The sequence below is a fragment of the Oryza glaberrima genome, chromosome 3 (genome assembly GCF_000147395.1).
Source record: "Oryza glaberrima chromosome 3, OglaRS2, whole genome shotgun sequence".
Classification (NCBI taxonomy): domain Eukaryota; kingdom Viridiplantae; phylum Streptophyta; class Magnoliopsida; order Poales; family Poaceae; genus Oryza; species Oryza glaberrima.
The window spans coordinates 25,357,259-25,429,347 of NC_068328.1; the positions used below are offsets into that span (position 1 = coordinate 25,357,259).

The following is a 72,089-nucleotide window of genomic DNA, read 5'->3' on the forward strand; positions in this document are numbered from 1 at the left end:
TCCCGCGCCCGCCGCAGCCACTGCGTCGCCTCCGCCAGCAGCCGCCACACCCCTTCGCCAGCAGCCGCCGCGCCTCGCCGACGGAGCCGCCGCCGCAGCCTTCTCCCGCCGAGCCGCTACTCCCTCACGGGGAGGAGGGGAGGGGGAGCAGCCGCCACCGCCGGGGCCGCCGCCGCCGCCGCTGTTGACGGAGGAGGGGAGGGGAAGGAGGAGCTAGGGGAATGGTTGAGAAGATACGGTAGAGAAGGAGAGGAGTGGTTGAGGGAGAATAAAAAGGAAAAAAGAAGAGATGATGTGAAAATTTTGAAGTGAGTGGGAAGGAAATGAGTTAAGTATTTTTCTGTTGCGATCCACTTAAAAAGCACGCACGTGAAAATCGATTTTCCCATGCAGTCCTCTTAAGTCGACCGGCGACGGGTTATTGCTCGCACGGGATCCTCTTAAGACGTCCGCACAGAAAAATGTATTTTCCTGTGCGAGCAACAACCCGCCGCCGGCCCCCCTATTTTTCCGTACGGTTCCACTTACGAACCGCATAGAAACAAAAGGAGACGGTGTCCAAAAAAATCTATCGTGTAGTAGTGCCTCCTTCTTCCTCCACCCCACCATCTCTCCTACCCCACGTCCTGCTCGGCCTCACCCCGCCCTCGCTGTTGTGTCGGTGGTGCCTTAGGGGCCGCAGGGCGTATCGCCTCCACCTCAAAGTGAGGCCCACTATATTTTTTTATTTTTTTAACTTAGTACTCATTGATATGTGGGTCCCTTTTTTATATGTCGCGTAAACGTCACGTCAGCTAAAACAGTTATCAATGTAGTCTTAGAACAAATTTTACGCTAGTTTAGAAGTTGAAAGACACGTTATATCTACTATTTCGATTCAGGGACTAACTTATAACTTATTATTCCATTAATTTGCGTATAAAATTCGGCTTCGTCCCTCCCAGTCCCGGCCCACAAGAGCACGTTTAATACCCGCCCCACCTCTCCTCCGGCGACCGGTCGGTCTGTTTTCCTTCCCCGGATTTGTTCGACGCGCAGCCGTGGCACGCACGTGTACATACGCTCGCTTCCCACGGACGTCGCGGACCCAATCGGTCGGCGGTGCACTGGTGCAGCCGTGCAGGCAAAGATAACGCGCTTCTGAGCGCACACACTCGACACACCGTCGTTTCGTCGGTGACAGTGCTGCATACGAGTACGACGCTCCCCTGCCTCGTACCGTCGAGAACACGAAAATGATACGATGGCGCGCTTGTCGATCTCCGACCCGTCTTGCGCGCTGGGCACGTTGATAGATCTTGCCTGGGTGACTTGTCAGTTGTCAACAACAGCTAGTTAGCCTACCACTGCATTCTTCAGGTGTACTACTGGCAACTACTTCCTCCGTCGTTCATCTGAGGCCTCTCATATTGCAAGCTATGGGCCCATACCCCTAGCCTAAAAAGTTGGCCTAAAAACACCCACCCCAAAGTACAAGCATTTATATATGTGTGGCTTAATTTGATGGAGACACTTGTGAAGGAAACGAAGTACACAGATGGCGTGACCCCAGGCTTTTGGACACGGTAACGGAGCAAAATTTATTCCTCACATACCCCACTCTCCAACCCAGCACGCAACGGACGCCTCGACCGCTTCGCTCTCTCCAACCCCTCGTGGCGGCGGGACCGTCCCCGGCGGCGGTGGCTGGCGTGGCGGCGGGAGGCGTCCTCGGCGGGAGTGGCTGGCGCGGCGACGGCGGGAGGCGTCCCAGGCGGCACGACCTCGCCCCTCGCATCTTCATGGCTGATGCCGCTCACCCGCCGCGTCACCGGAGTCCGCCGCTTGCCCGCCGTGCTGATGCCGCTTCACCGCGTCGCAGCTGCAGCGGCTCGGCGTCGGCGGAGCCACAGGCGCCTGTGGAGGAGCCGCACGGCACCGGCCGCCGCGGCGAGCGCGGCTGCCGCCGCCACCGCCGCCAGGAGGAGGAGCGGGTGGGCCGGGCCGGCAGCGCCGGCGGCGCGGAGGAGGTGCGCGTGCAGATGCAAGTGCAGGTGCAGGTGCGAAATTTCTTGGACAAGGAGAAATTTCCGCTTCTTTTCTCAACTTTCATCTTTGTGTGCATATACTAGTTCGGATTGTTTCTCGGAGAAGGAGAAATTTCTCGTCTAGGTGAGTTGGGATTTGATCTTTGGGACTGAATGAAATTGGTATCTTGTTTGGGATTTTGTTTTGTTTTGATTGAGTCTTGGCCAATGACGACGACGACGATACCGGCAGCAGCAAGAACGTCGGCGCCGGGTGGATTTTTGGAGGGCGAATCCGGGATTTCTCCGAGCGTCTACGGCGCGAGGACACGCTGCGTCGAAGAACCGAAGCCCACAGCGCAGGCGACGCCGGTTTTCCTGGCCGCGCGTGGACTCGTCAAAGCGTGGTACCGCGTCACTATGTTTGGGGGCGAGGGGCCAAGCTTGGTCGCCATTCCTGGCTCCACCTAAGCGAAATCCTCCGTGGCGCAGGTAAGGCACGAGCCAGCTCACCGCACTGGAAGAGGCCTAACAAATTTATCTCTAGGCCCTGTTTAGATCTCACCCTATAACTTTTTACCTCATCACATCAAACGTTTGAATACATGTATGAAGTATTAAATGTAGGCTAAAAAATAACTAATTACATAGATTGCGATTAATTTGCAAGACGAATCTTTTAAGCCTAATTGCTCTATGATTTGACAATGTAGTGCTACAGTAAACATTTGCTAATGACGAATTAATTAGATTTAATAAATTCATCTCGCGGTTTACTGACAGATTCTGTAATTAGTTTTTTTATTAATGCCTGAACACCCTATAAGACACCCTATATAATATTCGAAGTAACCCGCCAAAACTTTACACTTCTCGATCTACACCCCTAGCTCATTTTATTTGTCCCAAATAAATTATTCTTAGAGCAACTATTGTATCGGACTTTGTGAAAGTAAAAAATAATTATATTGAGAGTAGATAAAATAAAGAATAATTGTATTAGAGATTTAATAAAATAGAGGTATGCTATTGGTGTGTATGGGATGGTGAAAGAAAAAACTTATTTTTGGACGGGATAGTAGCCTACTAGCTTTGCCCTGCTTTCTGCATTGCACATTTGCGCATTCTATGTAACGCTAACTACTAGCTTGTGGAGGGTATTGTGGCTTTGTGGGATATAGTAGCAACATGCCAAGTTGCCAACATGCCAGAGCCAAGGACGACAGTAAGTCAACCATGAATTAACAACTTATTACTGTAGATGTTGTGTGCTGATGAGGATGAGGGGTCTCCGTCTTATATATATGATCATGTTTCAGGGCTTTAGGTTTAGGTAGGGATTGCCCGTTTTCACGGCGGAAGTTTCACATGATATCTGTATTTCTGCATAATCTAATTCGATGGGATATGCCATCTTTGGGTCAGGAGACGTTTTTACCGTCTGTAATATATTTTATCAGAGATATCTTGGCACTATAATTTAGTTTGAGTAAAGTGCATTGGCGGTCCTTAAACTTATAGGGTTGTGTCATATAGGTCCATAAATTCTGAAAATGGATATCTAGGCCCCATAACTTGTCAAAGTGTATTATCTAGGTCCCAAATCGACACATCCCCTCTAGGATCCTACGTGGCGCTGATGTGGCATGTCACATGGACGTGACGTGTCCTTTTCTTTTTTTTTTCTTCTTTTCTTTCTCTTTTTCTCCGTTTTCTCTTCATTCTTATTTTTGTCTTTTCTTCTGCTGCTCGGGTCACAGAGAAAGGAGAAGAAAGGGAAAAAAAGAGAAGAAAAAAATAAAAAGAAATTTTATTTTAAATGGGACCCATTTGTCAGTCAAAATGATGCCATGTCATTTTATGTGGCATGCCACATCAACGCCACGTAGGATCCATAAGGGGTTGTGGCGATTTGGGACCTATATGACACACATTATGACAAGTTCTGTGACTTCGATATGATTTTGAGAGTTTATAGACCTAGATGACACACCCCTATAAGTTTAAGGACCGCCCACGTATATTTTACTCATCTATTTTTATCAGAGACTTTTAGGATTTAGAGGTTAGGGTCAAACAAGCGGTTGCACGTACCCATGAGACAATAATGCTCGACGATGGTGCTATGTCATCTTTCTCCAGAAAAGAATGGAGCACACATTGGATCCATGATCCGACACTGCGGAGTAATAATTTAACACACATTATTAGCCAACAAGATCAGAAAAGGCAAAACCTGATCAAAAATAGTTCGGTTGAAAGCTACGGACCAAAAGTTACCCACAAATTAATTAAATCCACAATTACACTCATATATATAGCCTAGCTAGCTAGCTATAGCTAACAACCCGTGGCTATTACTTGATCTCTGCTTGCACTAACGACGGTCACAAGCAGTGAATGAAAGCAAAGTGGCGAGAGCCACGCTAACGAACGGCAGCGCGCGTACGACGTCCAGGCCGAAGACGAATTGGCTCTCTCCTTCGTTTGGATGCAAGCCTTGTTTACCTTTCACCACTCGATGAGTCACTTTTGGAAACTACTGCCGCTACTGTAACTAGTGCCTGAATGCAAATTATCCACCAGGAAAAAGTAAAGAAACCAAGTACCAATCGAATTAAGCACGCAAGTGTAGATCAAGTTTTTCAGATCATTTTGAGAGATATTTTTTTGACATTATATTTAAAAAAACCACCGTAAGTTTTTTTAAGTAAAAAACTTTTAGATGTGCCTATAGTATAATTGAAGTGTAATATTGTAACTGTATTGTAATTATGTTGTGTCTGCATTGTAACTACACTATAATTACAATATAACTTATATAAAACTTACATTCAACTATAGTTTGGTCAGCTAATACTAGGATCTTACACGTAACATGCATGTGAAAATTTCTTTCTAGCGAACATACACAAATCTCGAGGTGTTCCGATATTCACAAATCTGAAAGTTTTAGGAGAAAAAAAAACCTACAGAAGTTTTTTAGCAAATCCGTAGATTTATGTGAATTGGACTGCTCATGATCAATTGATGATTAAAAAAATGTGTCGTTGGGAAACTGAAACTACCGGTGCCTAGCCAAGAGTGCATAATTATATAATACGAGCATACTAAACAAAGTAGAAATACACAGTAATACTCTTCCAACATACTATATGGTGGTATAATACAGCCATCTCTAGCTAGCTAGGGCCTAGCAACCAGCTGATTCAGCTACATTACAGAGAGAAAAAGAAAACTACTAGTACTAGTATTAATAATCTTCGTCTCTTCCAACTTCCAAGCGGTATGCACACACAGAGAAGGCAGCGGCTCATGCAGTGTCATTTGCTAGCTTGTCTAATGCTGAGCTCAGAAGCCTCTCTCTCGCACGTAGTAGTAAATCAACCCAACACCGTTTTTTTGCTTTGTCTTAATGTCTAGCCGTCGTCGTCGTGGTCTCCACCCCCGGCGCCGGCGAGCGCGCGGCGGAAGGCGGCGGGGGAGCAGGGGATGCGGAGCGGGCCGCGGTGGTCGTAGCCGTACTCCTGCGCGGCGCGGCCCAGCAGCTCGGCCAGCGCCGGCCGCCCCAGCAGCTCGGCCCGCACGAGGAACCGCTCCGTCGCCTCCTCCCCTTCCTCCCCGACGTCCACCGGCACGTGCCCCTCCGGCGGCACCCCCGCCGCCGCCGCCTTCTTCTTCGTCCCTGCGCCCCGCCGCTTCCCCGGCGACGACGACGAGGCGGCGGCGGCGGAGGAGTCGCCGACGCGGGAGAGCCGCCGGATGAGCTGCCTCATCGATCCCGGAGACGCACACCTGGCTCTGTGGCGAGATCGAGAGCTCAGCTGCTGCGTGGAATTTCTCCAGGAGAGATCGATCGAGTGGTTGGTGTCGCCTATTTATATTGTGCCGGTTGGTTTGATGAGGTGGCAGGTGGGTCCCACCTGGCAGTGGGTGGTCGGTGGCGAGAGGAGGAGTGGGTGTGGCCGTGTGGGTGGGGAGGGTACATGTGGGGACTGGTGGTACGTGGACCGGTACGATCCGCCACTGCTTTTTTTTTTTTCCTCTTCCTTTCTTTCTTTTTTTTTTTCTCCTCGATTTCGTTTCCTTTTCTTTGTATCGCCTCAGTCGCGAGAAATTTCCGTGCCTTCTTCTCTTTACGATATTTTTTAGTGATTCGTGCACGACCGCATGCCACAAAATGAGCAATAATGACAGCGTGCCGCTCCACTACTAGCTAGGAGCCCAAGTTTGTCAAGACCAAGTGTGGTAGTAATAAACCACCGTCTAATTAACCACGAGTACTTAGTTGTTTCCTTAAAAAAAGCCACAACTGAATGAACCTTTATTGTGTCGTTCTCAGGACGTACTGTACACACCACCAAATACTCCCTCCGTCCCAAAAAAACAACCTGTATTAGGATGTGATTTATCCTAATACAACGAATTTGAACATACTCTCTATATCCAGATCTATTGTAATAGAATATATCACGATATAATATGTTGATTTTTTTGACGGAGGAAGTAGGTCATGAAGTACGCTGTACTGTTGTTACTGTAGTGGTAAGCTCATGCAGATGCAGCTAGCAGCAGAACAAGTTTCAAGTTTGCTGTGACACCTGACTGACGCGGAAGGCTATAGTACAACGGCCAGTCGAGTCACCATGACAGTTTGCCCGATCAGGAACAGGCGAGCCCCACCCGACGTGTCGATCGGCCACCGGCGCCGGCGATGCAATGCATGCGTACTGGATAACTGTAGCTAGCTAATCTAGCTCGTCATCGGTAGTGTACGTGGCTGTGTCGTCCAACGCATATATGCACCTGCATGCCATACCGTGGCCGTGCAGTGCAGTGGCGTCTACTACCTTTTGATTTGGCACTTTGGTACGTATACAAAACGTGGTAACGCACAGGCACGCCAGGAGAGGAGTGGGCGACAGGGCCGGATCGTGTGTTAAGGATCAAGCTACCACTTTGCTAGTAGTACTTCTACGTACTGATGACTACTCCGTCGCGCGAGTACGCTGGCAAATCTCATGGCGCGCGTACGTGGATCGGTCGATCGAGCGTTGATCGATCAGGTGGACCGCACGATCCGGTCAGTTCGTCCGTCGATCAGTGTACGTACACGTAGGTGCACATATCAATCCACGACGATATACGCTACCCCTCTGTTCCAAAATATAGCAACTTTGTTCTAGATGAGACACATACTAGTACAACGAATCTAGACAGGATATGCATAGATTCATTGTACTAGGATGTGTCCCATCCAGTACAAGATTGCTATATTTTAGGATGGAGAGAGTACTACATTAATATAGTATATTTAGGCTCTGTTCTGCTGCCCTTATTTCTACTGTGTTGCAACCAACAACCACAGTGTTTTCTTTGTACAGCTATAGTAGCACAACTGATAAAATAGCAGCCGAACAGTCTCTTAGGTTTTTGGCACGCAAAACAAAGCAATATACTAATGTAAAATTAATTAAATATTAGCTTAAACAACCTGAAATTAGATTAATATAATCTTTAAAAGCAAATCTTATAATTTTTTAAAAAACATATTGGTTAGTAGTTTAGGAAACCTATTAAGTTGAGAATACTTAGGAACATACTACCTTATGTGGATAAATTGTACTTCCTCCGTTTCATATTATAATTCGTTTGATATTTTTGTTAGTCAAAGTTCTATAGCTTTGATCAAGTTTAAAGAAAAAAATTAACACTACCTACGACACCAAATTAGTTTCATTAAATTTAACATTAAAAATATTTTGGTACAAAGTTTATTTTGTATTACAAATGTTACTATATTTTTAATCAAACTTAAAAAAATTTAACTAAGAAAAAAGTAAAACGACATATAATATGAAACAGATACAGAGGGAGCGAAGTACAATAGTAGTATGTGGTACTAGGCCCTGTTTGGGGGAGATTGTCTCAGCTGCAGCTTTTTCCAAAAGCTGCTTCTGCTAGAAGCTGCCCCAAACAGTTTACAACTTCTGAGAATCTGTAGTTATAGATTCTTAAAAATGAACTAAAAAGCTAGAAGTTGGAGAAGCTGGGTTTCAGAGCTTTTCCAGATTCTCAGAAGCTGGCTACCAAACAGCTGTTTCTCAGAATCTAAAGCTCCTCTAACAGGCGGTACGGTATGAAGAAAAAAAAAGAGAAAATAATGAAGTATCAATTAAACAAGGGTGTAGCTATATTTATGGTGCCATATTTTTCATCAAAAAATAGTCGGCATGTATTTACATTGTAAGTCCCTAAATTACATATGTAATTTTAGTGTATTTACAATGTAAGTCTCAAAATTACATATGTAAGTACTAAAATTACATATGTAAATTCGAAAATTACATACTAATTACATATGTAAGTGGGGTGTAAATGAGGTGTAACTACTGTGTAAGTGGCTGAAAAAAAATCGACTGTAGTATATAGCGCCATATTTTTAGCAACTCCGTTAAACAATTGAGGTCTTCGGAAAGTGGCTCGGCGCATACATGCAATGTGGCCGGCATGCCGCTGCATTATTGCCATTATTGGCCCCTAAAGAAATGCGTGTGCCGTGTGGTACGTGTGCATATGCTTGTGATGGCCGACCATATAAGAGTGTCTCTGCCTTTTGATCTCGTTGAGACTCGAGGCTACACGCATAAAAAATGACATATACTACATGCTTATTACCCTGTAAGGGTCAACGAGATTGACCCTTTGTTTTAATTAAAGGAGTATATTTGTGAACTTATTAATCAAGTTGACTTTTTTCTCTAGAACACAATATAAATGTAAACACTCAAAACGTACACATACTCACTCCTGTGAGCAACTCTGAAAGATTGAGTACTCCTGCCGGGCTGATAATACTTGTTGTTTTGGACAAGTGTGAGTTCAAACTTTAAAATATTTGATTATAAATAATTTCTAAAATATTTATCTTTGAAATATGGTGACAATATGTATAGATTAGTTTAGAATACTTCAACAAAATCATATATTTGTAACACTTTTATTCATATTATAATAAAAATAGTGGTCAAATTTAGTTTTATAAGACAGTGTCCTTGTCCAAAACGACAAATATTATTAACCCGGAGGAAGTACGTATTAAGAATGCAGAAGTCATCACGGATGTATCGTTGTTAATATATACGCTGTTTACAATGAAAAAATAATTAGCAATAAATGTGAACACTCATATCGAGTCTACGATTTAAATTTGGATAGGTTCTGGTTTCCCCACAAACCTAATAAACAGTAAATAGTTAAGTTATACCCTCACTACGGAACTGAGACACGAAGTACACTAAATACATTGTAGTAAAATATATTTTGTTCCAGCTTAATTAGTTTAGACTATGCATTACATACGTCGGTTCAGGTGTCATTTTGCAGTTGGTTTAGTAATTGCAAGATACGGAGTAGTTGGTTTGGTTGTCCATGCATATGCATATTCACGGAGGTCAATTTGTTTAGCAGGAGGACCATGCATATAACACACCTAATTTTATTTTATATGCAAAAGTCTAGAAATAGACCCTCCCGATATATATATATTCTTCTAAACCGAGCAGTTACGTTTTAGCCTACATGATTGTTGATTGTTGGTGTGTACGTACGGACGTGACGTCACTGGCGCATATGCATGCAACCAAATCGTGATCACCGGCTGCCGGCCCATGGTTAAGTTTGCTCGATCATTCATGCCTTCATGGTACTAATAATACTATATATATATATATATGGCCCTAGTCTCTCGTTCCTGGAAGGGTCACATGCGTACGTGCGTGTAGATTGAGCCGGCTAGCTTAAAAGCTAGCGAGTGATCGATCTTCTCGCTCTCTCGTTGCCTATATATATATCAGTGTAATATTATTGTACCCGACCCATAACGGGATGACATCGTGTAGCAACTTCTACAGTGCTATCAGCTACTTTAGGTTGTGTTCATAGCACGGGGATCAACCAAAAAAAGGCAGTGCGGGGCCAAATCAATCTATAATTAACTCGCGCCCGCCTAATATATATTCCCTCCGTACTCATAAATGAAGTCGTTTAAGACATCAACACGGTCTTCAAAACACAACTTTGACTTGTTGTTTCTATAAAAATATTTATTGAAAAGTGATATACGTATACTTTTATAAAAGTATTTTTCAAGACAAATCTATTCATATAAATTTTACATTTTTAAGCTCAACAACTTGAGAGTTATTCATGATTTATATTCTCAAGGTTTGACTTAAACATTGTCCTAAACGACTTCCTTTATAAATACGGAGGGAGTATATACTCTCTCTGTCCAAGGGCGAAGCCAGGAGTAGAACAGCTAGAGCTACAACGCTACTCCTGAATCTAAATATCCATTAGAATTATGCTTTAAAACTTCAAAAAATAGAGAATTAAAAGCCAAGTTACGTACTAAATTACATTAGTTGAGTCTAGGATTAGAAGAATTCTGATTCTGCCACTGCCTATATCTCAGAATAGCCATTTATAGCCATCCTAAGAAAAAAATAGTAGCGAGAAAAAAATTAAATTATCTTATTAATAAGAAAGTAGTATTATTAGGAGATACGTACATAGTCAATGAGTAATGAAAGGATACTATTTCTTCGAGAGTATAGGTAAGATAAATAAAAGTGAAATATTAGAAATCAGCTTATTTTTGACGTCAAATTAAAGGAGTAGCTAGTACAATGATACTTGGTTTCATTCAACACTACTACTATTAAAGTTCAAACTAGAAAGAAAGCCCGTACAAATGCGCGGGCATCTTATTTATTGTTTTATGAAAATAATAATTAAAAAGGTCACACCTCACTATTTCTATACCCTAAAATAAACCATAGATAATGTCTTCTAGATTAAAAAAGAAACCACTTTGTTCCGGTTACATATAAACTTTCCTATTGTCACTGCAATTCATTATTATTGTTTAAAAGTTGAGTATCTAGATAAAATTTCATACATACTAATTAAATAAATTTAATATATCACTAAACCGCCTCATGGCAACTTGATAGCTTGATAGTGTTTGTAAGAAATTTAATGAACTTTTAGTATAATAGATTCTATAAAAACTTATTGTAAAAATTTAAAAGAAGAATGATGAACAAGTTCAGCCCCTGCTCCCTGATTTCCTGGTTCCGGCCGCCAATGCGTCTTAGCGTACTAGTCAGCTACCGAGAAATACTACCTCCGTTTTTTTAATAAATGACACTGTTTTTTATCACTCGTCTTATTCATTTTTTTTACATAATTATAATTTATTTTGTTGTGAGTTGTTTTATCACTTAAAATACTATAAATATGTTTTATATCTTATATATTTACATATGTTTTTTAAATAAGATGAGTGACCAAACATATGTTAAATAGTCGATAACGTCATCTATTATTAAAAAACAAAGGGCAGGTACAGAAAATACATTCCTTTCCATCCACTTTGGGTTTCACGGCACCGGTGCTTTTCGATCACACTACTCACAACACAAGCAGTCGCGCTTAGAACAGTTCAAAGGCAGGCCCAGACATGCAGACGGGCCAACCGGCCAGTGGAGTGGGCTACGGCCCAAACGTACTCCAGGAGTAGTTTCCTAGCCCAAAATCATCGTACGAAAACGACGGGCTGGTTCTTCATCGCCTCGGACTCTGTACGTACTCCATATAGGATCGCGTTGCGGTTTGACTCGGCAACCGTATGCTCGTTTCCTTCCTAGTTCCTACTAAAAGTCTCCAGCAACTTGGAAGTTTGTGGTGGCCCAACCGTTGGGCCGGTCCAAAACATCAAACGGGAGCTCAAAACTAACAAGATACTGACATCTTGTCGGCTGCAGGCTACTGTACTACGAACCGAAAAGCAAATTGCAAACGATGAACGTGGCGATGCTGTATATATGCGGCTACTTGAGAAGCCGGGGTGTGAAACAACTGAAAAGTCTAGCTGAATCTGTGGTGCGTGCTTGCGCGCGGTGAGACGAAATTTATATGCATTTCAAGCAGGCCACTAGGGGCGCGAGATTTGTTTCTACTGAAACCCATGTATGGCTACGGGAGTTTTATGTGATATTAGTAGAAATAGCATGTAAGATAGCTATATTTTGTATAATTTTCATCTCTGATCGATTATTGAAAAAGAACCATAAACAATTAAAGTGATGCGGTTTTCAACAATGTAAGTCATATATAGATTGATCGTTTAAAGCAAAACTAAGATGATGTGGCTCAATTAGAGAAGGAAAAAAAGATTGTAATATAGATTAATCATCTAAAGACAAAACTAACATGATATGACTTTATAAGAGCGGAAATCACCAACAATGCTGTCTAGCCCCACTATATTAGCCTCCTTCGACACCTGGATTCTTATCGTCCCGATACCAAGTGGTGGTGAGGTACCCCTGTCCCATTGGTTTTCTCTTTTTTCGGTGGATCACACTGCTAAGATACCCCCATCATCAACGCAGGCTTGTCGTCCTTCTCCATCCTCGCAGCTTCGGCATTGCAATAGACGTCTCACAACCCATCCGTATCAACCACCCTACCGCCAATCTTCACCATCCTGGCGATCCCTCTAAAACCACCCTCGTCTATTCCTACCCCCTCTTACCGTCTCCACTCTCTAACCCAGAACCCTAATCCATAGGTCCTCAGCCAGAGTTAAGGGGTCACCATCACTGAGTCTTGCCATCACTATCGTTGGTCAGTCCGCCATCTCCATCACTCTCCTCTCCTCCTGCCTCCCTCTTGTAAAGGTGGAGGACAACGGGCAGGTCATTGGATCTTGATCCAACAAAATTCATTAGTCGACTTAAATTTAGAGAAGTTTCACCCGACTCATAGAAAGCAAAGGTGTTTTTCGTTGATTAAAAGTTGTTGATGCAATATAGTATACTCCCTCTATTTTTATGTTGTAACTTAATTTTGAGTTGTCGTAAATATTAAGGAGGGCATGAAATCAAGAGAGATAAGCAAAGTTTGCTACCTACTCCCTTCATCCTAGTTTGGTCATCCTTTAAGGAAAAGGCATCAAGACCAAAAACATGAAAACATCTTGGTGTCCAACATAAATTAATTCTCATCAATCAAGGTACTCCGTCACTTCTTGTCTAACAGAAATTAATTCATACTTTAAATGCGCATATACTCTTTGTACAAATAAACAAAGAAACATTTTGTTATATGATGTCATTTTAAGAAAACCTCAACAAGCTTAGGTGATGATTAACTTGGGATGGAGAAAGTATATATAAACACGTTGGAAACAGATACAGTAGTGAAACACATTGTATGGTGTATTTCAACAGAGACTATGCAATAAACAAGGGCAAATAAGAAAATGACCCAATAAAGTATACATGCAAGCCTTATGTTTCAAACAAGATGAAGAAAACCTTGTGCATACATAGTACACAAACGGACAGATCCCATCCGATGGCGAAGTATATATTGAGGCATCTAAGGAATATATATATCCAAGTCGTTGGACGTCTCTTAGGCATCTCAGAAATTAATCCCTGGCGGATGATGCATGCATATGGACACTCAACGGGGTTCAAAGTCTAGTCTCTCCATCGTCGCCATGGAAGACCACCATAAATGTCAATATGCACGTGCGCAGTGCGCTAATCCATGTCAGACGCACGTGCGCTAATCACCACGGAAGAACCGTCCTTGCCGATCCCTATAAATTTGCCGCCACAATCCTCGCTCGTCTCTCCTCAACGCGCTCCGGCCAGGCACCGCTGACAGCCCGGCTCCAAACTCCGGCACCTCCGATCGATCCTGCAGGTAATCTAACCAATTAACTTGGCCAAAATCGAGATCATCATGATGTGGAGGAGGAAGAGCAGCAGCAGTGGCGGCGTGTCACCCGCCGGCGCCTCGCCGCGCCACGGCGGCGACGACGACGACGAATGCAATGTCTTTCCGAGAGGGTACGTACCGATAGTCGCCGGCAGCGGCGACGGGGAGCGCGTGCTGGTGCCGGTTAGTCTACTCGGGGACCCGTGCATCGCGGAGCTTCTGGACATGGCGGCGCAGCAGTACGGGTACGGCCAGCCGGGCGTGCTGCGGGTGCCCTGCGACGGCAAGCGTCTACGGCGAGTCGTGGAGGGCGTGCTGCGGAAGGGCGGTGGCCAGTCAGCATGAGATCGGACATGTCTGTGTGGTGTATTCCCTCCGTCCCATAAAAAACCAATCTAAGATAGGATATGGCATTTTCTAGTATAATAAATTTAGACATAGTCATATCTAAATTTATTTATTGTACTAGAAAACGTCACAGCTCAGTTTAGTTTGGTTTTTTATAGGACAAAGGGAGTAGCTAGCTAGGGAGATGTGCAAGTACGTCTGGAGTCTGTTTATTCTTTGATTTTATTTTCTAGATTCTTGGCAAAATTATACATATAGCAATTCTTTGATTATTCTTTTGTGGAAACGGCAGATTTCGCTGAAATTTGTCTACGATGTTTGGTTCCAAGAAGAACATATATATAGTCCAGTCTAACCAATGACCTAGGGTGGCAACAGCGGCCCTAGGGTCTGCGTCGGCCCGGTACGGCGGTGACTCCCGTCGGCACTGGTGGCCCTAGTGGTAGCAGCGGGCGCAAGGCCCTCAGCGAGGAGCAGACGGAGGTCGACACCGGTGGCGGTGGCTGCCGTAGGGCAGCGGCGGCCTGAAATGACGGCGACCTGAGCATCGGTGCAAGGCCCTCGGTAAGGAGCAATTGGAGGTCGACCCCTTCAGTGGCGGCAGCCCTAGGGGCAGTGGCGAGCTGAGAGTCTGGAAGGCGGAAGAGCATCCATGTCGACGACTGCAACATTTTAGGTGTGGAGGCCTAGGATTCGGCAAAGTGGAAGTCGATCCCGTCGGCTAGTTCCGACGACTGACGATGGATGAAAGTGGGCTAACTGGCGGCGCGTGGCGTCGGCTCACCTGAAATGGATGAAGATGGCATCATTGGAAGTTCGCAGCGACGACGTACTAGGGGCGGCGGCATCTAGACGAATTCCACTCATCAAATCTGGCCGTTTCAGGAGAGTATGTCAGGATGCAGAGAAGCAGTGGTGTGTCGAGGTCGTTTTGTTTTTCTTTTCTTTTTTGGTTGTGTGTTATCCTCCTTATTGAGATGTGAGTCTAAGTGCTCTTGTATCCCTTTGGCTATGTATATCCTTCGTGGATATAGAGGCCGGATTTATGAAAATCCATTATCCAAAAAAAGTCTAACCAATGACCATGTTCTTTTATGCTTTGGAAGCATGTTTGAATTCTGAGTACCTTTTGCTGTATTACCGAGTGTTTTTGACACGTGGTAGCTTCGCGTTCCCTTGTAGTGAAAGAATATGGCTTCACGTTTTCCGAGAAGAGCCTGAGACAAAAGGCATGTTTGGGCCTTAGCCCGGGCCCGGGGCCCCCAGATGCTTGTGCCTTGTTCCTCGGTGGCCACCGTACTCGGGGCAGCTGCGCGCCCGGAGCACGCCGCGTGCCTTGGCTGCCCAACCCAAGGCACCCATGATCGCTCCCATTGCTGATCATAGGTTTACTTATTGGTTTGGACAAGCTTCTTGAAGATGTCGATGACAAAGGATTTCCTCGTGAACATTGCTTGAAGGATATGCTGTATCTTCAACACACTGAAGATATAGATCTTGTTGGTCTCGACTCTCCTCTTGAAACCTTGAAAATTAATGTAGATATGAAGATGTAGATTTTGTATGTCTCGTTTGTGTTTCTCGTGGGCTGAACACTCGAGAGGAGAGAGGTTCCCCAAGCACTCCTCACCCAGGGAGGGGGGGGGGGGGGGGGGGGGGAGGTCGGCTGTGCCCCGAGTACCGCCCGCGGTGGACGGGCGAGGGCGGATATGCCTCGAGCAGTCGTGTTCGGGGCCGATGTGCTCCGAGCACAGCCTATAAGGGTCGTGCTCAGGGATTGGTGACAAGGATGTCCTGAGTGGTCGATGATGGGAACTCTTGGTTTTCATTTTCCTGACACTTACCATCACCTGAACCTCTATGTGTATATATGAGGCCCCCTACGGGGAATGTGTGGTGGCTTAATCCTATGCAGCTTATTTGGATGCATCCTCCAGTGGAGTCGAGCTCTAGGATTTCACCGTGGGCGTTGAAGGCAGTCAAAGGAGAACGAAGGACTCGATTGCTTTATTAATTCGTTTTCTTTTTAAGTAACTTTTTTTATGCAAGATGCATGTTATGCCAAAGTGTAATTTGTCCAGTTTTGAGGGGCTCCTTTGCAAAGCTATAGTTTTCCAGTGATCTGTGCTCTAAGCACTGTACGTACATGTACTCATATTATGCTTGAATTTTAATCAATAAATAAATACATGGGTTATATATTTTAAGAAAAGTAGATTCAATTCGGCACGTGCCTCTGTACGTAGTACTGTGCCGCTACAGCAGACTCTCCGACGCCATTGGACTCGATCAACTGATGATCAACGGCATGCAGCTCGATATCGATCGATATTGTTGCGTTTATTTGACCCTCGCGTGCTCATGCATGCACTTGCTGCAGGTGGATCGATGCGCAGAATGCTTCCGGCGTCGTCCGCCGGCGATGTGATCGCACGTACGCGCGTCCCGCCTTCACCAACCCAGGCGTCCATATGTGGCCATTTGGGTGCTCTCTAATATAATCCCCATCGACTTGACAGTTGGTACGTGGTGGCCTAGCTAGCCGTTAATGGGACCAGCGGTCCAAACCCAACTTCCAAACTTAACAAGATATCGACATCTACTTACTACGGGCAAATTGCAATAAAATATGAAGTGAGGATGCATGGCTCAGTCCTGTTTTGGGACTCAGGGTGTGAAAACAGACAAGTCCAGTTTTTATTTATTTAAGAAACAACAGACAAGTCTAGTTGAACCTTTAATTTGCTGCTTGGTGTGACACGAAATTTATGCGTTCCAAATACCAACTCCATCGGTAACAAAAAAAAAACTAAGGCCTTCCTCAAAATGTATTGGAATTTTTTTCCTATATTATACTCTCATTGGTCACGGATAATATTTTCCTGAAACAAAACAGATATACTACATGATATATTTTTCTGGACGCCGCCCTATTTTGTTTCCATGCGGTTCGTAAGTGAAACCGCACGGGAAAACAGGGGGACCGGCGGCGGGTTGTCGCCCGTACAGGAAAATGCGTTTTTCCATGAGGGCGTCTTAATCCGACGCACAGGATAATTATCATTATCCCGTACGGTCAACTTAAGAGGACCGCATGAAAAAATCGATTTTCGTGTGCGGGCTTTTTAAGTGGTCCACACAGGAAAATACCTCCCTCTTTTCCTCTCACCCACTTCAAATTTTTGACATCCTCTCTATTCCTTTTTCCCCTTTTATTCTCCCTCAACCACTTCCCCCCTCTCTCTACCTTATCTCTATTCTCTACCTCCTCCTCCTCCTCCCCTCCTCCGACAACAGCGGGCGTCGGCGGCGGCCCCTTCCGTGCGTGTGGCGAGGCGGAGGCGTCAAGGCAGCGGTGGCAAGCGGGCGACGGCGAGCGGGCGGAACCTCCTCCTGGTCGTCGTCCTCGTCATGCACGTCGTCGCTCAGCTCCCTCGACGACGACGCCGTCGTCGCGTGCGTTGTCAAGGCAGAGGAGGTGAGCGGGGCGGCGGCGAGGCGGCCAGATCTAGCGGCGGCAGCCATCCCCCGCCCGGATCTAGCGGCGGTGGCGGCCCCCGCCCGGATCTGGCAGCGGCGGCCATCCCCCGCCTGGATCCGGCGGCGATGGCGGCCGGCGCGACTGCGGCGGCGGCAGGCCGGCTTGAAGGCGATGACGATGGCGGGCTCAGCGATGGCCGAGTGCGTGCGGTCTAGCGGGCGGCGGTGATTTTCGTTTTTTTTTTTGGTTTTGTTGGTTCCGTGTGGGCGGTATAATTTGACCGCATGGGATACTCGAGTATCCGGTGCGGTTCAGTCACCCGCACATGAAAATATTTATTTTTCCAAACGCCTGGTTCCAGACAGGGAAAACATCCGCACAGAAAAATCAATTTGACCGCATGAAAAAATAGGTTATGTAGATTCCACTACAGAGAACCTTACCAGCTGAGTTATGTAAGCTCAATTCGCTGGTCATAGATATTTGACGTTGAGTACAGGTTTTTCTTAAAGTTTTAAATTTTGATGATCGATAATTTCTCAAATGCTTAGCTAATTAAGAAAATGTATCGAAATTTGTCTTGAAGAGTACTATAATACTAATAGGAAATTTTGTTGTCCTTGACAGGTAGTACTATATACCTCTAGCACTAAGAAACTCTTCAATTTTATGTTAAAAAATGTGGTACAATTCTATATCATGGCATTAAATATTTTTGACCAAAGGAAGTACTAATCTCTACATACGCATCATTTAACATATTTTCCCGAGGACCTGTTTAGTTCCCTAAAAACTTTTCAAAAAACATCACATCAAATATTTGGATACATGTATGGAGCATTAAATATAGATAAAAAAACTAATTGTACAGTTTACATGTAAATCGCGAGCCGAATATATTGAGCCTAATTAGTACATGATTAGTCATAAGTGCTACAGTAACCCACATGTGCTAATGACGGCTTAATTAGGCTCGAAAGATTTGTCTCGCGGTTTTCAGATAAGTTATGAAATTAGTTTTTTATTCGTGTCTAAAAACCTCTTCCGATATTCGATTAAACGTCCGATGTGACATAAAAAATTTCCCATTTACCGACTAAACAGGCCTGAGACGTGGAGTAACATGAGGTCAAAAACGACCGCGCGATGCAACGGCCCATCCTACCGCGAAGTATCGGGCATCTCAAGAGAAAAATCAAGTGGATGATGTATTAATTGCATGGACTCTCATCGCAGGTCTCGTTTCAAACCATAGTCGATCCCCTTTCCAGTCGCCATGGAAGACCATCCATGTCAAGAACCCAAGAACACGTGCGCTAATCACCATTTCCTCCCTATAAATTTGCCGCCACAAACTCGTGTCCTCGTCTCTCCTCAGCGCCGGCCAGACAATCAAACCACCGCCATCCCCAAGCTCCGGCCTCCAGGAATCAATCTAACAATTAATCACCATGGTGTACTGGAGGAGCAAGAGCGGCGGCGGTGGCGCCTCACCGAGCCGCGCCAACGGCGGCGAGGATGATCAGGTCCCGAGAGGGCACGTCCCGATGGTCGCCGGCTGCGGCGGCGGCGACGGCGACGGCGGGGAGCGCGTGATGGTGCCGGTGAGGCTGCTCGGCGACCCGTGCATCGCGGAGCTGCTGGACATGGCGGCGCAGCAGTACGGGTACGGCCAGCCGGGCGTGCTGCGTGTGCCCTGCGACGCCGGACATTTCCGGCGAGTCGTCGAGCGCGCGCTGCGGAAGGACGGTGGCCGGTCAGCATGACGCCTGATGTGTCGTGCGGTGTACATACACGTTGTCCGTGTATTCTTTGATTGATCAAATTATTCTAACCTTGGAGTTTCTAAATAGCCATCAAGAAAATATGTGTATGCTTGTCAGCGACTTGAGTTTCAACCGCCAAGACAATGACTAAACTTCCCAAAGAAATCAGGTGGCCGCCGATTCTTGCAGTAATTTGATACTGATTTTTTTTATGGAGATGGTGAATTTAGCTCAAAAGTCAAAATTTACCCATACTGTGCTTCAATAACGAAATTATACTCCCTCCATGGCACTAAATTTACCCATTGCCACCGCACGAACAATATTCTTTCTTCGTCCCATAGAAAAACCAATTTAGTACTAAATGTGACATATTATAGTATTATGAAACTGGACATACATCTGTTCAGATTCGTTGTAGTAGAATGTGTCACATCCAGTTCTAGATTCATTTTTTTTAAGACGGAGAGAGTATGTAGGGATGCTAAATAAATATTTTATAACTATATGATTATACTAGAAAAAATGTCCGTGCGTTGTAACTGGGGAAACTATTTAGGCTTTTAAGACGATGATATGTTTTTTTCTTGGTAAAATTGGATGATCTTAAAGTTGAATGTACCCTTAGTTTCTAGTTTACAATTTTTATTTGTCCAAAATATATAGAGGAAAATTCAGAAACTATACATAATTGAGATTTTTTTTTGTCGGCATGAATATATGTATCACAACAATTAATGTTCTATCAGTATGTCCAGCAACTTCCGGCAATCCTTGTCATAATAAAAATTATATTTCGTGCATGTATAGATTGGCAAATAATAAAGGTAATTAATTTGCTTCATCTCGTTACCTCGTTGTTGTTGCTACTGTGATGGTTCGCGATTAGCAGAACGATCTAAATTCCTGAACAGGTATAGGAGAGAGACATCTCACAACGAGCTTTGCTTGCTCGCGTCACGGCTAATCAAAGAGCAGCCATAGTCAATACTTGCGCGTAATTTATTGACCTGTGTCGCGAATCGTCTGATCTATTCCCTTTCCAATCCTCCCTCGACAGAATAGATGTGACAAATATGCAGAGACATCTTCTTTCCCGAATCAGTCCCACCAATTAAAATCAATAAAACACATGATATGCATATCCATATTAAATTAATGTTTCACCCCGCCATTAATTATTCAGTCCTCTTGAAAGGATATACACGCCTAGGGGCTGATCTAACTGTTGTTTTATCTCTTGTAGAAATTTTTATGATATTTTGATGAAATCGTTAGGGGTTTGTAGAGCTAAGCTTGGGGGCTAAAACCCTAATATGCACCAGACTTCCCACTACCTTTGAGGAGGACCTTGCGTTCTGGTGAGCTTTGACGGGAACTCTTTAATTCATCTGAGTGGACGTCCACTCATTTATTACATGTTATGGCTATATAACATTTTAAAAAATAATAATATAGATTAATATGTAATATATTAGTCAAGAAATACAAGTTTAAATTAATCCAATTTGTCAAGTTGTAAAAATGACAATAAATTGGATTATGGATGCATATATATTTGTTATAGTTTAATTTGTTATTTTCGTTATAGCTTGTAAAAGTCCAATTTGATCTTGCATGTTTATGAAGTGCTATATTACATATTAATTTAACCTGTTAATTTTTTGTAAAAAAAGTTCATAACACATTTTTTTTATTTCTGAATGTTCAAGCTTTGGATCGAGTGGAACCAATTTGAATTTTCTTTCAAAAGTTTGCTTCCTGTCCTTGAAACTCTTGCTTCGATCAAATTACGCTCGCGCAATGCAAGATGGAGCAATTCCCATATCACGTTCCGTTGCCTATAGTCGCAGGCCCTGCAGCTTTCGTGGTCACTCTCGGAAACAAGAAAATGCCAAATGGTTAGATATATTGTATAGTCTTCGATCCACATAATAATCGCAAAGAAGAAAACAAGAAAAAGGAAAGTAGTAAGAGAAAATGGCTAGCCGGTTACATCTGCAGCCGTCTCTTTCCCAGCCTGGAAGGTCGGCCCTATCGACTTGGCTGTGACGCCCAAGCCAAGGACTGATGACCACGTACATCCCTTTGAACAGCGACGAAATACGTACGTACCTACAGGCTTCCTTGGAAGAAATCGCAGCTAGCTCACTGATCATCGCCATGCAAGTTGGCCAATTGGCCAACAGGCCAAGCTAGTTGGCTGCATATATGCAGTACTGTTTGATCAACTCGTACGTACGCGCTTTGGACTCGATCGATCGAGATGATCAAGCTAAGCTAGCCAGGCATATGTCCGGGGGATCCAGGATCACTCGATCGATCGAGCTCGCGTTGCATTTGAATTTTTTGACGACCCTCGTGCTCATGTCCTGGTTGACCGCGCAGACGCTAGCTAGTTCGTCCCTGACGATGGAATTACAGTAGTTTGTACTACAGTTGACGCGACCCCCAGCTCCGCCTACTCCTAGTAACAGACACGGTACATATATATTCGCATGGGCCACCACGGCTGCCTTTCCGGTCTGGTGGTTTTCGGAAAATTTATTTAGTTCAACCGTGCCGGCTGATCGATGTGATAGTATATATTATACATGTATATAGTCCACGTGCAATTTGAGTTGTAAATTAAAACTTGGCCTAACCACTTGACTCGCTAAAAGTGGTGGAAAAAATTGCATAAACCACCTGAACTGTCACTCTAATTTAGAGATTTTACCCCATAAACTTATTATTTTGTGGCAAAAGCCCACTCACCCAATACGCGTGAGTACCTACACTGGTGGAGAAATCATCTTTAGTTGGTCGACCAGATTTCACAATAGTCTCGGTTGTAGTAAAAACCGGGACTAAAAACATCTTTAGTCCCGGTTTAAAAGCTCCAGGATACTTTTCAATCTTTAGTACCGGTTGGTGTTACCAACCGGGACAAAAGATCTATTTGTAGTCCCAGTTGATAACACCAACCGGGAAAAAAGATCGCCATACGCTTTACTCTCGGTTGGTGTTATCAACTGGGACTAAAGATCTATTTGTAGTCCCGGTTGGTAACACCAACCGGAAAAAAAGATCGACGCGGAGATCGGAGAGGCGTGCACGATCGGATCGAGGTATCTACTCCTCTCCTCAACCTTATCTATTCCTCTTTTTCTCCTCTCTACTGCATCGGTGGGGCGCGAAGGGCCGGCCGGCCGGCGCGGCGGCTGGCGGCCGAGCGGCACTACTACAAAAGTGATTTTTCTGTATGAGGCCCCTTGATTTTTACAAACGGACCATAACGAGTGGTGTCTGCAAAAATCGATGGTCATTTTTGCATGCGGCCCCTTAAGTGGCCCGTATGGAAAAATCGATTTTTCCATACGGGCCACTTAAGGAGGCGTATGCAAAAATAAAATTTGAAAAAATTGAAAAAATTAAAACTAGTGTATCTCACTCATATGAACTCCAAATTAGATGATTCTTTTTTCTAAATGTTTCTAAAATCATTCTCTATCATGTATTGTATTCTTACTGCTATTATTTGGCCATTTTTTTCTTGTGACTTTGTTTTACCAATTAAAATTTTGAATTTCAAAACTTCAAATAATATTTTGAAGAAGTAATTCATTTCAGCTGAAAAAGTCTTCAACAACAAAGTTCTATAACTCATCAAGATATATAACTTCTATTTTAGTCATTTCTTCATCCGACAAAGTTATTTATAAGATTGTTCACAAAATGTACATCTCTCTTATAGTTTTATAAACTATATAAGACATATATATATTTAGTGAACAATCTTACAAATCACATTGTCGGATGAAGAAATGGCCAAAATAAAAGTTATAGATCTTGATAATTTATACAACTTTGTTATTGATGACTTTTTCAGTTGAAATCATTTAGTATTTAAAAATATTATTTGAAGTTGTGATATTTTAAAATTCAAATTCAAACTGTTCAAACAAAGTCAAATATAAAAATGATAAAAACAAAAGTTGTAGATCTTGATGAGTTATACAACTTTGTTATTAATAACCTTTTCCATTTGAAATCATTTACTACCCGAAAAATTGTTTGAATTTTTTATATTTTAAAATTCAAATTTTGTATAGTCCAATCAAATTCGGATGGAGAAATGACCAAAATAAAATTGGTAGATCTCAATGAGTTCTACAACTTTGTTTTTGACAACTTTTTGACATGAGTTGATTTAATGTCATAAAAATCAATTTAAAGTTGAAAAAACACACGATTTTTGCATGCGGACGCTTAAGTGGTCCGCATGTAAAAATAAGTGTTCCATTTTTACATGCGGGCCTCCTATTTCCCTCTCAACCATTCAAAAAATTTTCAACTCAGACCACAGCCGGCAACCTTATCTACTTCTTCTTCTCTCTCTCTGTCATCTCCTCTCTCAGCCCTCTCTCTCTCTCTCAGCCGGAGGGGGCGGCACGCAGGGGGTAGCGGCGCCCTCCCCCGTGGCGACGACGAGCTCGGGGGCGGCGGATCCGGAGTCGGCCTCCCTCCTCCCATGTGGATCCGGCGCCGGCGCCCTCCCCCGCGGCGATGCGAGCTCCCCTCGGCGACGACGAGCTCGGGGGCGGCGGATCCGGGGTCGGCCGCCCTCCTCCCACACGGATCCGGCGCCGGCGCCCTCCCCCGCGGCGACGCGAGCTCCCCTCGGCGACGACGAGCTCGGGGGCAGCGGATCCGGGGTCGGCCGCCCTCCTCACACGCGGATCCGGTGCCGGCGCCCTCCCCCGCGGCGACGACGAGGTCGGGGGCGGCGGATCTGGTTCGGGTGCGGCGATGACGACGGCGGCGGGTGGCGGCGGCGAGCTTGGGCGCGGCGGATCCGGGTCGGGTGCGGTGACGACGACGGCGACGGGTGGCGGTCGGCCGCCCTCCTCACACGCGGATCCGGCGCCGGCGCCCTCCCCCGCAGCGACGACGAGGTCGGGGGCGGCGGATCCGGCTCGGGTGCGGCGACGACGATGTCCCTGCAGCGATGACGATGGCGGCAGGTGGCGGCGGCGAGCTTGGGCGCGGCGGATCCGGCTTAGGTGCGGCAACGACGACGGCGATGGGTGGCGGCTGCGAGCACAGGCGCGGCGGATCCGGCATGGTGGCGAGCGACGGCGGCGAGCTTGGGCGCCTGGTGCTAGGGTTTTTTTTGGGGATTTTTATTTTTTTTCGCGATTTTTCATTTTCGCATGCGGCCGGCTTAAGCGGCCGCATGCGAAAATCCAATTTTCGCATGTGGTTGCGCCGGCCGCATGCGAAGATCGTGATCTTTGCAGACCTTCTCGCACATGCGGTCCGGCCAACCGCATGTGAAAGTGCAATCCACCCGTTTGCAAAAACGGTTTTTGTAGTAGTGCGGTGGCGGGGCGCGGTGGGCCGGCCGACCGGCACGGCGGCGGTTGGCAGCGGCCTGCGCCGGCGGTTTCTTTCTTTCTTTTTTTTAAGGGAAACTTGTGATTCGGATTTTGGATTGGTGTGTGATGTATTTGATTTATGTGTGATGTGAATATGTGATGAATTTTGTAGAGGTTGTGATGTAATTTTTTTTTAAGATTTTGTGATGTATTTGAGATGATCGATTTGTGGATTTGGAGGCAATTTGAGAATGATTGATTTGGGATTTTAGGGACGGGATGGGGTGAAATCAATATATTAAAAACAATGAAGGAAAGAAAAGAATAAAGAAGCAACCGAATCTAGTCTCTTTAGTCCCGGTTGGTAACACTAACCGTGACTAAAAATGTTTTATCTCTAGTCCCGGTTGGTAACACCAACCGGGACTAAAAATGGATTTTTACTCCCGGATATTTCACCCGGGACTAAAGATAGCGATCTTTAGTCCCGGATTCGTAGTCCCGGTTGAAAAACTAGGATTATATAGGGGTTACGAACCGGGAGTAAAAACCAGTTCTCCACCAGTGCTAATTCTGTTCATTTGTTTTGATGTGGATTTACAGTGTACCATATCACTCATCCAGCATGGTTATGAGTGCTGGATTTGTAGCAGAGCACAATTTCTATGCCAATTCGTAACCCCTTATTAGTGCTGGAAATTGAACCAACATTAAGCTTTTTGACACTGATGGTTTCCATGAGACAAATAAATTAGTCGACAGGATGAATCCAGTGATTCATCGAGCCGATTCAACGAGCGGCCACCTGACCTCAAATATCTGGAGATCCCCTAATCAACACAGATCATGAACATGTTCATAAAAAAATCATCAAGTCCAACGTGACTCATCAACCACATATCAAGAATATATCCTTGACATCCAACAAGTCACAAGAATGAAGTTTACACATATAATCCACATCAAGATGACATAGTTTTCTAAAAACAAGAACATGCAGCTACACAGTTTCACAATTCCACATCAAGAACGAGATTAAGAACATCACAAAGAGTAAGCCTGCTAATGGACTGGATTGGAATGGGTTAAATGGATTGGTTTTGTATTTGGGTTTGCTTTGGTTGGATTGAAATGGGCACATGCTATAAATGGGTTGGATCGATTTGGATCCACCAGAAAAGAGGATTGGGGCGGTTTGGTGATGGTTATGATTTTTTGAGTATAATGTGGATTCAGTCCATGGATTGAACCCATGGATTGTGAATGGTTTCCACTAAGAAGGCTAGATCAGGTCTCAGTCGTGGACAACACACTCCAGCGGTCGATGAGACGATGCATGTTCCCTGGTCGATTAACAAGCTGCATCGCGGCCGCCTCCTCCTCCGCTCACGCTGGCTCCGGCACCGATTCCGCCGCCGGCGGCCTCTTCACATCCGCGGAGGACGGCAACGGCGACACCACGGCTTTGACTGAACAACCGCGTCCACCTGCTTCTCTACCTCCTTCTGCCTCGCCGCCTCCACCGGAAAGGGAGGCGGCGGCGGCGATGGCAGCGGCTTCTGCCTCGCCGCCCTGGGTGCCGTCGCCGGCGAGGGGGAGGACGAAGGCGGCCGTTGCCCCTGCAGCAGCTGCTGCTATTGTAGCAGCAGCATCTGCTGGCGGCGGACGTGAGACGGGCTGTAGAACCGGTCGCTCAACATGTAGCCTCCACGGGACGACGACGATGACGCCAAGGCGGCGCCAGACGGGTGGACCATGGCGGCGGCGCCAGAACAAGCTGCATCGCGGCCACCGCGTGCTCGGCTTGACAGACGGCGAGGTCGACGCAAACATGTCGCCGACGCTATGAACGCCGGCTTGCTGCTGCCGTTCAGGCTGTGCATGACGAGATGCATGTTCTGGTTGATGGTGAATCAAATGGGTTTGTGGTCGGGGGTGGATTCTAAATGGTCTGAAATGGTTTGACAGGGTGGACTGAATCCATAGGAAGGGAATGGGTTGGTGCGGTGTGGACTGAGGTGAGAAATGGATTGGATTGGTTTGGATTCTGAAAGGAGATTTGCGGGTTGGGTTGGTTTGAACTATTTGAGCTAACTGCTGTGGTGTGGATTGGGAATGGGGCGGGTCTTAGGCCATTAGCAGGCTTAACAAAGAGCTGGCTGTACCCAATCCCTTCTCCATCAGCGCTCCGACCCCTCCGCGGCCTCCATCACTGCACCACCGGTCCACCACGGCCTCCCCATGCTAGTTCGAAGTGGGAAGCGATCAGAGGCAGTGATCGGCAGCGATCCTATATTGGAAGAAATGGACCGAATCAACTACTTCTGTGCACATAGAGGACACAATCTGGTCGTAAACAGTCTTGGATTGGTGGGTTTTTATGACAAAATAATTTATGTGGTGTAATCTCAAAACTAGAGTGATAGGTGGGGTGGTTTATGCAACTTAACCAATTCTTTTTCCGATGTTGAAATTTTAGTCTATTGTCTGCAAGAGGCCTCATGAAGCAGCTGGATTGAGTGACATGATTCTTCGACGTTCTACTCCCATCCATCCATAACCTACGTTTGGAATGCTTGCACTCAGACCTGTCCACCGGTTGCATTTGTTCTGTCGACCATGTATCTTTATATGAGTGAGTGTGCATATGTTGCGAGCGTCTCCGTTTGTCTTTGGTTTAAAAAAGAGAAATCCGTATTAATAAAGCATATTCCTAGCAGAATCGGTCAATCAGTAGTACGTGTTGAGCTAGTTATGGAGCGAACAGTACGTCCGTCCGTCCAGCGCGCGCAGATCGAACGTCCCCGATGCTTCCCGCGCGCGCGGTGGGCGGCGCGCGGGTTCCGGTGCTCCACGCTAGTCTCTATCTCTCCAGTCGCCATGGAAGACCATCCATGTCAAGGAATCGCGGCTTGATCGTCTACACACAAGTTCGTTTCGTCAATCTTCAGACGTCAGTCATCGTCAGGCATGGTCATGAACCCTAGCTTCCTTGATCCTGCGCTGCTTGCTAGCTTGCTCCTCTATAAATTTCCCACCTACTCGCTCTCGTCTCCTCCGCAGCGCACGCCGGCGAATCAAACGACTGCACCCCCGCACCGTCCTCCAGCTCCGATCCAGGGTGCTAAACCTGACATATATACTATCTATCACATATCATCATGGTGTGGAGGAGGAAGAGCGGCGGCGGCAGCGGCGGCGCCTCGCCGTGCCGCGAGAACGGCGAGGATGAGGTCCCGAGAGGGCATGTCCCGATGGTCGCCGGCGGCGGCGGCGACTGCGGCGACGGCGGCGGGGAGCGCGTGGTGGTGCCGTTGAGGCTGCTCGGGGACCCGAGCATCGCGGAGCTGCTGGACATGGCGGCGCAGCAGTACGGGTTCGGCCAGCCGGGCGTGCTGCGTGTGCCCTGCGACGCCGGGCATTTCCGGCGAGTCGTCGAGTGCGCGCTGCGGAGGGGCGCCGCCGGCGGCCAGACGGCATGACTCGTGAGATGAGACCCTGCCGATGGCGCGGCGTCGATCCATCAATTATCCACCCCACAGGCCACGGTGTCTGTTTATTCTTTGATTTTTTTTATAAAGACTAGCTATTGTAAGATTGATTAAATCTTTGATGATTAATTCTTTTACGGATACGGCGAATTGCGCTCGATTCTTTCTTGTTTTACTAAATCACGGGGGGAGAGCTTCCCCACCTGAATTTATCATTTCATTGAATATAAGGATGCAAGGTTCATTATATTGAATTGAGAGTTTGTAGGGGGAAGATAAGATTTCTTTCCAAATAGAAATTACATGTCGATCTTCAGTCTTTATGTTTTCTGTCCACAGAGCAGCCTCACGCATGCAACGTTGCAGCCAGGAAGCAATCGAGAGGGCTTGACCTCTAAAAACGACATCATATCTGTGATTCCACATTGCCCAGAAACATAGGAGGTAGAAAATCTGAAAATGAAGTATAGGCACTCCATGTACTAGCTTCAGCTAATGAAACAGATGCACATCTTGAATCATCGGTTGCACTCCAATTTTGTCCTGGAAACTTTTTGCAAACGGGCATAGAAAACAAAAGTGGCTGGTCGTTTCGGTTCCTTCGTTATAGATGTCACAGGTGCCAGTGGGAACAATGTTCTTCTTCTGTAAATTTTTCTTTGTGGACAGACGGTCTTCGACCAGGAGCCACGCAAACAACTTCACTTTCAGTGGGGCTCTGCATTTCCAGATAGCATCCCATAGTGGAGAGACAGCTCCGGGAGGTAGCTTAATTAGCATCATATATCTGTTTAGTTGTTAAACTTAACGCTGAGCCTTTCTCATTTCTTCGTTTGTCTGGTTCGTCTCTCGGGGTGAAAGATTGTAAGATCTCATGTAATCTCTGTAGCTCTATGTTTGCAGCTTGCTCGAATTTTAAAATGTTCGGCTCTAAAAACTAGCGAGTTCACTCTAACGAACCATGTTCTTTCGACGCTCTCGATCGATCGGAAGCATGCATATGTTACCCATCACGTTTGTAGTACTGTATGCTGGATTCATTTTTAATTTATAATAAAACATGCTAGTTGCAATGTAATTATATTATGATTGTATTATTTTTTATTAAAAAAATCAGTGCTATTTACTGTCGAATATTTGCTAGTTAGTCCTTTGTATATTCTCTTTGCAAGCATTTCACTTAAGCACGATATATATGTACAAAAGAAAATGATTGCTAGTAAATACTACAGTGCTTTAACCGGACAAATCTGATATATTGAGGTAATGCGGATGGCCGGCTTACCACCTTGCAACCCTTGTGGAGATATGCTACCACATGCAACATATTCTTTGACCAAAAAAACAGGGAGCATATGTATCATAATGTGTTTTTGTCTTTGTATTGGAAATTCTGCGAGCCTGGTGCACTTGCTACAACATGAGCTTACCAGTTAACACTTAACACACGTACTGCATGTCAACCAAAACCATCATCTATTAGATGGAGAAGTGATATACTCCTATTTGATTGGATTTTCAACTTAGCTAGATAGACAACAACTAATTTGGTACGTAGTATGAAAAATAAAACCAAATGAATTCAAGTAGAGATAGAGATATCAGATATAGACTCGAATCAATTTGAGTCTCATGTGTGAATTTTTTTCTGTGTTGAATCTCGCGTGTAACCCATCTAGCTGGTTAGGAAGGGCTAAGAGTACAATATAGCAAAAAATTCCTGTAGATTAATTAAAATCATAGTGTTTTCGCTAGCTACGCCTTTGTTATGTTTATGATATATTGGAAACCCCACAGCTTTCGGGTTTCAACCAAATTTATAACTCCTCGGGCTATAAATATAGTATATCATTTATTTTTTAGTCAAACTTTCGCATATTTGACCATCAATAAAATTTAAAATTCTTCGTTTGAAAACAAAATAATGTATGCATACATTGGTCCCAAAAATGTTTTGCCTTATCTGATAAACTTATTTTGATAAAATAAATTAATGGTGAAAAATTAATCAGAATTTCGACGATAGTAGACGTCAATACCTCAACCATTCCTAGGTACATCTAATGGGTGACCAACCACGTGTGGGGTCACGGCACGCCCCTTCCCCTTGCTGAAACAACCCGCGCATTTCTCACGTATTGATTTCACAAAAAGTTCTAAAATAGGAAAAGAAATACAAAGTAAATAAAAATTAACCACTTTACTAAAAAAATGTCCGTGTATATATTTCTTTCCATGTGAACGTATTATAGACCTTATACATGTATATAAACTTTTTAATATAAGTACTCTATATTTGAATCCGAAATCAAATGAGGCATATAAAATTTTAGTGTATAAATTTTGGTTGTATAAAATTTAGGTGTATAAAGTTAAAAAGAATAAAAATGGTGTGGTGCTTAAAAAAAAAGTAAATTCGGTTCATCAGTAGACTTACTTCCTCCGTCCCATTTTAAACGCAACCATGAATTTTCGTGTCCAACTTTAATCATTTGTCTGATCTGAAAACTTTTTAAAAATTAATTAAAAAACAAAAGTCATACATAAAATACTATTCATGTTTTATCATTTAATAACAATGAAAATACCAATCTTACAAAAATTTTAAATAAGACAGGCGATCAAAGTTAGACACGGAAACTCATGGCTGCGTTTAAAATGAGATGGAGGCAGTAACTTTCTCAGCCATTCATGGTTAAACACAAGCTCTGACCACGCACATTCTGGACCATCCCGGCCGTCCATATATAGTTCATGGCTTCTTCTTGCATCCTCGGATAACTAGTTGCATATGTTGTACTGACTTTTCACCGAACGAAGTTCGTCGTCTAGTTCATTAGAAAGGGCTGGGTATAAAAGCCAGAAGAGCGGAGCGTTCTCGCCGCTAGCGAGGGCAGCCAAGTGGCGGCCGCCATTTTTACCGCTGTTTTCTGTCCCTTTCCTGGCTTTCCATTTTGGACTGCTGAAATGTGAAATGTGGATTTTTTGAGGCCAAGTATACCAGGGTGTAGCACACAGCTCACGTGCTTTTAATTACTCAGTTCAATTATCACTCAAGTGGACAAGTGGTAAGTAGAATTGATCGCCTCAACTTGTGAAGCAATTCTCGCGGCCGTCCCGTGGAGCCCACCGCACGTACTGTAGCTCTCACACTAAATTTTTTAACATAAGACATTATCGAGAAAAAAGAAAAAGAACACGAGAGCATTAAGGAATTTTTCAGTTTTTTTAAAGTAAACATTCTATCTCCCGCAAAAGTTCGTAAGTTTTGATGCATTTACATGTTTCTTGACTTGTTTCATAAGATGGAAAGATATATATACAAGGTTGGGATGTGTATATAGGTGTTTAAATCTCCTGAAGATGAAGATGAAGATAAAGATTAAATGTTTCACATGAAACAAGGTGATAATAACGTGTGATTAATTGAGTTTTAATTATTATAAACTTGAAAAATGGATCAATCTTACATTTCAAAACAACTTTCATACGAAACTTACCGTTTAGCAGTTTAAAAGGCATACCACTTTTATCCAAAAGTTTATCTAATTTTTATTGGAGAAAAGAACATAGCCATAGGCTAATTGACTTGGTTGGCTCTAATGTTATCTCTGTTCAGCAGGCATATAGCCCGTAGGGAGGGAACTTGGCCTAAAATCCTTCACACTTTTGACTATAACACATGACCAACAACCACTCTATGGTAGGCGTTCTTTTTTAGTAAGTCTAAAATTTAAAAGTTTGGTTTAGTCATCCTGTTTTATTTATCTTCCAAGCAATCATAAAAGGAGAGCTGAGCACAGAAACTGACAAAGAGAACCCCTAAAATTAATCTAAAATCAGTCCACAAGATTGACTTAATCAGGAGCTAGAGCGTGCACCCAAAATCGACAAGAACTCAAGATCCTGACGCAATGATGATTGATTGCCGGACCTGGTGCTTCATCATCCGACAGCAGAGATGATAACACTACCAATTAAAGCAAGTACGTTTTGCCCTAAATAAAAATGTTTTAGTGCTGAATGCATCATATTGCGCCCAATGTGATTCGCATCTCACAGCATAGAATGGAATAAGTTCACTGGAGGTCCCTCAACTTAATAACGAGATTTTTTGAGGTCCCTTAACCACAAAACAAAAAATGTATACCCCTAACCTCACACAAAACATTCAAAGAAGATCCCATGGTAGTATATGTGAGTGGTTTCGCTGACGTGCACTACTGGAGAAACCATTTTTACCTGGTCAGCCAAAAATCACAATAGTCCCGGTTCCAATAAAAACCGGGACTAAAGATGGTTTTTAGTCCCGGTTTATAAGTAGAATGGGACTATATTTTTTTTTCTTTAGTCCCGGTTCATGTGCTGTCTGGTGCTGTCAGGCCCCCCGGATCTTTATTCCCGGTTGGAGACTCTAACCGGGACTAAAGATCTTATATTTAGTCCCGGTTTATATTACCAACCGGGACTAAATTTTAATGTACCGTATATAACCCCTATGACTTATCCTCTCAAACTCCTCTTCTATTTTTACTCTCTTATTCTTTTCTTTGCCTTATCCTCTCCTTCCTTCTAGCCTCATCCTCTCCCTTCCTGCCTTCTCTCGTTGCATGCAGATCGAGCGGCGGTGGCGGGCGCCGGCGTGCCCAAGCGGCAGCGGGCCGAGTGGTGGCGGCGGCGGCGGGCCGAGCAGCGGCTAGCGGCGGGCGCCGGCGTGGCCGAGCGGCGTTGGCTGCGGAGGGTGGCGGCGGCAGCAAGGGCCGGCGGGGCCGCAACCAGCGGTAGTAGGCGGGCCCGCGCGGCGGCGAGCTGGTGGCTGGCAGCCGATTCGTTTTTTTTTTTTTTTTTTTTTTGCAATTTGTGATTCCATTGAGATGTGTAATTTTTTTTTAGAATTTGTGATTTGTTGTATATATCTGAGATGTATTTTATTTGTGGTATTTTTTTTGATCTGTGATGTGAATGTATGTATGATTTGAGATGTTATATTTTGATTTGGGGATTTGGGATTTGATTATGGGGGGATTTGCATCAATCCCATCCGATTTGGGGGAAATAGAAGGAAAAACGCATCTAGCAAAGAAACAATAAAAAAATGGCAACCAGGCTGCCGCTTTCCTTCCCTTTAGTCTCGGTTGGTGTTATCAACCGGGACTAAAGATCAACTTTTATCCCGGTTATTTTATCCGGGACTAAAGATATCTATCTTTAGTCCCGGATTTGGACTCCCGATTGTATAACCGGGAGAATATGTAGTTACGAACCGGAGGTAAAGATGACTTGTGCAGTAGTGGTGGCATACTAGTCAGCAAAAAAAAATTAAAAAAGTACATAGGACCCACATATCAGTTACACTTTTTTTTCTTTTCTTTTCTTCTCCTTTCTCTTCTCTTTTATCTCTTCTCTTTCTCTTCTTCTTCAGTGAGTGAGGCCAGCGGCAATGGGCGAGCAGCGGGTGAGCGCTGCGGCGGGTTCGCGCAGCAGCCGGGCGGCGGAAGCGAGCGTGGTCTGCGGGTAGAACGGAGGCGGGCAGAGCGGCACCGGGAAACAGGCAGAGCCGCGATGGGCGGCGGCGGCCGAGCGGAGTGGACGGCGGGCGAGCACGGCGGCGGGCGAGCGGACGAGGTCGACTAAATCAAGTGTAAGTACGGAAAGAAAAACGAGGGCAAGAGCTTTAATCCGGAGATAATAACAATTACTACTAGTAAGCAGCTGTTATTGCCGGAAGCCAAGCTCACACAGCAAATCGAGCCTGTCGAATCGAAGGAAGGAGGGGGAGGAAGCAAGCAAGGCATCGACCGGACCGGAATGAACCCACGCGCGGTTGTCGGAGCTGGCGAGCGCGGAGGCCATGCGCGTGGCCATCCACCGCGTCCGTGCGCTGGTGCCGCGGAACGGCCCCACGTTCTCCTCTTCCTCCCCCGGCCTCCACCGCCGTTTCGGCTCCCTCTTCCGCCCGCCGTGCTCGTCCGACTAGCTCATTGCCGTGCTCGCCCGCCGTTCGCACCGCTCGGCCGCCGCCGCCCATCGCCGCTCTGCCTGCAACCTAGCGCCGCTCCGCCCGCCGCCGCTCTGCCAGCAGGCCGTGCTCGCCTGCTGCCACCCGGTGCTGCTCGGCTGCCGCGCGGACCCGCCGCAACGCTCTCCCGCCGCTCGCCAATCGCCGCCGGCCTCATCCACTGAAGAAGAAGAGAAGGAGATGAAAATAAAAGAAAAGAAAAAAAATATGTGCTACTGACGTGTGGACCCCACATACTTTTTTAAAAAAATTTTCTGACTAGGATACCATGTCAGCGAAACCATCCACATATACTGTCATGGGACCTCCTTTGAACAGTTTGTGTGAGTTTAGGGGTACACATTTCTAGTTTGTGTGATCTCAAAAAATCTCGCTGTTAAGTTGAGGGACCTCCGGTGAACTTATTCCGCATAGAATTGTCAAAATCCAGACCAGTAAATTTTTCGGCCCAGATATCCGGTCGAAATGGGCCTGACAGTCCAAGACAAGTCCGCCCCAACCTGAAGTTCAGGGACACGGACGGATCCTCTGTAGTCGATACTGCGTCGGATGGAAAATCTACAGCTGAGATCAGTTCATGGCTGTAGGAGTACTCCGCTAAGAGCATCTTTAAAAGTCTCTCTAAATTTGACTCTCCAAATGTCTATTTGGCCAACTCTCTATTTCATTTGTCAAGTCAAAATGGTTGTTTACTCCAACAGCCTCTCCATCCGTCCTCTCATTTTGAGACTATGACATTGCAATCCATGCGTCAGCATCTATACCCATTCTTTCCCATCTTTCTCCCCCTCTTTCTCTCCCTCTATCTCTTCCTGTTAGCACTTTCGACGACGGCGCGGACGACGCTGACGGCGGCGGAGGTGCGCGCGGCCGGGGACAACGCAGACGGCGGTGGGCGCGGCTGGGGACGGTGCGGACGGCGGCTGGCTCCGGTGCCTCTCTCCTCCCTACCGTCGGCGTCGTGCTGTTCTGCTGCACTGCCTTCTTGCCGGGGGAGAGAGAGATGGGGTGGGAGAGGGAGTGGTGGGGCCCACAAATTGCCAGGCAGGGTGACTCTCCAAGTTTGGCCAGTGAGGGATGAGATTTGGCCATCTGGATAGCTTAGCTAATAGGATAGAGAGATTGTTGGAGGGCATTTTTTTTTCCATACTTACTAAAATTTAACTTGGCCAACCATTTGGCCATTCTATTGGAGTTGCTCTAATGCTACACCGCTGTAGAGTAGCAAAGCATGAATTACCGCCGCTTCACGAAAATAGCATGTTATCGCAAGATTTTTGAAAGCTACATTCAAGTTGTATTATAATTATATTATGATTACATTGTATTTACATCTGTTAATTTTTTTTTAGAAAATTTATCGTCAAATTCTCCGCGCTGTAGAATAGTGGAGCATGAATTACTTGAGCCTTTGTGTTTTTCAATAGCTTGACTTTCTATTCTAATGCAGTTTACCCTTGTCATAAGTTTGCATCTAGGCTGGTCGGCCACTCAAGGAGTAAAAGATGAACAGTTTCCACAGCACAGGGGCACACAGTAATTGCCATTACGCAGGATCTCATCATCTGATCTAGGAGTAGTACAATCAAGTGAATCAACCCTCCAGATAAAACTGCTACAGTAAATGGACGCCATCTCGTCCACACGGTAGACCGGAGCGGGTGTTGAGGCAGGGTAATTAAATCGTGTCATCCCTGTAGCAACAGCGCACGGAACTACTGTCGCTGCAGTCACCGGAAACAATGTGTAACCGTCGTCGTACGTGCGTGCGTGCAGCGCCGTGGATTTGATGAATTTGAAACGTTGTACCACGGCACAAGAGCAGTATATAACCGTATACTACGAAGTAGTAATAGTTAGTACTGTAACTCAGTGTGCGCCGTGAAACAAGCTGGATTTTCCACATTTTAAAACTTTTTTAAAAACTTATTTTATAAATTGATCTTTTCAAAAACTTATTTAAGGAATAGATCTTTTTTATGGCGCCGACATCATTGATGTTGGGGTTCAACATAATAGCGTCTGATGATGTCCCCTAACCTTTCCACGAAAACTAACTCACTAATAAGAAGGGAGTCAGCGGCAATTATGTTGGCCTCGAGAATATATTTGCTAAAGAAAAGGATCTATAAATTTGCAACAAAATATATTTATAAATAGATTCCCCGATGTCAATAACATTGATGTCAAAGAACCGTTGAACAACAGCACCAACATTAGTTAAAAACGTTGACATCATGAAAATGGTTCATTTTATATTTCTAAAATAAGTTATTCTAAGGATATTCTCCAGTGTAAACTACTCCATCTATTTCAAAATAGGTGGTCATGTAATTCAAATTTAAATTACAGGGTTATACTTGTTTTAGGATGTAGGGAGTACTCGCTCGGTCAAAAAAAAGCAATATAGGAAAATGACACTTTATATTCTAACAAATCTGGAAGGATTGTCTAAATTTGTTATAGGAATACTCTCTTTGTCCCATTTTAAATGCAGTCATAGTTTCCGCGTCCAACTTTGATCGTCCGTCTTATTTAAAAAAAATTAAAAACATGAGTCATGAGTAAAGTAATATTCATGTTTTATCATCTCATAACAATAAAAAACTAATTATAAAAAAGTTTTAAATAATACGGACGATCAAAGTTGAGTGCGGAATCTCATGGTTGTATTTAAAATGAGACGAAAGAAGTACTCCCTTCGTCCCAAAATATAACAACTTTAGGATTTGTCCCAAAATATAACAACTTCTCCACCCATATTTTCTTCACAACCAATCACAAACCTGCACCATTCACTTCTCCCACCTACCTCTACTACTAATCCAATCATAAACCTCCACCACTCACTCCTATCTACTTTCTTAATAACCATGTCCAAAACTAATATATTGACAGAGGGAGTATTTATTTTCAGGTTGATTTTTTCTTTTTTTTTTCTTTTACGAAGGGAGTACTCCGTACGGCAGGGGGGGCAGTCCGTCCGTCCAATCATCGGGGAGACCGGAGACACGAAATGACGAGGCGGATACGAGCGACGATACTACTGTACGTGACGCGACTGCAACTACGACGCGGTCCGGAGTGGCATGTAGCCTGCGGCGCGGCGCGGCACGGCACTGCACGCCATTTAAACGTCGCTGTGCTATGGCCGTACTACGTGTACTCTCACTCCTACTCCACCGCGCGCTCGCGCCCAGCATCAAGATGGCCATCAGCCATCGCAATTAGCAAAGGCTGCCCTCCCTCCCTCCCCGACCGAGCGAGCAAGAGGACAGCGGGGCACGGACAACCATCTCCATCGCGCCCCATTAATTGCTTCCCCCCATTCATGTCGGCCAAGCACTGCACCTCATCAAAGCTGCAGCTGCGACGTCAACTCCAACTGGACCAACTCCTCCCCCATCATCAACGACGAACGCGAGACGAAACGTGATACGCACTGCTACATCCCTAATTAAAACTCGCGTCACGAACTCACGACTTTGCGCAGCAATCGTAGTAATTGCACCTTCTGCTGCGACTACGTCGAGCAATTAATGAGCAGATGTAGTACTGCTACTACTGTACTATGAGATCACTACTACTAATCTGGTGATTAATTGCTCTAATGAGATGATGATTAGGATGGTGGTCGAGGAAGACAAAAATGGAAAAGTTGATTTAAGGGCGAAAATGCTTTTTGATCAATTACATAGTGGAGCTAGGACTACTAGTATCATCATCATCATCGTCATGATCATCCTGGTGTTCTATGGAGTACGTGTTTGATTGATTGATTCATTGATTTCCTAACAGAATTGGGGGCATGGCTGGCTAGCTAGCTATGGCTAGTCACATGTGTCCACCGTGGCGATGCAGGTGAAGGTAGGGTAGGAAAGCTAGGTGCCGAGGAACCCCACGTTGAGGTCGATCCGGGGCTTCTTCTTCGGCGCCGGCGACGGCGGCGGCGGCACGTGCGACTCGCACCGCGGGCACCGCGGGTCCGACCGGGAGATGAGCACGTACAGGAAGCACCTCGGGCACGCGGCGGCCACCATGCCGCCGCCGCCCGCCGCGGACGGGGAGTCGCACCCGTCGCCCTGCTCCACCGCGCCGTCGCCGACGCCGCCGCCGCCACGGCGCTTCACGGAGGAGGTGGTGACGGACGACGACGACGGGGACGCGCCGGCGCTGTGCTGCTGGTGCTGGTGGTGCTGGTGCTTGCCGCGCTCGAACCGCTCCAGCGCCGTCTTCACCTTCTCGATCGTGCACACGCTGTGGTACGTCGTCGTCGTCGTCGTCGTCGTGGTGCCGCCTGCGCCGGAGGCCGCCGCCGCCGTAGACGACGGGCACGGCTTGGCGGCGGACGCGGCGGCGCCGGGGACGGGGAAGAGGTTGAGGTCTCTCGGCGTCGCCGGGCACGTCTGCTTCTGCAGGGACAGCTTGCCGGACTGCACAAACACAAGCAGATCAAGGTAGAAATCGGATCAGAGGAGAAAGATAAACCAATTTTGGATAAAAAAAAACTGTGAATTTTTCAAGGTTACATATAAAAATAATGAATTGAGACCAATATTTGCTTTCATTCTTTCCATTGGAATTACGAGAAGAATTCTTGCTGCCAAGATAACACGGCAGAGGAAGATAAACTGGCCACAGAAAAAAAAAAGAATTGACTGTACCAACTCTTACGCATATTGAGTAATCGGCCAGTAGATATTCTGACAAAGCAAAGTAATTTAGTAATGAACATACTCCTGCTAGTATTTAAAATGGCTTGCTCGAAGTTTCTTAGATTAGGATTATCTACCTGTCTATCCATTAAAAAAAGAGACCAAATTTGAAAAGAGAAAAAAATCTTGGATCGAATTAATTCCTCCCCTTTGTGTTACTCTGCGGTGCTGTTCCACCAAACACGCAGTACGGCCATAAATCACTACTCTGAGCAGGTTGTGATCATTAACTCCCGCTCTAATTACCCAACTAAACAAGCCAAACTAGCCAATCAAGCATCAATTGAACAGCGAAGAAGAAAGAGATATGTCAAGAACACGGCCTTACCACGGAGTCGTGCCTGGCAGTTGCTGCTGCTGCGGCGGCGGCGGCGGCGTCCCTGGCGTCGTCGGCGGCGACGCAGCCGCCGAGGAAATCCCTGGTGACGAGCTCCGCCGCCCTGCCGCCGTCCGCCGCTCTCGCCATGTACCCCAACGCCCCTGCGACCATCTAGCACTAGCAGCTACTAGCTACCACACCACCACCACCATACACAACCCCAAGCTCCGACCAATCAACAAAATTCACACCACACCACACCACAGCAAGCAAGCAAAGCAGCAAAGCTAGGCAATCCAACAGAAGATTTAGCTTAGCATGCAGCTAGGAGGAGTAGCAGAGAGAGCTGAGAGACGGCGAGACGGAGAGGGGGAGATAAATATAAACAGGTTAAAGAAGAGAGAGCAAGGGAGAGGGAGAGGGGGAAGGGAAACAGGGGAGGTTTTGGAGGCACGCATGGGCGCCATTAATTAAGGTGTTGGAAAGGCAAGGCATGAGGACAAGATGTGCAATCAATGCGGCCCGACCCCTCCGCATTGATGGCAAGGCCTCCCGGTGTGTGACGGACTGCGACGGTGGACCAGCCCTCCCTATACTACCGTACTCCACTGCACTGCTGACTGCTGCTGCTACTACTACTCCCTAGCGCTACGCGTAGCATCTATCTATGGCTCGCTTTCACTCTCTCTTTCTAATCAGAGGGGATTTGGAGTAATGGAGAGGAGGGGGCGTGAGGCTTATGTAATCCGTGTGCATGTGGGAGGTGGCGTAGATGACCCGGAGTAGGAGTATAGAGTACTCCTACCATACTCTACCAGATTCACGCACGTACTGGCCCTTTTGTTGGGGATTTCCAGGGACCCATGCCCGAGGTATCTTCTTTGGGATTGGTAAATTATGAGTGGGCTCTACGATATATACTGACCATGTGAAAAAATATAAAGGGTTAAACTATTCAGGTGGTTTTAGGTTAAAGAAATGTTATTCCACCTCTATTTCATATTATAAACCGTTTTAACTTTTTAGTTAAATTTTTTTAAGCTTTAACTAAGTTTATAGAATAATATAGCAATATCTTTTAGAAAAAATATGAATTACCCTCCAACTATTGCGATAGTACGAATTAACATTGTCGATGATAAGGATCGGGGGTACCAGAAGTACCGTGCTTAAAGGGGAGGTGCCGCCCTCGGCATCCACGTGGCGTTCGCCCCGAGGGGTCGCGTCCATGGACGAGTGGAGGCTGCCCATACCTGACCCAGAGGGTCGGGCCACCTCGACCCCTCGGGGTGGTCACCACGTGGCCGCCATGCAAAGGCGATTAGTAGGCACCCTTCCGCGCCCACCTAACCGCATTCAATGTGGGCGGAGCGAGCGTGCCTTGCCGCATTGAAAGTGGCGTGCCGCCCGCTTGACCAAATCTTGACCAGACGTGACCGATTGAAACGATAGATGGGACAGCGGCAAGCCACGCGCGGTTGGTATGCCCTGTCCCATCAAGGTGACGAGAGGTGCAATGCCTGGGATGGCGTTCCCAGTGCATGCAAGCCTCCAATCTTCATCCATTAAATGAAGAATCATAGGGATCCTCCCCAAAGTCGGAGTAAGAACACTCAACCCTAGCTTGTACACCAGAGATTCAGAGACTTCCAAAGCTCAGAAAAATCATCATATACAGGAGTAGGGTGTTACGCTTCTCAGCGGCCCAAACCTGTCTAATCCTTGCCGTCTCGCCGCTTGGACACGGCCCCGACCCTCCCTCCTCGTTTCTTTGTAGCATACTCGCTTCCTCAAACTACACCCGCTGCCCCCGCCCGAACTAAAGAAGGAGGGGCCTCTCGGTCCTCCAACAAACATATTAAACCACACACTATTGAAACCGGACGAATTACCCCCCCCCCCGACTTAATCTGGAGCTGTTTTGGTCCTACATGGCATACACGTGGCGCCGATATGGAAATCCAATCAGCAAAAAAAATAAAATAAAAAATATAGGGCCCACATGTCATATTAACCCCTTCTCTCTTTGTGTGTTGTTGGTGTTGGAGGTGAGCGATGCGCGGGTGCGGCTCCGGCTGGCGGTAGGCACAATGGGAAGGGAACCGGTCAGGGAGCGCCTTTATTTTCAGGGTGGGACGATTATAATCTCGTCTTCAGCCAAGCGTCTTAATACATTCCTTTTGTTGTAGTGGGGGCGGCGGGGCGTGACTGGGTGGCTCTGGTCGGCAGCGGGAGCAGCGAGGAAGGGGCGTGGCTAGGAGTGCACTGCAGGCGGAGGGGAGTGGGAACTGATCGGCGGCGAGTGGCGACAAGCATGTTTGGGTGGCTCTAGGAAGCGATGGGGAGGGGCCACGACTAGGAGTGCGCTCCAGGCGACGATGGGAGCGGCGGAGAGGAAGCTTTAGTCGGCGGCTAGCAGCAACGGGCGCGACTGGGATGGCGGTGGCGTGGCTCGCCTTGCCAGTGTCCACGTAACTTCAGGGGGGAAGAGTGGAAGAGGGGCCGCAGCGGATGGCGCTTGCCTCGTCGAATCCTGCCTTGCAGGAGCCGCCTGTCGTTTTCCCTCTCTTGCCGCTACCACCTCCACTCTCCTGACATCCTCCTCTTCCTCTAATTTGTCTGGAGGGCGCCACCTTCACCGATGCCGCCACCATAGCCGCCGCAGATTTCCCCGCTAGTCTTGGAGGCTGCCGCGGCCATCGCCGCTTTTCCCACCTGCCCTGGAGGGTGCTGCTTGTCATCTCTTTTCCTCTCTCTCTCTCTCTCTCTCTCTCTCCCCTCTCCCTCTCTCTTCAGCGGTTGGATGGGGGGCAACGGCAGTGACGACCGGCTGAAGAAGGCGGGGTTCGAGATGAGGGCGACGATGTGAGTGCCTAGTGGTGGCAGTGGGACCATGGGGCGGCGATGCAGGTGCCTCGAGGAGTTGACGGGACCCTAGGGCAGCAGCAGGACCTAGGACCGCGGTGCAGGCATATGTAGCTGTGGCCTGTAGACAATGGAAGAGGAGGGAGCAGCTTACATGTGGGGGCCCTCTAGCTTCATAAGAGAGGGAGGACGAGGTGGAGGTTGACATCTGGGGCTTGTGCCACGTGTGTGGCAATGTAGGACTAAAACCGCTAGGCGGTTATTCATATATTATAAATAGTTTAGGGTTTAAAATTTTCGGTTTTGTGGTCCACGAGGGAATTTTGGTCGACCACGATAGATCAAGGCGGTAATTCATACTTTTTCCTATTTTAAACGTAAAACAAAGAAACTATCAAAGTATATTCAATGTTAGATTTAATAAAACTAATTTAGTTCTATAAATATTGCTATACTTTCTATAAACTAGGTCAAACTTCAAGAAGTTTGACTTTTAAATAATCAAAGCGACTTATAATATGAAACAGATAGATTAGTATTTGACAGAAAAATACCCTATAAAATCATGTGAATTGTGAACCATACACGTCGGAGCGTGGAAATCCTCTAACGGGTAAGTGTGTGCTACCCCTTGGAGATTCGACTAGGGGCAAGTTTTGAGTTCGGGCCCTAACCGTGAGCGAAAGATGAACACATGGGATTATGCAGGTTCAAACCGCATCGATGCGTAATACTCTACTCCTATCTACGAACTATGTGTGGATGATGAAATTGGTTTACATGGTGAGGAACTGAGGGGAACTGAAAGCCTAAGTATGTATGCTAGTTTGCTAGAATCAAAACCCTCTATCCATTGGCATGGATCCTCTTTATATAGTTTAAGGGAAGTCCACAGTGCCATTACATTGATGTGGAAGTGGGTCCTACACCACTAAATGAATCATGCTTGGTCTAATCATTGTCTTTTGATCCAGACGGGGATCAATGTTTCCCTTGTTGGTTGATGGAGCGAGCATGCCGATAGTAAAAAAAGATGCACCCATCCTTATTGTCCGTAGGCCCATCTAGGTGACGTCTCGCATGGGTACTCCCACACTCCCCATGTTATCGACGAGATGGATGGAAGGCATGCACCATATCACTATTAATACGGGGGAGCGGTTGAGCAACTCCCTAGCCCGATAACTTTTCCTTGACGTGACTACAAATGTAAGTGAGAGCGCATGGAACGCATTCTGGCCCTCGCTCGGGGCATGAAGTGCACTTAGGCCCCTCTCCGGGACCCAAAGATATTGGGCTTCGTTTTTGGACAGCCGTCGTATCTGGGGCACCCTACATCCCTAGGGCACCCTAGGAACTTAGGCCACCCTACTACTAAGCATGAACTGTTCTTCGGAGTAGGACGAGCTTCTCGAAGATGTCGAGGATGAAGGAGTTCATGGTTGCACGACTTGGAAATGAGGCCCTTGCTTGAACACACCTGCCACTATACCTTGAAGATATAGATCTTGTACGTCTTGATGTGTATCGTTGTCCCCTGATGCCCTAGGGGAATTGGGACCCTAGTTCTTGTTTCTTCGACAGTATGACTGCTTCAAGATTCATGCAACACAATCTTAATCATATCTCCTCCCTTCCTCTCCTCCCTCCTTACTAATAGCCGCCATGGGACTGAGTAGATCAAGCGCTCGTTCGCTCGACTCCCCCCGTCATTGCCGCTGCCTAGCCTCATTAGCTGCTGGAAGGCATCAATCGCATCAGTGAGCCCATGCCCCCAGGCGGCCTCCTCCCCCTCCCCTCACCCCCTTCCACCCTCTCATTTTCCTCAAGCTGGGAGCAATGAGAGGCCCTTGCATTGTTTTCCTCCGATGGCAACGAGAAGGTGTCGCACCAGTGAGCCCATGCCCCCGAGCGGCCTCCTCCCCCTCCCCTCACCCCCTTCCACCCTCTCATTTCCCTCAAGCCGGCAGCAATGAGATGCCCTTGCATTGTCTTCCTCCGATGGCAACGAGAAGGTGTCACAGGAGCTGGAGGAGAAGAGCTGGGATCGTCAGAGCACGAATCGATGCAAATCCTAAGGTCAGAAATCTGTAAGATTTTAACCCCAATAATATGTCGAATGGCATTTAACAATTCTGATAAAAGAACTTATTTCTACGAGAGGTGCTTTGGGATTAAATGGATGATCGAAGGAATATGGAAAATTACTTCACATGGAGTGAACAAAGAATATAATGTATGGTAGCAATATTCTTAGGATGATGGCAGATTTAGAGTGCATAATGTATAGTTTGAAAAATTAGAAAATAAAACTTTGAAAACTTTTTAAATTTTTGGGGAAATTTGGATTTATTATTTTTCTTTTTTATTTGGAAAAGTAGCTAAATGTACTCGTCATACGTTATATGAGCCAACGCGTCATACAGAGGAGGGAGTATCTATTTTGTGTCGACAAATTAATTAGGTCAAAGATTGGATCAGTGACAACTTCGTGGTAGGAAGGTTAGTTTCTGAGGTGTGACACTATATGTGTCTACTTTCATAATTTAATACTCTCTCCTTCGCTAAATGTTTGACGTCATTAATTTTTTTAAACATGTTTGACCATTCGTCTTATTCAAAAAATTTTGTGAAATATATAAAACATAAAAGTATATTTAACAATAAATTAAATAATAGAAAAAGAATTGATAATTACTTAAATTAATTTAAATAAGATGAGTAGTATCCACATATGACATATATCACACACCTACCCGAGTAACCGGAAATGTGTTGAAATCAAACATTTGCACGGACTTTTCCCTCATTATCGTCAGCGTTATTATTGTTACGGCTTGCCGACCATAACGATTGACAACGCCCCAATTGAAAAAGAAAAATCTCGTTCAAAGAAACAAAAGAAAAACAGCTGTCTGTTAAAATAAAATAAAATAAAACAGCTGTTGTGTTTGATGGAGTAGTAACGTTGTTAGAATCAACGCAGGTTTAGCCGCATGTGGAATTTTAGCATGTGCTAACTGGCAAGTGGCAAAGCATGACGTCATGCACGCATGCACCACAACTGCTAGCAGGCTATATTAATCCATGGAGGACCGTATATGCTAATGGAAATCCCAACCCAAATACTTATTCATATTCGCTATGTTACATAGACACCACATATATAAAAAAGTGGTTTCTTACATGTGAAATATTTCTTCGTATTTTTTCTATCCTCTCATTAACTCTCTTACTCCGTACTAGCTTTTTTTTTTTCACTTATAGGACGGTATTTACAGGTACTTGTTACAATATTACTTCCTTAGTTACATATTAAATTTGTCAGGGTTACAGATAAGGTATACCCTCTATCATTGGATGTACATTGTATACTTGTCAGAGATATGGGCCCGGAGGTATGCGAAGTGAGAGGAATCTACCTTCCCATCCTGCCATGTGTCACTATAGCCTAGTCCTGCCCCCGCATTCCGCGAACCGCAGGAGCGGCCGGGGGGGGGGGGGGGGAGGGTCGGAGCCTCGGGGTGCCACGTCATGCCCCTCGGGCCCTTGCGCCGCTTTGCCTCGAGGCCCTTGCCCAGCCGCCATTTGGCGGGGGGAGCAAGCGAGGAGGGGAGGCCCAGGCTAAACCTCCTTTAATGCGCGCAGCGACCCAACTGCCCCCTGTCGCATTTAATGCAGTAGGCCAGACGTGCGACGTGCTAAACTGACGTGCGATGGTCAAGAATGACCGGTCTGTGACTGGCCTGACGCCGGTCACGTCTGACTGGACGGACAACCGTGCTCCCACGTCGCATCTGCTTCCGGCGGAGTGGAGGTAGATATGACCCGTCCCATCGGAGGGTCATTCGGACGACGGCCATTGCAAGTCTTCACCCATTAATGAGGGAATGGCAGGGCTATCCCCCGTGTCAGGCGAGGGACGGCGCTGGGCCTCGCTCAAGGACAACCTGTGGTTTAGCTTCCAGGCGAAGGCGCGGGCCGAGTTCCGGTCAAGATAGGGTGGGTCCCCACCCAAAAGAAGAGTAGGTAGAGGCGGTGCATGTGGTATCCCCTTGAGGTATAAAAGGAGAACCTTGCCCACCGAGGAACAGGACGACTCTCAGAAAACCTGAGCTCGTGGAGGAGGGAAGTAAGAGTGTTCTCCCGAGTCTAGGAACCCTTGTAACTCTCAGTCTAAATCCCATACACAGGAGTAGGGTATTACGCTCTATAGCGGTCCGAACCTATATAATTTGGTTGTGTGCGAGCTAGCTAGGAGCCTTGGGAACGAATGCGTGATTTCTAGAGGCGAGCTTTTTCCCCCGGCCGAACTCACGAAAGGGGGGTCTCACGATCTCCCGCTAGAGAGGATCACTCCTCGACAATACTGATACGGTATACCCACGCGTATACGGGTAGTCCCCGTATACATTAAAGAAATCTATCACGTGATAGGGATGGTATTTACGGATGGAAGGAGTTCTACTCGGACAAGACTGGGTCTTTTCCATATCGGGAAGGGTCCGATATCTCCGAGTCCTACTTGGAGATCAACTGACCTGCGGTATATAAGGGACCTCCTGGGCGGGACCTAAAGCATCGAATATCACTACCAACATACCCACCACAGCCTACGGAGCCTACAGGAGCCAAGTCGTCGGGAGATCTAGTCGGACCAACTCGACTACGGTCTCGTCAGTATCATCGAGTTCTGTTATTCCCATTGTAATCTGTGGTTTTCTTCATATAATCCCATACCAACTGGATTAGGGCTATTACCTATCAAGGGGCCTGAGCCAGTATAATCCTTGTCTTTTGTTTGCTTGATGTTGTATTACGTAGATTCTCGTACCAACGGACCCAATACCCTTTATATCCGGTCTACGGGTATCCCTTGTCGATAAAGTTCATTTTTTGCTTCCTCCATTTATTCCAAAATAAGTTCATTATTAAAGTAATCATTGCATCGAAATTTATAAAAGTAGAGAATAATTGGATGAAAGTAGATAAACTGATTAAAGTTGTATTGGGATTTGATAAAGTAGAGATATTCTAGCTTTTTTTTTTCTTTTCTATTGATATGTGTGTGTGATATGTGATAAATAAATTTATTTGGGGACGGTGGTAGTAGTACTGCCTGCACGAGCGTCCAGTTAATCGATCGAACGTGTATGCTGCACACGTCACACTGTCCTGCACCTATACAGGGATAACCGGGTCATACGTCTTGTAATTTCGCTTGTTATTAAAACTGGAGACAATTCTCGATTTTAGTTAGGGGTGAATACGGAGCAGATTCATGGATAGGGGTTATACTATATCTAGTGCAGACCTAGTTCGAAAATAAATTAAATTTATCGGATGTTATTGTGTATGCAACCAATACACCATCGAGTTAGTAACGCAAGGATCTACAATGCAATAATCAATGAACGACCCATCGTAATAATTATGTACTTATGTATTAAAAAACATAAATGCATGATATCAATAATATAAAAATATAGCTAATCAAGTGTGAGATAGACGTTGAGGACAAAGAAATCTAGGTTAATTGATGAATTAGGCCATTAGATGGGTCAGCTCATGTTATACAAAATAGATAGAGTGGTTATATGGGTTGATAATTTTGGATTATCCGACAAACGGTCTATCCGATAATCTGGCAAAAATATTGGATAATTTGCATCCGCCGAATTTTAGAGATACCATATCCGCATATGAATCCCCATCGTACTATCCGTTGGATTTCTAAAAGCACGTAATATATCCTTGTTTCTGACGGATTCGGAGCGGATAATATTCGATCCGTTTTCACCCCTAATTTAGTATTTGATTTTAATATTTATTTAGAGCTTTCAGTTTTTTTTTCATTAGCTATGTCTTGAATGAGAGCACTGAGCCAAAACTTCCTCTGTTTCAAAAAGAGCAAAAACTACCACTCAAGATTGTTCCTGAATGAGGACTACGCTGGAATTTCACGAAAACCGGTCGGTTTTTGTGAAATCGCTATTGGTATTAGCTGGTTTTCGTACGATGTTGACATGAATTCATTGTTTTTTTTACCGGTTTTTGGTTGGATTTCGATAAACCAGTGAGGAGCGGTTTCTACTTCGAAATCGAAAAGGTAAACCCTGGTCATCGGCGATGAGAATTAACCGGTGTGCGTTCGATCCTCCAGGACATACGTTGCATTGCCTCACCAGGGTGTACTGAGGTTTTGTGGCCTCTACGGGTGTTTAGATCCATGGGTGTAAAGTTTTGGCGTGTCACATCGGATATACGAACACACATTTAAAGTATTAAACATAGACTAATAACCAAACAAATTACTGATTTCTCCTATAAACTGCGAGACGAATTTATTAAGCCTAATTAATCCGTCATTAGAAAATGTTTACTGTAGCACAACATTGTCAAATCATGGTGTAATTAGTCTTAAAAGATTTGTATCGTAATTTACAGGCAATCTGTGTAATTAGTTATTTTTTGTTGATATTTAATACTCCATGCATATGTCAAGCATTCGATGTGACAGGGTGAAAATTTTTTACCAGGGATCTAAACACATCAATCTTTATCCACAAAAGTACTACTCCCTCCGTCCCATAATATAAGGGATTTTGAGTTTTTATTACAATGTTTGACCACTCGTCTTATTCAAAAAATTTGTGCAAATATAAAAAATGAAAAGTTGTGCTTAAAGTATTTTGGATAATAAAGTAAGTCACAAAGAAAATAAATAATAATTCTAAACTTTTTTGAATAAGACGAATGGTCAAACAGTGCAAACAAAAACTCAAAATCTCTTATATTATGGGACGGAGGGAGTAGTATATAAGTATACGTTTAGGGCCCCTTTGATTTAAAGGAAAAACATAAGAATTTTGGAGGATTTGAATCCTATAGGAAAATTTCTTATGAAGCCCTTTGAAACAAAGGATTGAATCCTACCATATCCTTTAAAATTCTTATGGAATGGACAATCCTATAGAGATTTTGGAGGAAATTTAGCAAGAGCTCAAACTTTCCTTTGAGTCTATCTCTCTCATCCGATTCCTATGTTTTTCCTGCGGTTCAATCAAACGGTCATTCCTGTGTTTTTCATGCGTTTTGCAATCCTCTGTTTTACATTTATATTCCTATTAGAACCTACGTTTTTCTTATTCCTCCATTTATTCATTCCTACGATTCAAAGAGGCCCTTAGGATGTGCACGTGTGTTTGTGAATGTGAAGTTGCGTGTGTGCATGTTCTTGCTTGCATCTGATTTTCACATATTAAGAACTTTAAAAAGTGATTCTATTTTAAAACGGATGGATTTATAGTCGTGGCAAAAAAAAAAAACTTTCCATTTTGCAATCCTGCCATTGCTTAACTCGATGGGGCCGAGCAGGGTACTGTTTGATGCGCAGCTAGATATACTGCCCATTTCTTCGCTTATACTTATCAGCGAAAATTTAAATTTTCAATCTTAAATTTGGAGTTGATTTTGAGATTTTCTCATCGAAGTTTATTTTTTAGCCTTTACTCTTAAGATCACTAGCAATACATATATAAAAATTTTAACCACAATTTTTTTTTCTATTTGCAAGTATACCGAAACGATGAGGCTGATATATCCTGCTGGCTGCTGCGCCGGTGTGCCCATATATACGGAGAAAACTGGCCCGTCTGTCCCGTCTCCAACTTAATTAATATACCGACTATATCATCGACATTACTCGTAATTGAGACCAATCCGAGGACTCGAGCGCCGTACGTATATATACGTGCACCGTACACTCGCGGGCGCGTACTAGTAGTAGTGTGGGTCACGGCCAAGCCTGACGGCCCGGCGGTCGTCGTGCGTGTTTCGTACGCGCGCCGGCCGTCGGATCTCGCGTCGACGGCGGGGATCGACGCGTACGTGCAGGCCGCGCGGAGGAGTGGTGGGGGGAACAAACTGCGGTGGAGTCCCCGTCCATCGCGGGCGTCTCGCGGCCCTTTTTAATGCGGGCGGGGTCGTCGGACGGACGGATCGATCGATGCGCGTTTCTATAGACGGCCCCCGGCCGGGGACTTTTCTGGTTGTTGGATTTGGATGGGATGAGAGACTTGCGTTTCGCTGAAGCAATCATCATATGTTTCATGTGAAAAGAATTAGAGAGCCAATAATCCATAGGCCTTGGATCGAGTTATGTTGCATAATAAAGATTAAGTGTGAGCATAAAAAAACATTAGTACCTTAGAAATATAAATCATGAATAACTCTCAAGTTGTTGAGTTTAAAAATATAAAAATTATATGAACAAGGTAGCCCGCGCATATGCGCGGGCATCCATATTGTTGGATCATAAGATTATATATAGTTTGTTCAGAAATTAAGACTCCTAAACTAACTGAAAACTAAAGGTCAAACAATATCTAAAAATCATTTATAAACTTTTGAATCAAAGATGGATTAAGGTCACGTCACTTGTCCATCGACTTTTGCATTGAGTGAATAGTAAACTATCGCTAGTTAATTATCATGCATACCAACACATACTACACAATATGGTGATAAGCGAAATTTTTGAGAATAAGGAACTCAAAGTTCTTCACAAAGGTTGGATACTTTTTTCCTATGTAGAAGTTTAACAATTTATATTTTTCTTCAGGGTTTGAAGGAACTTATTTGTTTAAAATAGGACCTGAATTATACAAATGTAATTAGTATGTATAGTGCATTTATAAATTTTGAAGTGTTTTGCAGTAAATTATATTTTTACATGTAATTTGATTATAATTAATAAGTTAAATATGATTTACATCATCAGTACTAATGAAACTTAGTAAAAAGGGTAATGACTACTTAATTAACAAAAAATAGTTCGCCTAATTTGTTTTATTGCAATTGAAATTAACACATATTCACCTTTTTCCTTGATTTCTTTGTCACTATTACAACTCTTTGCACGATATGACACATCATGCAATCACTCATATATGTTTGTAAGCTATTTGTTTATATTCTCTATCTACTCATTGCATGTTAGTATACTTTACTGACTCCTTTAAATTGTTTTCATGTTATTAACAGACCCGATCATATTCAATAATGATTTGATATGTCTATACCTTAGCAAAGCGGTTGAATTGTGGCAGTCGTGATCACCTTGGTAGACCACTTTAGCTATCTCAGGTACCACACTTCGCCGTGCATGTAGAAGGCAATGGTGTGTGCTTGCGTTGTGCGGACGGACCGAGAGAGGTCTTCAGAGGCTTTATTATTTAAAAAAAAGATAGATCTGGCGGTGTCTAATTAAATAAAAATCAACGGTAAAATATTTTCATTAAAAATTATTCTAAAATAGTGGGTTCACTGAATCAGTACACAAATTAGTCAATATAGATCGTAAATTATTTATTTAATGGGTACAAAATATAAAATATTGTAAACTTTTCTTTTTAAACAGTGCATTATTTGAAAATAATAATAATAACGGTCCACCGATTTAAGAAAAGAAATATTCTTTATTATTAATTTAAGGGCTAATTTGATATGTGTCTTCGCAAATGTGTCTGTTCAGATAAATGCCATTACAATTCGTCTATTCATAGCCGTGCCACTCAAAATTTTTCAAAATTGGAACCATGCAATCACCGTCACGTTTTACATCCTCTTCCCCATTTGCACGGGGACCCACTCGTCAGATTCACATTCTTCCTCCATCCTCCCCTCTTTTCTTTTTTTCCATCACTCTCCACCACTTCTCAGCCTCTTCCCTACTCCAAGAAACCTCCGCCTACTCGAAATTTTCAAAATTGGAATCATGCAATCGCCGTCACGTTTTACATCATCTTCCCTATTTGCACATGGGACCCATCCGTCAGATTCATCTTCTTCCTCCATCCTCCCCTCTTCTCTTTTTTTCCCATCACTCTCCACCACTTCTCAGCCTCTTCCCTACTCCAAGAAACTTCCGCCTACACCACTGGTCGCAGCAATAGCTAGGCCGCCGGAGCAAGCCGCAATGGAGGTCGAAGGCGTGGATTCCCATGGTGGCAAGGTCGGAGGCATGGACACCCGTGGCGGAAAGGTTGGAGGCGTGGCTCCTGCAGCCACGAGGGCGGAGGCGAGGTCGTCCACGGCGGTGAAAATTATAATAATATAATAATATATAATCTTTGTAAAAATTATAATTATTTGAAGTTTATTATCACTAATAATAATAATAGTTATCTATATCTTCTATGTTTTTTGGGCTTTATTTTTTCCGGTAGTACATTATGTTTGTTTGTATATTCGGTCTTTTTTTTTTTTTGACAAGGACTACGTTCATACTTTTCTGCTAGTCTGAAATAGATCAGTACGTACGTAGATCTGATCTGATCTCCCGTTACGTTTGTATATTGAGTTTTTTTTAATACATCTCTTCTGATGGTCTAAAATAACATGCCCATAAATTTAAGTGAAAATCAAGGGCTAGATGTTTTGCTTTTTTCTCAGAATTTCTAGGATTTTCTCTAATTTATTAGAACGCCATGTGGCGACTTGAGAGCGTTTTAGGAAGTTTAATGGACTTTTAGTATATAATAATAGTTAGATTTGTCTTGAAAAATACTTTAATAAAAGTATACATATATCACATTTCAATAAATATTTTTTTATAGAAATAAGAAGTCAAAATTGTATTTTGGAGACCATGTCGCTGTCCAAAACTACTTTCTTTATAAGTACGGATGGAGTATATAATTAGGGCTTGTTTATACATCTGAAAAAAATGTGTACCTTAATAATCAGAAAAGAACACCTCCTTGGTGTATCAATCGGTTGTACTGTAGCTACACTTATGGAGTACAGTATAGTACGTATAGCTGTTACCATCGTATTCGTATATATATACATACGAATAATATTACTGCACGTACGTTGGGGGGAATGCATGTACTACTACATGGTTAATTAACGTACTAATGAAAGTACTTTTATATCGCAATACAAATCTGCAGTAAAAGTATACACTACGTACCATGTGAACGTGCACGGATGAGCACGCAGTCCGACCGGAACTGTTACATGTGATGAAAAAAGTTAAAAGTTTGGATCTAAACACAACCATAGAATTGTACCCCAATTAATTAACATTATTGGCACAGATAAAACATGAACAAGCCCACCGTGTACGTAGATCAGTACTACGTCGTCGGAGCGATCAATTTCGTGCATGGCCGAAAGGACGACGGCCGGCATGCATCGTTGTCATCGATCCCAAGACTGCAGCGAGAGGTCGTAATTAGACTCGTACAATTATTAGTTGAGCTCCGGCCGGCTCGGGCCTAATTAGATGTGGACTTTTCAAAGCAGCACAGTACAAGATCGAGAGAGCGGCACAAGTTGCCGTAGGGACGACTATAGGGAGTACGCTCTAGGACCAAATAGGTATGAAGGAGCTGAAGCTGTTTTTTTTTTTTTTTACATGTCTCTCGGTAAAAAAACAAATTTAGAATTAGAAATGACATATCCTGTTTTACCTGTTTTAGTTTTTTTTTACAGAGAAAGTTAATCGGTTAATTATCGATCTACTGTTTGTGTGCCTTGCTTTCCTCTAACCATACGCGATTGCACGTTTTATGACTATTAAGAAGATGAGTGTAAATACTTTACTATCTTTTCAGGATAGGTACCTGAGGTGTATGTAAGCCCAAACTACTTGGCAATAATAAATTAATACTCCTAGATAGTAGTAGAGGTAGCCAGAATGAATAGTTTAGCAATAAAAGTTCTTTTAAAATAACAAGGTTGTTATAATTGAAATATATTTTGGACTACTCTATAATATTGTTATATTTTAGAATGGATGGACCGGGTACTTAAAGATCACCAGGAATGGGTCATTTGGTTGGTGCCCATTAACTCAATTAGGACCTAAATTAATGGAACAAAGGTTTCTTTTGATGATTTTTTTAGGATTAAATCATATAAGAAAACGATCTATTTGTTCATTTGGAAGAAATTAAGGACTAGTACCGCAAGAATCCTATCAACTTCCTATGGATTGGTCTATATATCAGAAGAAGATTTTAAAGGGAAGTTAATGTTTCTCGTTACAACAATGTCAACAAGCTTACACTCAATGATTATTAAACATCATTTTATCAGCTGTGATTTGATATTGATGTATATTTTTCCCCGTTACAACTCATGAGCACCCAACAAGTAACTAATTAATTAATTTCCTTTTATCTTAAATGAATACCTTAAAAATAGGGAGGGGAGAGGTTGGACCAATCTATCTACTAATCTAATCTCTAATGGTTTAGAATATTGAACCCATACATTTAAGTATAAAAATTAAGGGACAAATTTTATCTTCTTTTTTTTCAGAATTTACAGGATTTATTAAGACACGTGATGGCCTATCTAGGAGTGTTCTAGAGAAGCTAAATTAAGTCCTATTGGAGGTTGAAGAAGAAAGGAGAAGTGTGAACACTACATAGATAAAAATCAATTGATGAAATACTAGACCTTAAACTAAATCAACCGTATAAATACGTACACAAGTACTACACTACTAGTTTAAACGACAGTAGATCAACGATATACATAGAGCGGCCCACGTCTACTCCAAATGCGATCACACGGTTCATAGCAAGGTCGGCCGTGCCCTCCTTTTGCCGTCCTAGCTATACCTCTAATTAGCTTCCAGGACTCGTACCATGAGACAAAACCTGATGGTAAGTTAATGAGCACATCTTCTCTATCAAGGAATATTGTAAACGAAATAAATTTGGAAAACATTAGTACTATCAAGCTACCATGCATATTGAGCTTAAATAGAGAACGGGTACAATTTGTATTAAAAGTTTTTAATTGGATCATGGGGTACATGTCGCCACCACTGAGCTGAGCAGGGCTACGATGATCAATGCAGTATCCACAATTTTATGGTAGTTCAGAACTGGGAAGATATCAAGTTGGTACAGAAGATTAGATACCACTAGTGTACCGTTTGTACCCCTACGCACCAGGTTAAAGAAGAGCAGGGCAATAAAAGGAGGCGTATAATTAAATGGTGAGCCAGGATGCATGGTTGATTAATTACCCTACGTTAATGGAGATAATTTCGGCGGGACCCGTTTAGATGTTAATTAGTGCTAGCATTAGCAGATGATTCATACTGCTACTCTGCAGGATTGCTCACTGGGTACTTGTCCAGATGTTGACAAGCCCACAGTGCAGCGGCTTAATTAGCCTTTACTGACCTAGCTAGTATGGCTATTGTCATTGAAGTTGTGCGAAGTACTTCCTCCGTAAAAAAAGAAAAAGAAAAAAAAAGACAGACCCTGGTTTTCCGTGTCCAACGTTTGACTGTCCGTCTTATATGAAAATTTTTTATAATTAATATTTTTATTGTTGTTAGATGATAAAACATGATTAATACTTTATGCGTGACTTATCTTTTTAATTTTTTTTATAATTTTTTTAAATAAGGCGAAGAGTTAAACGTTGGACACGGAAACCTAATGTTTGTCTTTTTTTTTAAGTACTCTTTTATCACTACCCATCTTCCTGTAGCGCTCCCCTGCATGCATGATCAGAACAATTTCAGTGCCTGAATGTAACTAGCTGTGTTAATGTGCATTCCTGTTGCATCGTGTTTATATATATCATCTGCTCATCCTGATTTTGGGCTCTGAAATGAAGATCATGTTCATGTTCCCCATGGATTTTCAGCCGTTTTGGCAGCTACAGATATTGTATAGTACAGTCTGTCAGGTTCAGCATACAGACCTCAATTACCTCCAGCGAAATTCATAGCTAAATAAATACTCGCTCCATTTCTAAATATTCGACGCCGTTGACTTTTTTAAATATGTTTAACCGTTCACCTTATTAAAGAATTTAAGTAATTATTAATTATTTTCCTATCATTTAATTTATTGTTAAATATACTTATATGTATACATATAATTTTACATATTTCACAAAAGTTGTTAAACATGTGCTAAAAAGTTAACGGTGTCTAATATTTAGAAACGGAGGGAGTATCAATTATACTTAGGCATTGAAAATGTATCTATCAGGTCGATCAGATTACTGTATTTTGACACTTGCTGCACTAACAAAGCATGTTTTTATCCGCTTTCGAGTAGAATTATAGAGTACTAGTACTCATATAGGAGTAGTATCAATTAAGAAAGCAGCCTTGATTACCGCCCCTTACCACCTCCACCACTTCCCAACCCTTAAGCCCTATTCTGTAGGTTCTTTGGTAGATACTCCCTCCATCCTTAAATATAAGAATTTTGGTGGGATGTTATATATCTTAGTCCAACGAATCGACAGTCTAGATTCGTTGGACTAGGATGTGTCACATCCTATCAAAATCCCTTATATTTAGGGACGGAGGGAGTAGAGTTTTGGTGTCGCCGATTGTAGGGAAAGTTGTGTGGGACATTCTGTCATCGCCATTGGTAAGTCATAGGTACCACACTCCCCTCTCTCTCCTCTTTTCATTCTTCGCTGCTCTCACTGGGTTGTGTCATCACTGTCTTTAGACCATTGCTTGAGGAGAAGATCGTTGAAATTAATAGATGGGCCTTAGCACATTTGAAGATTAATTCTTTGGAAAATCATAAACACCACTAGCATACATGAGAATGTTTAGTACCACCTTGCCTATTCTAGGAGAGGGAGATCTCCCTCTAAGGGAGGGTGTTCTACTAACCACATAAAACATGTGTGGTGGAAAAAATAAGAGGAACACACGCGCGCTCGCTCGTCAGGCTAGGCGAGACGGCGCGTTAATGGCCCGTCAAAATTAGTTACTCACCCTTGCGCAGACGTGCCATTCTTTTGCAGTTTTGTTTTGCTGCAAAGTTCAGTTTTGTTTTTGGAAACGTAGTTTTTGGAAACACACCAAATAATCTAGTGCGTAGAGTGGGATGGAGTCCGGATAAGTTATATGAAATTTATCCGGTTCGGTTACACGGTATGGAGATCATGCAGGCACTCTTATCACGTGTCCTGATATCTCTATATGAACCGAACCACCACCTTCTCGCAACGCACGCGGAATCAAGCTAGGATTTGCCTCCTCCGTATTGCGTCGTCGCTCGTTACTCATAGTCAACTCCGTCCCACTCACTGGCGTGCACGGTTATTGGGAGAGCACGCCTCCAGAACCTTCGTCTTCGACGTCTTGCATAGGGAAAAGGCAATAATAGGATTTTTGGAAATCACTTCACGTGACTACTTGCTTTTCGTCCAGCACGGCTTGTCTTCCTCTACACTCAGGTGTTGCACACTATCGTTAACGCCTGGTACTGCGAGTTCTTCCTATTGTGCAGCCATACATCCAAAATCTTCGATACATGTTTTGAATATTCAATATACTGTCTAGTTACATGTGTAGATCATATGATACGATTATACTAGTTTATACGTGCAATGTCATGATTTATTTATAGAATAAATTAAATCAACTGTGCTTATATATTCATAAAAGAAGTGTTCGCCGGAGAAGAAGAAGAATTCGATTGGAATCTATGAGAATTTCATGTGGCTGAAAGCTGTCAGTTCTATTCTTTTTAATATACTCCCTAGTTATGACAACATACATCTAAGGTGGTGTTTGGATCCAGAGACTTATCTCTGTATTTGGATACTAATTTAGAGTATTAAATATAGACTACTTACAAACTAATTACATAAATGAAAGCTAATTTGCGAGACAAATTTTTTAAGCCTAATTAATCTATAATTAGAGAATGTTTACTGTAGCATCACATAGGCTAATCATGAATTAATTAGGCTCAATAGATTCGTCTCGCGAATTAGTCCAAGATTATGGATAAGTTTTATTAATAGTCTATGTTTAATATTTATAATTAGTGTCCAAACATCCGATGTGATAGGGACTTAAAAGTTTTAGTCCCATCTAAACAGGGTCTAAGAGCAAGTATAATAGTGAGCTATAAGCCTACTATAAACTTAGGTGGAGGAGAGAGGTAGTGAAAAATTAAGGATGTTGGCTCTCATGCAAGAGCTAGCTTATCACAAGCTCCAAGACAAATACATTAAATGTATAAGTGAGAGATAGAGAGAGGAGAAGAAAATTGTAGCCAACCTTAGAGCAAGTTCAATAGTATAGCCCACTGCTAGCTCCAAATCATCTATAGTCAATGTAATAGCCAATTCATACAATAGTTGCTTACTATACTATTAATACCTGGTCCCACCTATCATACACACATTGTATTTTGGAGTCCGTGCTGCAGCTGGCTACAGATCTGTAGCCCGCTGCTTTTCTCTCTCTTCCTTTATCTCTTTAAATATGTTTATAGCTAGCTTATAGCCTGCTATTGTACCTGCTCTTATAGCTAATCTATTATATATATTGACTTTAAGATGAGCTAATAGTAGGAAGTGAGCTCTATTATTATCCTTGCTCTAACCTTAATATTGTCAAATGTATTTATCAATTCTACTGTTACTATCATAAAAATGCGAGAGGAACTGGAACAATGATTTTTTTTTATGCTATACTACTATAAAGTACTCGGAATTCAGTTTACTGTACAACGGTCCTTTAATTCGGAATTCAGAGAGCATGGAACTGTCTCTCTAGCTAGCTAGTCAATCAATTCCTGCGGCCAATGTAGGGATTAAATGTACCTATTAATTGCGGGTCCTTTAAATACACGCTTTGAATTGAATGCTTGAACTGGTTTGGGTTTTGGCAGTCTTGTTTTAATTTCTCAAAGCCATAAATGATAGAACAGTATTAGTCCTCCAGGTACGCGTATGCAAGCAACCGGCAAATTCAATTCGAAAATGATACTGCTAGAAAAGAATCATGTATACACACATACTCTCAATTTGACACACGACCTTACGACTAATTAATACTGTATTTAATTTGATTATTGCCTTGCATGCTCAGTTGCCAGGAAACAAATCAATCTCGAAAGAGTACTACTCCCTCCGTCCCCAAAATAAGTACAGTTTTACATTATTCACGATCAACGTTTGACCGTTTATCTTATTTGAAAACATTTTATTATTAATATTTTTATTGCTATTAGATGATAAAACATAAATAGTACTTTATGTGTGACTAAATATTTTTAAATTTTTCGCAAATTTTTAAAATAAGACAGATAGTCAAACGTTGGGTACGGATATCCACGGCTGTAATTATTTTGGGACGGAGGTAGTACTGACCAAAAATCCGTGCTATACATTTGTGTACTTCAAGTGGGCCATTGATGTTAATTAGTCACTCAAATTTATTCGATTTATAATTAAAATACTCCTCTTTGCTACTACTACTAGTAAACTCACCGATATATTTGATGGTTGCAAAATAAAAATAAAAATGGACTTCTACTGACTAGTCAGCCGAATCATTGCTAGATATGTTAATCAATGGCCAGGGTTCTGAAGCAATTAAAAACCGTTCCTTTATTTCAGTTCCGTGCAATGAACAGCAACGAGTACAATAACTCAACTGCTACTTACTCCTGTAGTCCTGTTACACGTACTGTGACAGCAATTTTTTCCTATTATACACAGGAACGTACATAGCATACACGCTACTATGTACCGGATACCATATGTATACGTACATACCCATAATTTAGTATTACCCACTTTAACATATTTTTAAGCAAAAAAAATGGCCAATCATTAATCAGTATCCTCGTTTAAACCCAATTAATAATACCCCTCCTACATAATTATAGGCACCACTACTAAGTTATTTGAAAATTTTCTAATAATGAAATTTATTATTGACTTTAATTTGCTAAAAAAAAGCTACAACCAACTTTTACGGAGGTTGAAGGTAAGATTACAACTTCCAAAACCACAACTTGATGCAAGACAAGAAAAATACATGAAACACCAACCCGAAGACAGAGAAAACAACTCCCATCTATGGTTAGGCTGTGTTTATTGCAAATAGGGCTGTAAAAAAAAGCTCGGAGCTCGCAAGCTGCTCGAGCTTGATTCGTTATAGGCTTGACTCGAGCTCAGCTCAAATACTAGACAAGCCAAGCTCAAGCCTAGGCTGAGACTCGCAAGCCTAGCAAGCTCGAGCTCGAATAGCTCGGTAGGGCTTGATTAGTATAAGATGCATTGCATGTAGGAAGATGTTCTTGATGGGTCAATGTATACTTGTCAGCGTGCTTGACCTACTCATGTCTCAAGACCTTATAAATGCTTCTCAATAAAGCAATTATCCGACTGCCAGTAATAGTACTACTATTCATATTAGATGTAGTAGCTAGCTTTTGTTAATTGCAATGTTTCAAAGTCATGAATTCATGAGAAAGCTGAAGAGGCTTCATTCAAGACAAGTAGCACCCATTAATTTTGACTACCGATAATTTACATTAATATCTCTTATATAAGAGTAAGTTCTTTGGAGTTTCACCAAGTTAAACTGTCAAGCTCGAGCAGGCTCGAAGCTCGCTCGAGCTCGAACTCGAGCTCACTCCCAAGCTTGATCAACATCCAGGCTCGGCTCGAGTTCATGTCAAGCTCGAGCCTACATAGCCAGACTCGCTCGAGCTCGGCTCGTTGACAGCCCTAGTTGCAAAGGGTTCCTGACCCCACTCCCTCGTGTTCCGCGCGCACGCTTTTCAAACTACTAAACGGTGTGTTTTTTTAAAAAAAGTTAATATACGAAAGTTGTTTTAAAAAATCATATTAATCCATTTTTGAAAAAAAATAACTAATACTAATTAATTAATCGCGCGCTAATAGACCGCTCCGTTTTCCGTGCAGAGAGAATGAGTTCCCATCTCCCATATCCGAACGTAGCCTAGCGAGGAATTGTATAACCGTTGTTTCATAGCGGCTTGCAAGTTATGAAATTAGGAAATAGCATCTCTGAAATCAGTGACCAATCATTTTGTTGATCTTATTTTGCTTATATCACTATTGACGATTGAAGTCAAATCGAGGCGAAAGATAATGCTGAGAGTAACTGAGTAGTAGATAAATCGTTAGTCTAGATATTGCCACCAACACAGCCATCAAAGCCGATAAAAAAAATAGTCACCGTCACACAAATCCTCCAAAGCAACGCCTCCATAGAGGACGGGGCGTGAGACACCACCACCGCTCGTCCGGAAAAACAAAGCAATGTTTTCACTTGGGGGACAGTGGCGACGCCTCCAAGAAGGAAATGGTGCTCGAGAGTGTCGTCAAATCCCAGTTAGAATCCTACGAGGTTTTCACCTTCCCATAACCTGCTCATCACACACAGTGAGTACTGGAGAATACCATTGTCATGGAAACACCACGAACAACGCACTGGAGGCGGGCAAGCCAGACATGCCATACACAGCGGCGATCTACCCCCTTAGATCGTTGTTTGTCAACACCATGGCCCCACCAAGGCGCCATGCTGCCTACAACGCCTCTTGCCCTAGCACCGACGAGTAGGGATTAAAATTTCATTTCAAAATTTCCGAAATTCCGGTCCCCCGGCAAGTCAATATCTCAGCCGAAATTTTCGATTTTTTCTCATGTTCTTTGTGAATTTAGTCAAATTCAATTAAATTGTGTCAAAATTTCATAAAATTTTGGCCCAAAAAATACTGAAATTTTAGAAATTTTGGTTCTACTGAAATGGTCGAAAATTTAGCCGAAATCGAAATTTAAAACCCTGCCGACGAGTATCCCGCGCGCCGTCGTCCACAACCTCAATGAGTTGCCATGACAATGCTCCAACTGGCCTAGTTGGGGAGGCGCTCCATTCAGCCGAGCCCCATCCACGTGGCATGGAAGTCGCCGTGATTCGGTGATGGCGTGAGCAACAAAATCCCATCACCTGGGAAGCTTCGCATGACGATGACGATGAAGGCAAAGAAAGAAGAGAAAAAAAAGGAAGGGGTTGTGAAGTGGGAGCAGGGAAGGGCAGCTGGCGCGGTAGTGGGGATTGCTAGCTAAGAGCATCTCCAACAGCCTCACTATTCCACTCTCCATTCTAGCCAAAAAAACGCCCTCCAACAACCTCTCCAACCGGATGACTAAGTCATCTAGCTGGCCAAAACCTTCCCTCCAGTAGCCAAATTTGGCTAGCCAAAAGTGACTAGCCAACCATGGGCCCCACACATTCTTGCTCCCTATCTCCACTCTCGCATCATCCATCGTCCTTCGCGTCGTCTGCCTCACGCCATCGCATCATCCATCGTCCTCCGCGCTGTCGGCCTCGCGCCATCCATCCACCGATGCCGCCCGCAGCCGCAGCCGCCGCTGCCGGTGGTGACGGCGCTGCGCCTGCCCAAAAGACGCCCCCGAGCCCACCACCGCCTCCTCCGCCGACACCGCCTCGACCGGTGCCCTCCCTGGCCTCACCCCAGGAGAAGATGAAGGGGGCCACCGAACCAGCCGCGGAAGGAGAGACGGGTCTCGGCGTTGGAGGCGGTGGGGGCAGGCGAAAAGGGGGTGGTGGGCTCGTGACGCCAGCGAGCGGGGGAAGGAGGTGGGCGGCGCCAGCGAGATGGGAGATGAGGCAGCAGTGGGGCCGGCTTCTCCACTTTCGCTGCCGCCGCAGTCTTCGTCATCCCTCACCGTCGCCCCCATCGTCAGCCTCCATCGCCGGAGCAGAGGCACACAAACCACGCCGCCCCCACCTCCGCCGGCGACACCACCGCCACGCAGAGGAGCGCCACTAGCACGGAGACGAGGGGTGTGGAGGAAAGAAAGAAGTATGAGGAATAAGAAAGGGTGGACGTCGCGTGGACTTAGCTCCCTACACTCACTGTCGCGTGGACTTAGCCCCCTGCACTCGCTGCCTCCCCTCGCCGTCCGCCGTCGTGTGGATGTCGCCACCGCAGCAGAGGGAGAGAGGTAGGGAGGAGCTCGGGAATATCTCGCCGTTGCCGCTCACGGCCACCGCCGCCCCGCCATCGCCACGAGTAACTACTACTACCACAAGCAAAAGGGGGCATGGGGAAGAGTGGGAGCAGGATGATGAGAAAGAAAGTAGTATATAGGGTGACATGTGGGTCCTGCTGTCATAGACTCAGAATAGAGAGGATGAATGGAGATGCCGTTGAAAGAAACAACGAATTGACTTGCCAAATTAAATGGAGAGTTGGCTAAATAGACATTTGGAGAGTGGAATTTGGAGAGACTGTTGGAGATACTTTGAGGGTCGAGAGGGAGATCGCCTCCCTGTCTCGTCCGAAATTTCTGAATTGGTAATGGTTTGCCAAGTTATACCAAAGAAAGTTTGTCATACTAAAATTTATGAATTTGACATGATTGTTTCATGAAGAGAACCTATCTTTTCGAGTACATGTGGGACGCACGCATATCACACTCGCACCTACAAACAGATGTTTTTTTCCTTTTTTTAGAAAGGAAAATAAAACAATTTCCTCATCTAGATGTGCGATGTGAACGGAAAACAGAACAATGAAGTGAACCGTGCAAATTTAATCATTTCCCTCATACTGGAGTATGCATTGATGCGTCGTCCTTGGGTAGTCAGGATTCTCAGTTACTCGTGGCAGGGCCGCACGGGTCGTGCGAGCTACTGTAGCTATTTATTCGCTCCCTCGCAAGGCCGAAGAGAAAGCCATTAAGGCTGTGTTTAGTTCAGTGTAAAGTTTAGATTTTGGTTTAAATTAAAAATAATGTGATTGAAAAGTTATGTGTATGATAAGTTGATGTGATAGAAAAGGTTTGAAGTTTGGATCTAAACTTTGTATCTAAACATAGCATAAAGAGGAAGGCATTTTACCTGCACAGTCTTAAGAGAGGTGTGTTGGTCCTCTCAGGCTGGCTGTGTTGGCCCTGTACTTGCGCCGTCACGCGCAAGACATGAAGGACGGCCCATACCACATTGAACGGCCCACTCCCCCTACGTGGCCGCATCCACTGATCCATATTGCAAGCGTATACGGGCTATATAGGTCGTACTAGTGTTACAGCCTCATGTTTTCAGTTAAATTTAAATTTAAATTTTAGAACTTATTTCAGAGTTATTTTTTCCTTTTTAATCATAATTTATTTTATAGCATTTGCTGTTGCATAGTTAAGAGTACATATGTATAAATTTTACCTACAAATTATTTTTTTAAGTTGCTAATACGACTTATGGGTAAGCATGAATATAACCCAAAAGATAGGTGTTAGAGTTATGGATACCACATACCTAATAGTAGTTGACTAAATCTCGGCAGGACCCACCACATACCATGTATTATACGGAAACAACCTTCGGATATAGGAGGAGTTCCGCATAAGTAAGGATGAATAGAGTTCTACATGGAAACGACAATAACTACTCGGATTGTATCCATATTGGTTTCTCTAGTTCTACTTGGACAAGGGGACACCTACGGGTATAAATACAAGACCCCCTAGAAGGAGAGGGGACACGGAACAATAGATCAAGACACAAGATCAACATACAAGCCAACATATGCCAAGACAAGACGCCGGATATCGACTTCAGAGATAAGCATGGTTAGTCCCCTACGGTGTCTACGGATACTGTCAGGAGAGACATAGCGCTGTCTTTGATCTCGCCGGACATGGATTCGAGGAGGAAGACTACTCTCTTGTCGACTACGGGATGGTTTTATGGCCGCCAAGTCGACGACAGATAGATAGGCTACCCCCAAATATTGTACTGGTGTGATTATGATAAATAAAAGCAACGACCGGCTTCGGCCAACAGGAGCAGGGTTATTACCTGACAATTCAGGGCCCCATCTCTTTTATTACAATCTCACATATATCTTAGTACCAATGATCCCCATAATATGCAAATACCGGAATCGCGACATCAAACGTCGACAATGGGCTCTTAATGCCTAAGTACGACCTTGTGAGCTCTTTTTTATGGTTACATAGAAGATTATACATGTGTATACACACCATCCACACATACTATTTTTGTTCTGGTCTTTATTTCAAATAAACTATAACCAATTATTACATACTCCCTCCATTCCAAAATATAAAGCACAACCACCCTTAGCTAAAAACCAAGAAATAATTATTATCACCTTATAGTTTAGATTAATCTAATAAATATAATGCATGTACCTAATAAAATTAGAGATCTCGTTAGATTTTGCCGATTTATTTCATCCACGTGATTGCAGCCGTATGCAGTGATGCTCCACTAAGCAGGTTGACATTAGAAATTATGTATGCCACTGAAAACTAGCTTGCAGTGTTAATTTTGTATAGATCTTTATTATATATATATGTGCCCATTTCTCCAAAGTTATTTAGGCACGATATCCTACCGCAACGCGCGGGGTATCATCTAGTTTCATTTACGAGGAGACCCGCGGCATGCCCAAGCGCATCTCCAGGCTCATCTACGAGGAACATGTGGCGTGATCAAGATCTTCCTCAAGAACGTCACCTACGACACTGTCACCTACACCGAGCACCAAATGGAACAGACGAGAGTGGTTTTTGGAAGCTCAATTGAGGCGAATGTGCAACTTTAGTGAGCGAATTCACACGGATAGCAAAGCTATATAGGATATCAAATCGGATGGTCCGTATGTAACCACTTTGTTTGAGATGCTAGCTCTAAGTTAGTCATTGACGTATGACTACGCACATCAGAGCAGATACAATAGCAGGCTATAAGCCAGCTACAAACATATTTTAGTAAGATAAATAAGGAGAGAGAAAAGCAGCGGACTACAGATTTATAACCAGCTGTAGCACGGACTCCAAAACGCAGTATGTGTATGACAGGTGAGACTATATATTAATAGTGTAGTATGTAACTATTGTATGAATGAGCTATAAGATTGGCTATAGATGAATTAGAGTTAGTAGTTGGCTATACTATTAAACTTGCTCTCATGTTCAAAGTTTTATCGTTTCTCTCCTATCTTTTAGGCCCAGTTTAGTTCCCAACTTTTTCTTCAAACTTCCAAATTTTTCATTACATCAAAACTTTTCTACACACATAAACTTTTAACTTTTCCATCACATTATTTTAATTTCAATCAAACTTTCTATTTTAGTGTGAACTAAACACATCCTTAGTGTCCATGTGCCAAAAGAGAACATGCTCGTGGGTACGTATTCTGAGTATGTGTTAAATAGGTAATTTATTATACGGGTAGGAAATAACCGTCATGGGTGTAGCCAAGGGCCGACCACAACGGGCAAGTACCGGGGCTCCGCCTCGTGTACTAGTACGTCCCCTGCTTGATTAACAAAGTAATTAGCAAAGTAATTAAGGCTAACATAAAAATATATTAGCCTAGTCCATGCTAACATTAATCGATCTAACCTCTCATATTGGTTTTAGTGCACTAAATTACAGCTATATTCTACTCCCTCCGTATTTTAATGTATGACGCCGTTGATTTTTTAACAAGCGTTTGATCATTCATCTTATTCAAAAAATTTATGTAATTATAATTTATTTTATTGTGACTTGATTTCTCATCAAATGTTCTTTAAGCATGACATAAGTATTTTTATATTTAAATAATAATTTTGAATAAGACGAGTGGTCAAACGTTAATTAAAAAGTTAACGGCGTCATACATTAAAATACGGAAGGAGTATTAATTTTACCTTTATAAATCATAAATAGTCTATGTCCTTATATAGATCATGTGGATGAAGTAAATCGGCAAAATCAACTACTCTTAAAAGTTTGGTCAGAAACTTGCAAAATGTAAGCAGGAAGAGGCCAGGTAATGTTTGTAGTTAACACATATGGACTTTAGGCCTGAAAGAAAGAATACATGTTCATTGCGCTTTGCTTTGGTACAAAACAGAGACCAATAGTTGCATTGTTCTTTTGGTCGATATGATAGAGATGGGGTTATAGAATGGAAATAAATGATATTGCTGTAAGAAAATAAATTTAAAAAATCAATTAATATAGTGCTGAATTTTCGGAAATCACTTTCATGCATTTTAGAAGAGAACTGAATTCTCTTTTGGAATTAAAAAAAAATTGAAGGTAAAAATTAGTGATCAGAATTTATCTTCCCAGCAATTACCGCAAGAGCTGTTCTGCCAAATCGATCAGCAAATAGGAATGATTTAACATTACAGGGAAAATAACATAAATAATACAAAACGAAAAAGAATTGCATCATGCAGGGGCCTCACCGAAAGAACACCTACAGCATTGCAGTTTTTTGTACAGGGAGAAAAAGATGAGTACAGTCAATGAACTCATCCAAAAGCTAAACCACCCTGTTTCAGTATGGAGAGCCCATAATTAAACTAAACATGACAGGATGAGGGATGAGAAAATGCTACCTGATCCACTTGAGGGTAGACGGAATACACAAATCAGCTGTTGTCTCACGTGAAGAAGCCGAGATGAAACGATGAAATGATTTGCACAAAATAATCCAACCAAGATAGAGATCAGAAGCATGCCAGTTGCAATAGCCTTCACGAATGATGAACCCAGTGATCAATCCTCCATAGCATGATGGGCACAGATCGAGTTGGGATTTAAAGACAGCTTATGAAGGCAACCATGAATATACCACATTCGTATCCTAATTTTGCTTCGATTTTGTGGCACAATAGGGCGAGCAAAGAATTTAACGTTACGGCATGGAATCACAACGATTGGGGGAGATAGGACGATTGTTGTTTCATTCCTACATGCCAAGGAGCCGAAGAGGCTGGCTCGCGCTAGGGATGACGCGACGCGGCACGGGAGAGGAAGCGAGGGCGTCGGTGGCGGGCCCGCGCCTGGCGCACGTGCGATGGAGGAAGCGAGGGCGTTCGGCGGCGGGCCCGCGTTGGTGCGCGCGCGATGGGGGAGAGGAAGCGAGCGCGCGTGGGGATTGGTGGGAGGAAGCAGTGCGCGATGGGGGAGACCCGGGGCGGTGGCGGCGGCGGCAACAAATCAGTGGCGGAGGGATGTGCGTGATGGATTGCAATCGAACGGTTGGCGAGGATTTGATCGAACGGCTGAAAAAAAAGGGTGACGTGCCTTAACCACAGCTCAGGAAAATCCTTAATAACTACATTAAGTGGGGATCACTTGTATAGTATTATAGGATTATAGGATCCCATGAACAAAACCGGTGTACTAGCCAAGAGAGAAATACAGAAGAACAGAAAAATTTAGGGCCTTATCTTTTCGTTTATGCTTATGCTTATCAGCCAAAATTTGAATTTTCAACTTTAAATTTGTAGCTGATTTTAAGGTTTTTCATCAAAGTTTATTTTTCAATATTTGCTTTTAGACCGCTAAGACACGTATATAAAAGTTTTATTCACAAAGTATTTTTGGTTTGCAAATATGTCAATAAGCGAAACGATGGCTCCGTTAACCACGTTCACCGGATCCCGTTCCGTTGTAACGCACGGGTTTGTGACTATTGTAGAGGAATATGTTGTGTTCGGCACACCTTTTTCTAACCCCTCTCCCTCGTTTTCCGCGCGCATATTTTTTAAACTGCTAAACGGTGCATTTTTTAAAAAAAGTTTCTATATGAAAGTTGCTTAAAGAACTCAAATTAATCTATTTTTGAAAAAAAAAGTAATACTTAATTAATCACGCGCTAATGGATTGCTCAGTTTTTCATGCGTATCTTGGTTGGAATGGCGAAAATTTGCTACAGGACATCAAAAAACCTTTAATTAGCTAGGGGACACCGTAAGAACCCGTATTTGCTGGAGAGCACCATAAAAAATTGGTAATTAGCTGTTAGACACTCGCAGTATTATTTTATTATTTCCAGAGAAAATGGAGAGAGAAATATCCATTAAAGACAAGTTTGCCCCTATGGCTTCCTCACCGGCTCCCCCGGTCTGCTCCTTGTCGTCTCCGGTTCCGGCTGCGTCCACGGCCCCGCGGGCCTCTTCCTCGCCACCGCCAACGCCTGGGTGCTCCTCGTGGTCTCTGGCTCTTGCTCCCAGCCGGACGCCGTGAGATTACAGGAGGCCGTGAAGGCGCTTGACGGAGAGGTCGTCGAGGAGGGGGCACGACCGGAGGACGCCGACGAAGGCCTTCGGCCCAAAACTGATGGATGCGACGGACAATTTACGGATCACCGGCGTGGCCCCAGTGAGCGACGCAAACCCGTCATCGGAGAGCTGCCGGAGGCCGCGGAGCTTGAGCCTGGCGAGCCATTCGGACGGCAGCGCGACGACCACATGGCGTGCCCCGTCGTTAGAGAGGCTGTCCGTCCCGGAGCCCTGGGCGTAGCGGAGTGTGAGCTTGGTGATGGCCATGAACCGCGCGAAGATCCTCTGAGCGGTGTAGCCGAGCGCGGCACGAGCGTCGAGCGAGAGGCCGTGGCGCGTGGAGGCGTCCACCTCCTTCCACTGCGCGTAGGTGAGCGAGCAATCCTGCGTGTGGTCGCGCCCCGACGGCTGCGCCGTGAACTCTATCCCTGGAGCCGCGATGGGTGGGGAGGCGCTGGCCGTCATGGAAGAAGACATGACGAAGAAAGGAAGACGAAGGAGTAGAGTAGGAGAGAAAAAGAAAAAAAATAATATTCCCTAATAGGTGGGTCCCATAGGGGAGTGAGCCTTTATTTGGGTTCAAGGGTAAAACCATAATTTCACAACTGTTTCTCTCTCTATTTTCTCCAGAAATAATAAAATAATGTCGCGAGTGTACATCAGCTAATTACCAGTGTTTTACGATGCTCTCCAGCATATACACATTCTTCCGGTGTACCTCGGCTAATTACACGTTTTTTGAATGTCCTGTAGCAAATTTTGCCTTATGTTAATGGCTGTTCTATATGGGCCTTTTTTGTGTCTCTCCGCACTCCTCTAGGCTCTAGTCCATTTCACCACCTCTGGACCATACATGCAGCTCCTAGGCCATCTTTAGCAGCGACCTACTACGTCGAGCCCAAAATTATCGTGCCAAGCCCACTTTAATTAGTCGTTCTCTATCGGTTGCACTGGGTCCCACATACTAAGTCAGCCGGTTTGGACCAAGTCAAAGTGCCAATTCAGCGAAGCTGTCCTCCAAAACTATTAAGGGAATCATATTATTACATAAGTTTCAATAGTTGGGGGTTAAGATATCATGTATTACGGTTGAAGTATAAGAATTAGATTAAAGCTATACCTGAGGGAGTCAATGTGGACATATTCGTTCTCTAGCTCTGCAGCTATACACCTGTCTGGTCTGGGTAACCTGCAGGCCGTGCAGCCCAACCATAGCCGCAAGTTAAGAACGCCGCTTGGTTATACTGGGCCAGAAACTGTTTACGAAACTAAGCTTCAGGCCTATAGCTAAGCTATTATTTGATCGCAGTTTCAAGAATCTAAGATATATACGTCGCTTTCAGCAGGGACAATTTTGGAAAAGACCATTTAGAAATCTGACATTATTTTTGGACGAGAGAAAATTTGGAGTTGTACACAGGGAGTAATTTTAAAAAAACAATGGTATTAATCTAGCAAAAAAATGGCTGTTACCTGTTAGGAAGAGAAGTTAATAGTTAATTAGATGATATGATATCGGTTGGTTTAAGACAGACACAACATGTGCTGGTGCATGTGGACTGATGGACTCAAAACAGTCCCCTCCAGTCTCCGGATCCTATCTCGGAATATAATTATTGGTTGGTATGGTAACGTTTACAATCATCGAGTATATATATGTATGTACAATGACTTGATGATCATCATGATAATGATGCGAAAGAAATCAAGAACAGCATCTTCTCCTTGCAAATGCCATGGCAAACAGTATTTGAACGTGACAAGGCTAGAGCAATGTAACACTATGGACAAGTTGACAGCTAACTTTTCTCTTGATATCTATTTATATTAATCATAAAAAGAACACTTGTTGGCCAAGCTGTCTCCGTACGTTTTCGAGCACACAATAAGTCATACCAAACTTGGTTTAAATATACTAATAACAATCAGTGTACTTGTTTTCTCATTTTCTCTTCATTGGCAGGGGAGTGTACTTTCTTAGGGTATTCTTCCGTTCCAAAATCAATCGACTTGTCCAGATTTACATACAAAAGATTATTAAATTTTAAAAAATATAGATTATTTAAAAGAAAGGGAGTAGTAAATTGTGCATATGTGTGTGTGTATATATATTCACGTACGAAAGAAATTCATTTTAAAAGGTTCTTCTTCCTCTAAAATAGTATTACCTCCATTTCAGGTTATAAGACTTTCTACGATTGTCTATATTTATATATATGTTAATAAATCTTGACACATATAAGTACAAGTACCAGTACTATGTACTCTCACATGTGAACTACTCCCTCTGTCTCAAAAAAAAAAAGCCAACTTCTGGCTATGTGCGAGTAGAGAACTAGTGAACTACTTCCTCTGTTATAAGAAAATAAACCTACTATAAAACGTGACACATTATAGTGTTGTAAATTTATGTAGGAGGACTGCTTAAATTTGTAGAACTAGGATGCGTTACATTTAGGATGAAGGAAGTAGTACATATCAAAATTCCCAAAGGATGTACACATGTGGACGTGTAAATGAAGAGATTTTATGACAGTCTCTACCAGCTAACAAAGGCCTTTAAAATTAATGTGGATCCATTCCTCTTGAGACACGCCTTAAAAAATTTTGACATTCAGAAATACTACTAGTGGCAAATATGCCAATATAATGTGCCCTCTAATAACATATAACTATCTTTCAAAAAAAGTTGTACCAAAAAAAAAACTCATCCTATACTAATACTGTAGTAGAAAAGTAGTGCTCCATGATTTTGCTATTTTCTTCCTCTGACCTGTAACTAGGCCTAAGTGTGCTTGCAGGTACCAAATTGATCCGTAGCAAATTAGCATTGATCCCATTATTTGGTGACCCGCCACTGCACCCAGCCAAAAATAAAATGTGGCAGAAAAAATAGACAGCACAACGTGATCGTCCCCACACCCCTTTGATACCACAGTACCTCATGCGGTCTACCCTGGCACATCTTTACATACTCATGGAGTCATGGTCTACACAGGTACTTCAATACTCACAT

At 43.9% G+C, this 72,089-nt stretch overlaps 6 protein-coding genes across 6 annotated transcripts; 3 read left to right on the forward strand and 3 right to left on the reverse strand.

The window, feature by feature from the left end:
- Positions 1–4,999: 4,999 nt before the first annotated feature.
- Positions 5,000–5,899, reverse strand: LOC127768173 (auxin-responsive protein SAUR71-like). The gene has a single exon (XM_052293710.1). It carries the CDS (start codon positions 5,780–5,782, stop codon positions 5,426–5,428), a length of 357 nt encoding a protein of 118 aa, XP_052149670.1. The 5' UTR covers positions 5,783–5,899; the 3' UTR covers positions 5,000–5,425.
- Positions 5,900–13,829: 7,930 nt separating this feature from the next.
- LOC127765412 (auxin-responsive protein SAUR41-like) lies at positions 13,830–14,150 on the forward strand. Its single transcript, XM_052290316.1, has one exon. It carries the CDS (start codon positions 13,830–13,832, stop codon positions 14,148–14,150), a length of 321 nt encoding a protein of 106 aa, XP_052146276.1.
- Positions 14,151–19,026: 4,876 nt separating this feature from the next.
- Positions 19,027–19,573, forward strand: LOC127768844 (auxin-responsive protein SAUR72-like). The gene has a single exon (XM_052294498.1). It carries the CDS (start codon positions 19,086–19,088, stop codon positions 19,398–19,400), a length of 315 nt encoding a protein of 104 aa, XP_052150458.1. The 5' UTR covers positions 19,027–19,085; the 3' UTR covers positions 19,401–19,573.
- Positions 19,574–27,676: 8,103 nt separating this feature from the next.
- LOC127768751 (auxin-responsive protein SAUR71-like) lies at positions 27,677–28,398 on the forward strand. Its single transcript, XM_052294389.1, has one exon. The coding sequence runs from the start codon at positions 27,922–27,924 to the stop codon at positions 28,240–28,242; it is 321 nt and encodes a 106-aa protein (XP_052150349.1). The 5' UTR covers positions 27,677–27,921; the 3' UTR covers positions 28,243–28,398.
- Positions 28,399–37,909: 9,511 nt separating this feature from the next.
- Positions 37,910–39,853, reverse strand: LOC127765266 (protein CURLY FLAG LEAF 1-like). The gene is made up of 2 exons (XM_052290131.1): positions 39,314–39,853; positions 37,910–38,703 (listed from the first exon to the last, which is right to left on the reverse strand). Exons 1-2 carry the CDS (start codon positions 39,473–39,475, stop codon positions 38,152–38,154), a joined length of 714 nt encoding a protein of 237 aa, XP_052146091.1. The 5' UTR covers positions 39,476–39,853; the 3' UTR covers positions 37,910–38,151.
- Positions 39,854–69,040: 29,187 nt separating this feature from the next.
- LOC127766360 (F-box protein SKIP2-like) lies at positions 69,041–69,538 on the reverse strand. Its single transcript, XM_052291425.1, has one exon. It carries the CDS (start codon positions 69,536–69,538, stop codon positions 69,041–69,043), a length of 498 nt encoding a protein of 165 aa, XP_052147385.1.
- Positions 69,539–72,089: the final 2,551 nt, after the last annotated feature.

What these genes read in the sequence shown, in the direction of transcription:
- LOC127768751 (XM_052294389.1), top strand. Translation starts at nt 27,922, where the DNA reads ATGGTGTGGAGGAGGAAGAGCGGCGGCGGCAGCGGCGGCGCCTCGCCG.
- LOC127768173 (XM_052293710.1), bottom strand. Translation starts at nt 5,782, where the DNA reads ATGAGGCAGCTCATCCGGCGGCTCTCCCGCGTCGGCGACTCCTCCGCC.
- LOC127765266 (XM_052290131.1), bottom strand. Translation starts at nt 39,475, where the DNA reads ATGGTCGCAGGGGCGTTGGGGTACATGGCGAGAGCGGCGGACGGCGGC. An exon ending in CTGCCAGGCACGACTCCGTG is followed by an intron (nt 38,704 to 39,313) that starts GTAAGGCCGTGT and finishes GTGTTTGTGCAG; the next exon opens with TCCGGCAAGCTGTCCCTGCA.
- LOC127765412 (XM_052290316.1), top strand. Translation starts at nt 13,830, where the DNA reads ATGATGTGGAGGAGGAAGAGCAGCAGCAGTGGCGGCGTGTCACCCGCC.
- LOC127768844 (XM_052294498.1), top strand. Translation starts at nt 19,086, where the DNA reads ATGGTGTACTGGAGGAGCAAGAGCGGCGGCGGTGGCGCCTCACCGAGC.
- LOC127766360 (XM_052291425.1), bottom strand. Translation starts at nt 69,538, where the DNA reads ATGACGGCCAGCGCCTCCCCACCCATCGCGGCTCCAGGGATAGAGTTC.